The following is a 63,227-nucleotide window of genomic DNA, read 5'->3' as shown; positions in this document are numbered from 1 at the left end:
AATATAAATAAAATGTCGTGGAATGATGCGACAAGAGTTGTTAATATTAGAATATATTTTGAATTGATTGTTGAAATTGTTAGTATGATTGTTGGTATTGTTGTTGATATTTTGGCCGAGTTAAATTCTCGGATTGGTTGTTGTATTTTTGGCCGAGTTAGATTCTCAGGGATGGTGTATTTACAGGGGAAATGCTGCCGAAATTTCGGTAGAATATAAATGAATTCATTTGAAAGACTAAGACAAGTGTATGTCGACGAGTCTAATGATTATGTCAATTTTCTTGAATGTAGATTAGCAAGTTTGGACAAATAAGCGTAGCTAGTTGGTCGTGGGACAGGTATGTAAGGCTTACCCTTTCTTTCTTTGGCATGTCCTAGAGCCAAGTAAGGTATGATATTGATATGTACATTGGGGTTACTCTATTCTGTGATTCCGAGCTTGTTTATGATTCGTGTGCACTTTTGATACGTTCTTAAAGGAATTATGTAAGAATCAATGTGCTCGACTTTTGGAAATAGTCTGCTATGTTTGATACGTATGTATGGTTCCAAAAGACCTATCTGGTTTGATCCATAATGAGATTCGAAAAGCTCCTGATATGACTATTGTTTTGATTCTCCAAGGAAAGCTTCTGAAACGTTCAAAGAGTTCTGTAAATTTTAATGTCCCTAACTCTTGTAAAAGATATTGGATTTGCTTTGAAACGTTCGTAATAGTTTCTGTGGTAAAACGTCTGTAACTTTCACATACTAACTCCGATTGACTTGAAACATGTTTATGATCCTTCAAAGGTCGGTATAGGTACGTATATATCGAGTCTTGATTTATGTGCATTTATTTTCCCACTACTCTGCTCGTGCATGTATTATTACTTCTTTCGCCGAGTCCCGGACCGGTATATATCGTGCGCATGGTACACCGGGTCCCTTGCTTGAGGGTCGGGTGCCTTATATGTATTCCGGAGTATGATGTGTTACGGTGTTATGATGTGTTCATGGTTCGCCGAACCATATATGTGTATATGTATGTTCTGATCTTATGATATGATGTTATGATGTGTGACTGAGATTACGGAGCAAACCTTCTGGAGTATGATGTATGTGGCGCCAAAGGCAGGGTGGCGCCACGTTTCCCCGGGTCGCGTAAGGGGCCGGATACCGTTCTTGGCATGCATGATTCGTGTTCCCAGTAAGTGTTTTATTATTCTGTATATCGTGCTTAATATCTGTACTAACCTTCTGCACGTGCCACAGCAATATAATATGTGTATATGGATCGGCCTGCACGTTCCGCAGCAAATACATTTGTGGATCGGGCCGAACGTTCCTCGGCACTAATATGTTATATATATGGATCGGGCCGTACGTTCCTCGGCACTATTATGTTACATATGAATTAGTTATGTGTAAACGTATATGATGACATACGCTGTTGGCACGCGCGGTCTGTGTTTGGAAGATACACATTTTGGCACTCTGGATGACCTACTTACTTTCTGTACTTCTTCTGACATATGGCATTGGTATATACGATTTGCATTATGAAAAATAAGTATTTTGGTATTCTGAAAGTGTACTTACTTCTGTACTGTTTCTTTCGATTATAATTTTGTTTGCTGTGTTCCATGCTTTACATACTCAGTACATATTCCGTACTGACCCCCTGTTATTCGGGGGCTGCGTTTCATGCCACGCAGGTACACCCAGATGAGCACAGGACATTGCTAGAAGATGCTTCAGCTGGATTGGCAACTCTATTTGCTCCTGGAGTGTTGCTGAGTCAGAGTATATGTACTGTGATTGTTTGTTCGAAGTTAGAGACTTTGCAGACAGAGTCGTGGGTTTAGTATGTCGGTTTTGTAAGCGGCTCCATCAGCCGATATGTCATTCTGTATGGTGTGTTAAACTCTATATGATTACAGATTTTGTCTAATTCGAAAACATCGATAAAAGAAAGATTCTGAAAGCTTACTATACCTTTCACTACTATTTGATTTCAGAGTCCGAGGAGATTATGTATGAAATAAGAGTCTTGGGTTCGCTCGATTCCGGATATGGGGTCGGGTACCCATCACACCCTAGCGGGATTAGGGTGTGACATAAAGTTAGACACTATGAGCCCGTTTGGATTGGCTTATAAGTTGCTTATAAGCTGTTTTCAGCTTTTTTGAGTGTTTGGCTGGCCAGCTTAAAGTCATTTTGTGCTTAAAATAAGCTCAAAAAAATAATTGGGTCCATTTGACTTAGCTTATCTAAAGCAGCTTATAAACTGAAAACAGCTTATAAGCCAAAAAAAAAATAAGTTAGACTACCCCAACTTATTAGCTTATAAGCATAAGCCCATCCAAACAGGCTCTATAAAGGTATGAGGGTAATTATTTTAAGTAAAATTTCATAAACAGCTACCTTTTAGCTTCTTCTAACAACCTATAACTACATGTTCTACATTTACAATTCGTAGCTAGAGGACCTATATTTAGCTAGTAAACGCGTCGACTTAAATATAGGATAAATATAACGAAAATACACACGCTGAGAAAACTGAAAGTGTTATATTTATGGAAACAAAATCTATTCCAATTTAAATTAAAATCAGTTTTTAATATTCCCTGATTCACGCAAATATCTTCCCATTCCATATCTGATCTCATATCTCATTCAAACAGCTAACAAATTAAAAAAAAAAATTGAATTAAAAAAGTACATTCATATTTTTAACCAAAAAAAAAAAAGGTTCAAAAACTAGTTCATTAAAAAACTTTGAAAAATAACAATATCAAACCAGTGAACAGAGCTTGTTTTAAACGACGAATATATATTTGAATTCATATGTTGAAATATCGAATTCAAGTTGAGTTCATAATTGAGGTAACAACGTTTTCACTGCAACTTTTTTATTTTTTTGATTTTTCTAAAATTTTGAAAAATATAGTCAAAATATATGAAAAATATATCTGAAATATAGTCAACAGAAACCAGAATAAGTAATATTTAACATAATAATCAAAATACAATTAAAATATAGCCAAAATATAGTCATAATTGAGTTCATAATTGAGGTAACAATGTTTTCACTCCAGCTTTTTTATTTTTTTTATTTTTCTGAAATTTTTCTAAATATAGTCAAAATATATGAAAAATATATCTGAAATATAGTCAACAGAAACCAGAATAAGTAATATTGAACATAATAATCAAAATACAATTAAAATATGGCCAAAATACATATGAAAAACAACTATTAAAATATCAATCCAAAACATTAGGAATTGAAAATTCGGGAAGTAACGAAAAAAAATGAAAATATAAGTTAAATACACAGTGAAACATAATAATCAGTATAGAATCTTACCTTTTTTGGGAATTAGATTTGAATTATGAGTGAAATTAATGAGTAGTTAATTAGAGATAAATACGGAAGTTGAACTATTGTAAAACTGATTTGAAATTGGAGGAAATTAAGGGATATTGGGCATAATGGCGTGTATTTAGGGGGATAGGAGAGATGGACGTTTTTTTTTTTTTTTGCTTAAATTTATGGGTGTGGGAAATTATCAGATGAGTGGTAAAAAAGTGATAGCTATAGGAAGTAAATATGTTATATTTTAGCTACTAAATATAATTATTGTAAAGTTTAGTTATGTTCCATAAATAGATAATAATGTAAGCTATGACAAGTAAATTTTACTTATTTTAATAGGTGTTATTCTTAATGGGTATTGTGAAGTAAATGTTTGGGTTGAATAGTTAATGCTAAATTTTCTGTAGATATAACCCGGTTCACCTATTGGAAAAGAAGGTTTAAATCCAAGTTATTGGGCCGATTTATAATTTTTAATTAAAAAATATTGTAGCTAATTATAGGTCCATCTTCCACATCTAATCTCTCTATATAAACCCTCTCTACCTCTCTGCAACGCACACCCCCGCCCCCTCTTCCCCCGTCCTTTTTGTCTCTTTTTTTCCTGTCTTCTATCTCTCCTCTCTTTCACTTTTGGAAAGATATTTAGACACATTAACATTCAACTTCATCTTCTTTCCCTCTTCCCTTATTAGTAATAACTTACTATATTAAAACCCCCATAAAAATCTGTATATATTATTGGAAGGTGGCGACTTGGTTGGACATCGCCAGTGTTTCAAACTTGGCACTATTGTTGCCCAGTGTAGGCATATTTCAATTCTTTTTAAAGATTGATATAGTAATTGTTGTTACGATGGAATGGTTGGTAGTTATAGTGTTTTTGTTCTGATGATGCCACAGATAATGTGTAAAAATGAGAAAAATAAGCCCGCGTTTAGCCATAAGAATTATTCACTTTATTCTGAATTTTTTTTTCACTTTTTTCGGAATCAGCGTTTGGCCATGAGAATTCCGAATAGAACTTGAAGTTGTATTCCGGAATACCAAAAACTCAAAAAACTTATTTTTTAAAAAAATTCACCTTTTTCACTTTTTTATTATTACATTTTACCAAAAACTACAATTTCAAAAACTATTGTCAAACACAATTCCAACTCCAACTCTAAAATTCCAAAAAAAAAAAATTGGTATCTATGGACAAACGGGGCTAAGTGTTTGAGGTGCGGTGTATACCTCTATTGTATATCAAGTATATTGTTTTTTGTATATACACAGTATATGATATACATTGTCGGAAAACGTGCAGGAAGAAGACCTATGTGATATACAATGATATACACAATATACAACATCATATAGATTGTTAGAAAATGTGTCGGGAATAGAACTTTCTGGCGACCTGCCATATTTTTTGCTATAAAAGACTACTAAAACTTTTGTGATTTTTTTTTGGGTTATTGAGGGGTTGTTGGGGAAGATATTTGGGATGGGGATGAGAAACAAACGTAAAGAAAGAGAGACAAAGTTATAGGAGTTACTTAATGGCAGTTTTTATGGGCTACATGCCCCAGTGGCAATTTTTAGCTAAGCATCTGTCAATTATCTTTAAAATTGTATGTAGGTATCAGTTTCCTTCCTTGACAAAAACATTGCACCATATAGCGTTGTTTGAGGCTGCTCTTTAACGTTTTCCCTTTCAAAGGTAAGTGGAAACATATGTTAGACACCTGATTTTTGATATCTCGTAATTTATTTTAATTATTCGGGGTCCTTGGATAATAAATAAAATAATTTTACACACTCCTAAAGACTCTTGATAATTTTACATAATTACCCAGGTCAACATTTTACTTCTATAAATTAATAGGGAAACCTTCAAGGCTCTATTAATCATTCAGAAATTTATCAGCATTTTATAAAATACTTTTATAATTTGTCAACAACAGATCCGTTTTAAACAATTGTTCATTTAATTAATCAAAGTCGAGAAATCAAATGAGAATGCAATTTATTTTATTTTTCATCCAAGGAATTTAAGTAGTTGAGAGAATTTACCATTATACCCCTCAAGCTTTAAATTATTATATGTTTGCATAATTATGTCGATTTTGACGAAATTGTTTTGAAATTAATTTTTAGTTTTAATTGTTGTATTCTTGCATAGATGACCACCTCATAATTAACCATTTCATGGTTCAAGATAGCTGAGGTCAATTTTTGCAAATTTTAAATTCCTAATGACTTTAATTGAAATGTCCAGACCATGGGCAAATTGATTAAGGTCATTAATGCAAATATGTCTTAATTGGTTAAATTAATACCAAGGTAAGGCTATATTTGCAATAATTAATTGCAAGGCTATTTCTGCAATTAATTACACTAGCAGGCTACAATTGCAACCCTCATTTAATTAAGGGTCAATTAAAGTGCCATATTTGCAAAACGAGTTTTAAAGTCGCATTTTAATTTAATTACACCTTTGTTGGACCACGTTTTAATTATTTGTTTTGTTGCGACTAGTCATTTTAAACACTAACCTATTTTTCTATAGTGCTCGTCTTACCCCTACGTGCATATATACATTCCATAAATGCTCGTATACGTGTACGATATACAAAATAGGCCCTCCTCATTTAAAATAAATGGCCGAGCCCAGTCCATAATGGACTTGACCCGACCCAAATGGGAGAAGTAAGTACTCCCTCCGCTTCAGTCAAACACACCCCTAGGAGGGGTCATGACTCTCTCTACAAGCTAGGGTTTCTTACAACCCTAGCGCCGCCCCATCCCTTCACCTCTCTTCACGTCCAATCGACGGCGTAGGGCCTAGAATATGCGCGTGAGACATGGTGTTGGCAGAAGAAAGGATGACACATTTAATTGCTTCATCCTTTTCGCGTTTTCTCCACTCAATCTCATCCAAACAGACACTTGAAGGTACAATCCAAGTGTTTTCACTTACTTTACTCCACTTTACAGTTGTTTTAATCGATTAGAGCCGTTGATTGTTGCTCTTCTTTGAATCTGAGCCCTCCATTGTAGATTTAAGCTTAAAGTTTGTGAAAACTGTGATATCCCACATTGTTTGTGAAGTGGTAGAAGTTATCTTTGGGGTTCTATTTGTATTGTGAAAAGAAGAAGAAGGAATCCGGATAAAAAAGCTTCCTACTTGATATCATTCGAGTTAAAAGCTTATTAGTTAAAATTCTAAAGGTTTTAAGGTTTTAAAAAACTTGTTCTCAGTACAAAATTTCCTCTTTTTTTTTTTGGTGGTGGTGGCTGGATTTGGAGTGGAAGAAGTTTTCAAATCCCTTCTTGATTCAAGTCTGCGTCTAAAAAAGGTAATCATTTACTTATTTAGTGTTTTTTTCTTTAATTTCTGTCTAGTTATAGTTAAGCTTTGCTCTATTTTATGTCTTAGTGGTATTGTGTAGTTTAATTTAGCTATATTTGCTCTGTGTTGAAGTTTCGGCTTGCTAGTCTAGGATGATGTAGTTTTTTTTTTAGTGATTTATGTATTTACCTGGAGTTTTTAAAACTGTGGCTTTGCTAGTTTTTATGTAGTCATATAGAATTTGGTTTGGCTGTTTGAGAGTTGAGTTTGTTTAATCTGCTTGCTTTGGGTCAGTGTTCCATTGGGTTCTAGCCTTAATCAATCATGCCATATTTTTAAATGTGCTTGCAAAAATCTGGTTCCCTTTTTATGAGATTAATCTACCATAGCGTTCAGTTTGCTTAAAGGCCTCCTTGCTCATATTAATTAGTGTACTCCATCCCACATAATGTTAGATGATCCTAAGTTGACTCATATTTATACAGTTGATAACCTAGTTCTGAATGGTATAGTCCTGAAAATCATTATAAGGCTTCCCCTGTCTGATCCTGATTAATATGCTTCATTCATGTTGATGTGTCAATAGCCTGCATTTGTATTATGAGTCTGTTACACATGATGTTGTCTGATTCCTTGCACTCCTTGTCTTTAAGCCTTGCTTTGATTGCCAGGTCTCCTGTACCTTCCCTGAGCTGTGCACCCATGACATAGTTTTTATCTTTGCTGATTTAGTCTTGCGATTTAAATCTAGCTCTGCCTTGAGACTATGTGTTTGGGAAAATTCAGTGATTGGTGTGCATCATGTCCATTATACTATTTTAGCATTAGCTTGAGTCTGCATTCATGTCTAGCATGCTATGGTTCACAATTCAAAGTTTCCTTCATCTGTTTACATGCAAAATAATAAAAAATAAAAAAATAAAAAGATTATAGTCCTATTTAGTTTATGTTTGATCATGGTTTAGAAATTTCTTTGGCTTGTCTACATGTTTAAAGGGGCCTAAAATCTGTGTAAAAATGTTACACCCCTCACTTTCAGAGCATGATCATGCCACGTACTTCACCGTAGTAATGGATTATCGGAGACGTCCCATGAAATTTTGGAAGGTATAAGCCATGGGAAGTACGTAACAATGAAGTAAAGGATGAATTACGATCTCGTAAGTCGTAGCCGGGAAGGACAACCTTGAAACACGAGAACATGACCATTACCAAGTATAATAAATGATAAATAGCATGTAAGGGGAGTTTTGGAAGATTTTGGGATCAAGAAAATCAAAGAAAATAAGTTTGTCGAAAATTTAAAAAAAAAAATTGTCAGAATTAAGGGCAGAATTTTGGGTCAAATTTGGAAGGACAAATCTCCAGGCATATGAGGAGTTTTAAGGTGTTTCAAAAGCCCAAAATGAAGTTCGTCGAGTCTAGTTTTCAACACAATAAACCGCTAATCGATACGACGTCGGAATAGAGAATTATGGACGTTACAACGTAGGCTGACAGAGCAGAAACAACACTGCTACAGTACTGCTACAGTGCACCGACTTTAGCACCTATATATGGGGTAAAACCCCCATTTTTCTGCACAAAAATTTTCCAAAAAATTCCAGAAAATTCAGCCAAATCAAGAGAGCTTATATATCACATAAAAGCGAGGATTTTGAGATATTTCAAGTTACGGAGTATTAATCGAGGTCCGGACAACGTGTAGTCACGATTATAGTTTTGTCTTGCGTTGGAATTGGCTTGGATTCAAAGTAAATATTGGAGATATTGTTATACCCTATTTTAACCGGAGTTAAAATTGTTTACAACATCCCAGTAATTTCGGGGTTAATTAAAGTTAAGGAGTCGCCACCTAATTATTTATGGTGAATTAGAAAACCTAAAGTTCATTAAAGTTATTTTTTTAAAGTTAACTCCGTTTTAATGTCTACGAAACTTAAAATTCTGGGTAAGAATTCAATTAGTCTAAAGGGAAGGTATTAGGTATCCTTTAAGACCCATTAACAATGGTTAACCGTCCGGACTTAGAGTTTAATCAAAGGCTAGTAAAAGTGTAAAATAAAAGTATTAACCTATAAGGTAGTTGATTTAAACTAAGAGTGGAAATTAGTGTTTAAAAGTGAAAGACAGTGACTAAAATGTGTTGTGGAGTTTCAAAAGGCCAGAATGAAATTTCAAAGGTGGTAATGTATGTGAATTTGGTGTGTAAGTAGCCAAAGGAGATTTAGGAATTGGGTATGTATCATCAATTTTTCGGATAACGGTGACCTTGTATTAGTACACGATTGTTTTACTTCAGATCCCTGTTTGATCCAGTTAATTGCAGACTCATCCAAACCTTCGGTAAACATTTTTTGTTTGTTGATTCTACATTTTCAGATATATCTTTTGTACTAAAGAATGGTAACAAAGAACAAAAGGACTCTTATTCTTCTTTGTATTGTTAGTCTCTTCTAACAGAAAACACATAATTAAAGATAAAAATCATTCCAACGCAAATAAAGTGAAAGCAAGCAGAAATGAATAAGATGACCCATAGCCATGTCCGGCTTCAACAGAAGGACAAAATCTCTTATGTAGTTTGTTGTTCAAGCAGTGCAAAGGCGAGGAAGAGTAAGGGTGTGCGGACTCCGCGTAATGGCAGTGTCGTTGAGTCTCACAATGAAACTCTTCGGCTCCGGTGTTCATGCAAAAGAAAAGAAGAGAAAAGAAAAAGGATTAGCAACGGGAGATTTAATTTCTCAACAAAGCACGATAAATGCCAACATACAATTAAAATGGAATGCACGTTCAGCCAAGTTCAGATATATATAGCGTACAACCTTAATTAAACAAATACAGCAGAATTACTTAAGGGAATAGACCCTTGTAAACAAAGTATGCAGGCAGGTTTTAGGAAGCACATTATGCAGGCAGGTTCTCTTTAGTCTAAATATCAGTTTTAGTAAAGGTGAGACCAAATGTGAAGCTAACTATTTTTTCCACATGTTTTATAGTGTCTAGCAACTTAGCAGATTAGAGGATGAGGCATGGATCAAAGCAGAACCATACTGATCGCATAAGCTTAGCACAATCATACTTAAGGTCACATCATATGAAATTAGTTACACACAACAAAGACTAACTGAAAGTAAGGCAAGAAGGTACAAATTATTCTTCTCTTTCCCAGTTTTGAAGATAAATAAGGGTAGGTTGATGTCACCAAAAGCATGGTTCATTGATTTAAAAAGGGAAATGATTCTAAAGAGGACCACACAGCAACATAGTATTCTATTTAACACTGAATAAGGCAACACATACTGTTGAAACTGTCAAGCACTCAAATGTATTCAAAGGAACAATTTAGCATTCGTTTAGATATGGATAGCTCCTCAAACTGATCCTGGACAATCAGATAGCCAGATGTATGTTAAGTGTAGCATCAACATGTGACAACAGTTCAAGCATAACTGAGCTTGTCTTTAGAGGCAGTAATCATGCACTTAGTAGCAACAAAAATTCCCAAAGGCAGCCATCAGCCCACCAGAGCACCCGAAGAACATTTGAGTTTTGACAATTCCCCATGTCATGTAATGAAAAGAAAGGTGGAGGAGGATTCCAAAAGAATGAGGCACAGAGGATGGCACAAACAATGTATAGACACAATTGGGTGAACCATAAAACAATTAACACACATAAACATAAATGCCAAGCCACGTGAGTTGAATTAATATGAGTTTGACAGCTAACCGATCATGCTCAAATGAATATGAACACATACCAATCAACCACTACACTAAGCATAACATATGAAAGTATTGACTAAAATTAAACCAAGATATGAATGCGCAAGTACTATCGACCATTAAACTGCAATTAACTAAACACAAAATACACACGAATCCTATCAAGCTACTAACTAAGACTAGATTAACTAACAACAGAACACACATAAACGAACTAAACTGACTGAAATGACAGACATGTGTGAACACATAAACATTTATATACTGAAATCAAAATAAACCAGACTAAAACATAAACGTGTAGGACTGTTAACTACTAAGTTGGAAAACTAAACTAAGACGTGAACATACGAACGTTATTAAAACCGAAGTTAAACTAATTAAAACATGAATGTGCATAATCATGCTAAGTTACTAAACTGCAACCCGACCAACTGAAACAACCAGCATGTATGAACACATAATCACTTCTTAAGCTATTAAAACTGGAATTAAACTAATTATTGTTTACCTTTTTCGAGTGCAGCGAACTGGACTCGATTCTCGAATATACACCCGAATTCGAAGTAGCGACAGTGTAACAAATGTTTTAATGTTTCGAAAGAATACTCGACAATATAGGTATTGAGGAAAATATTGATATTTTAGGGGAATCCGGCGGCTAAAAGAACCCGAAAACATAATCGAATTTGAACAAATCCCAAATTTAAAGTAGTAGTGGAAGGATAGAAATGTTGAGTGTGGTAAAGTATCCGGTGGTTCCAAAACGTCCCCCTTTCGGCTGAGGACATAAGATCGTATTTATAGGAGGTAAAGGCTAGGGTTTTCTATGGTTCGAATTGGGCGGCATTTCTGGTATAGGATTCAAATCGAGTCAAATGGACCGTTCAAATCTGAACGTTGAAAGTGTTTTTGAGCAGATGGTCACGTGATTTGATTCGGGTGTTACCCGAAGTGGACCGATCTTTCTGTTCTTTGTGAAGCTGTTGTGTTTTGAAGCGAGAATGGGAAACTCTTCCTCTTTCAACGACAGAAAACTTCGGGTAAAGCACATAGGGACGTTTTTTGTGTGAAAATGGTGTGGACAACACTGCTTTTGCTAAAGGTGATTAGGGTTTTTCTAGAAGTGGGGAGAGAGAGAGATGAAGAAGAGAGAGGACTGAAGTGCGGCGTTCTTTTTTGTTAGGGTTGGAAGATGAAAATGATAAGTGGGCTGGGTCGGGTCGGTTTGGAGGAGATGGGTTGATTTATTTAAACGGATAGTGGGCTTGACACATGGGTTGGTCTGAAATGGGTTGATGGCCGTTTGGGCTAATAATTTGGCTGAAATTGTTGATCCTTCCTCATCTATTTAATTATTTTTTGGGCTTCTAATTTAATAACTAGTACAATATATACTATGATAATTAGTGATTAATGTGTAGAAAATAAAGGACTTGATAAAGTATAATTAATTTAACGAGCACAAAATCCGAAAATAAAATGATGACGAACCATTTTGAAATTTGTGATAAAGTAATGCTAGTAATGTTGATAGTAAAATAGTGAAAATGAAAGTAACGATATTAAGAATAGTAGCAATAAAAATAATAGTGAAAATAAAGTGTTTAGTTCGTTAATAAATTTAGAAGCCTAAGGAAATGAATTGGAATAATGGAGGGACGAAATTGGGTGTCAACAGATGCCCCTCTTCGACCGGAGACGATGTAAGAGTTTTCGGGCGAAGAAGTTGACGTAGTAGCCAATTTTGTTCCGACCAGCAAATACGAACTTCCAAGAACTTGAGAAAATACAGGTTAGGAGAGTTGGTGGAAAATATTATGGGGGCAGAAGGAATTATAGCTGAACCCGTTTCGAGTTGCCTACATATCTCGGGTTCGCGAGAATCAAGTTGTATGTAGTTCGAAAGAAGCGGATCGATACTAACGCTACACTTTTGCCTCAGTGTCGAATTATGGTGAGACTGGGATATAGAAAAGGTTTACAAGATTGTGAAAAGAGTTGATTGAGTAGAGTTTTAGTGGTGGATATGAAAGATAAATTAATGTACGTGTCACGTGTTTGTGGACGTAAGCGGAATTGAATTCGAGAGTAGATCTGTGACCCTTGCCTGTGAGTTTGATATTCCTTTTCAGCAAATTTGCCCCAGTTCACTGCATAAGATAAAGTTCCACGTTGCGTTGTGTCTCTGTAGATTGTACTTTCTGTCAAAACTGAAATTCATGTCAGAATCATTAATAAAGTCCGGGTAAAGTTGAAAGTGTAAAACTTATAAGGAATGTAAAATGATAGTAGATATGAGTGTGAGAATGAGGATGAAGCCGTGTGGCTTATAATGAGGCAGTGTGGCCAAATGTTGTCTTTGGTTGTCTTCAGAGACTTGAATGAATGCGTGATGTTTATGCCGAAGATGTAATAATATCTCCAGTTGTATGTGTAGACTTTAATAATAATAGTAAGGCCTCCGGCTGTCTTCCGGGACTCGATGATAAATGATGTCTGTGGAATTTAAGGTAAAGTCATTAGAGTAGGCAATGCGAATGATAAAGTAATTGATAAAGTAGGGAGTAACGTAAGTGTGCAGCCGTTTGTCTTATGAAAATGAGGCTGTATAGCCAAATAATGTCTCCGGTTATTTTTGGAGACTCGATGGTAAATGATATGCTGATAAGGCCGTACAGCCAAACGATGTCTCCGGTTGTTTCGGGGACTCGATGATATCTGTGAAATTAAGGTAAAGTTATTAAAGTGAATGATAAGGTAATTGATGAAGTAGAAAGTGAAGTAAGAGTGCAGCCGTCTGGCTTATGAAAATGAGGCTGTATACCCATATGATATCTCCGGTTGTCTTCGGAGACTTGATGAAGATTCCCGTAAAGTCCGGGGTAAAGTCGTTAAAGTAGGTAAAGTGGATGATGAAGTAATGTGATAAAGTAGAGAGTAAAGTAAGTGTATAGCCGTTTGGCTTATGCAGATGAGGCTGTGTAGCCATGTGATGTCTCCGGTTTTCTTCGGAGACTTGATGAAGACTCCTGTAAAGTTCAGGGTAAAATCGTTAAAGTAGGTAAATGATGTCTCCAGTTGTCTTCGGAGACTTGATGAAGAATCCCGTAAAGTCCGGGGTAAAGTCGTTAAAGTAGGTAAAGTGAATGATGTCTCCGGTTGTCTTCGGAGACTTGATGAAAATTCCCGTAAAGTCCGGGGTAAAGTCGTTAAAGTAAAGTGAATGATGTCTCCGGTTGTCTTCGGAGAATTAATGAAGATTCCTGTAAAGTTTAGGGTAAAGTCGTAAAGTGAATGATGTCTCCGGTTGTCTTCGGAGGCTTAATGATAATTCCTGTAAAGTTCAGGATAAATTCGTTAAAGTTGGTAAAGTGAATGATAAGAATGTAGCCATTTGGCTTATGCATATGAGGCTGTATAGCCAAGTGATGCCCCCGGTTGTTTTCGGAGACTTAACGATAATTCCTGTAAAGTTCAGGATAAAGTCGTTAGAGTTGGTAAAGTGAACGATAAAATAATTGGTAAAGTAAAGTGATAGTGTAGCCGTTTGGCTAATGCGGAAGAGGTTGAATAGCCAAATGATGCCTCCGGTTGTGTCACGACCCAACCCCGCAGGCCGTGACTGGCGCCCTAGTTGGGCACCCAAACGTACTTATCCATATCGAATCACATACAAATAGCATATATGGCTATACCTGCAATATGCCGTCTCAAACTATATCATACTGTATCAGACACAATATATACATATACATATACATATACATATACATATACCGAAGAGCCGGCAAGGCTATCAAATACGTCAAAAGCCGACAAGGCTGTCAAATATATCAAAAGCCGACAAGGCTGTCAAATGGCACAACGGCCCAAAACACATATACAAACGCACGCCGACAAGGCTGCCATAACGAATAGAGTCATATAAACACAACTGAGCAGAAGTAGGCACACACACCCACAAATAAGTCTACAGACCTCTAAACAGACCAAACGAATCATATGGCGGGACAGGGCCCCGCCGTACCCCTGAACAAATACATATACACATAGCGAACAATTATATACCAAAATGTATGCTCTGAAATGAGAAGAGCACTCCAAACAGCAGAAGGGGATGTCCTAAACGGAAGGATCACCAAACTGTGCGTCTGTACCTGCGGGCATGAAACGCAGCCCCCGAAGAAAGGGGGTCAGTACGAAATATGTACTGAGTATGCAAAGCAGAATATACAGAAAACAAACCTGAGACATAAACGAAACAGAAGTGCCGAACATAAGTGCAAATCCAATCATATCAAAATGTTTAGTTTCAAATATGTAAGTCATGCATAGGGTACAGAAGAATATGGTCGCCCGCCCGTCGATGGCGCCATAACACAGCATAACACCAGAAAGTTTCAAATCTCCGTATCCCCGTCACGTATCACCTCACAACATAACGCCATACACAGCATAACACCAAATATAAGTGGAACCCGACCCTCTTTTGCGAGTAGCTCGGTGAACCATAAACACAGCATAACTCCGGAGTATATCAAAATGCGCACGATAACAGAACCGGCCCGGGACTCGGCGAAGGGAATAACAAAGTGCACGAATAGAGTCATGAGTAGTCATATGCATAAAATCATTATCATAAATTCAAACATAAGTAAAATGATCATACTTGAAAATCGAAATAATAGTCTTAACAAATTCCTTCAAAAGTTCCCGAATTACATAAAGGAAAGTCGCGGGACCCGCGGACAGGAATTTACCCAAGTCGGGCCCGCTCATGGAAAATGTACTCGTTATACGTTATGTAAACTTTTATAAAAATATATTGGAGCAATCCGAGCATTTATGTGAAAGGTATGGCCTTCAAAAATTTCGAAGTTACTTAAAGCGAACCTTTTTGCGCAAAGTTCGGAAAGCGATTATTTCAAATACATAAAGGTTTATATTTCATCAAATCATACATAAGAGTGCCAAGGGACATATACGGATCGTAAGATGCTCGGATTTCGAATTTAGAATTTCGTTAAGGCTTATAATCTAGCCTATACAAACTAAGACATGCCAAAAGAAAGAAGGTTGCCTTACATACCTGTCAGCGACTATTCATGAATCCTTTTCGCCTCGTCGCCCCTTTAGCCTATTTATAAAAGTAACGTTATCGTTAGTAACTATATTTTCTAGTCCACAATTCTATAACCCATTTCTTATTGAACCTATATTTTAGTTTATATATCCTCGTTTAGGGTTTTCTATTATCTAAAAATCTAGCGAAAATCCGGCAGCACTTCTCCTATAATTCGTATTCCAATCCAACTCCCAAACAGCTCACAATATATATATATACAATGTCGTCAACAACAACAACAATATTCACGAGCTGTATTCCAAAAATTCCATCCACAACAACTTTCTAAATTATTCCACATGATCATAAGCAACAACAACAATTACAATCTCCTTTAGCCCTTTTTGAACTCAAACATCAATACCAAAGAATATACACCAAGATAGCCCAATATATACTTTGTGTACTAACTTATATACTTCCTTCTTCCAAATTCTTAAGGCATATCAATACACGACAACATCATCTAATATCCATGTACAAGAAAACTATCTAATATCACAAGTTTTAAAACATGCCATAAGATCAATACAAGTTCTAGCATGACTTAAGCTCTTCTTTCAAAAATTCAACATCCATAGAGTTGTATAAAGACCAAACAATCTCAAGAACATGTAGGAGGAATGAAATCTTACCTCAATAATTGGAAGGAAAGCCTTACTAGCAAGCTTGACCTCTTAAAATTCTTGCTGGAAATTACAACTTTTCTTTATATAGGATGAAGTTACTAAGAGCTCCAAATGCACTACATCCATGAGCAGCTGCTACTAAGGGGTTTATTCAAGGATTATAAGAGTTGATAGAACGTTGCTGCCCCCAAACAGAAAATATTACGTTTCTTCTTCTAATACCTATACTGCTATTATAGAATCTGAAAATGACATTGCTTGCTGCCCTTTGTGGTAGCTGCATTGATACATATAGGTTTCATTGCTGCCTCCACTCCATTTGATGAATAGCTTAAATTCAAGATGAGCTGCCTTAAAAGAGTTGTTGTACGTTTATTCATCTTCAACGAGAATTGATAAAGTAAAGGTATAAGTTTAAAAGTAATTGTATTGCCATTACGTTGAACATGCTTGCTGCTAGCTTAAAGGAATAAGACTTTGCAAGTTGAAAACTCAACAAACTATGTTTCTTTTATTTATTGGAATGTGGGGCCCACCCTTAATGATTATAAATCATAAAACTATTTTAACACTGCCACCAAATATGTATATGAAGAATGAGTCATTTCTACCTTTATTCAATGTCTCCCAGTGGAAAGGGGTCTTTCCCACTTATCCATTTAATTTCAAAAAATAATTATGGTGCTGGACACTTAGCAAAAGATCAAATTTCCTTTCCTCTCAAAAACTAATTTTTTTTTTTTTTTTTTTTTTATAATAAATGGACCTAGAAGTACTACCTGAAACGTTTTGTTGTCTTCCACTCAAAGAAAATCCAAATGAATTATATCCTTTATTTTATATAGGAACAAGGATATGCCTCCACCTCATTAATCCACTACTTGGGTTTGTCCCCCTTAATTATTATCTCTTAATTGGTGACTAAAATATTTCTACGTAGCTGATATTAAGCCACCCCAAATTGGACCATATCTCATTATTAATAAATATCCACCATCCTAGTAAAATGAGCAACCATCATAATTAATTTCTTGATCATGGTTTACTTAAACATGAACCACTTTTAACACACTTCATATATTTATTATCATAATAATGCGGTATAACTCTAGTCCATAGCCTCTTTACACATACTCCAAATATTATTCTCAATCACCGTCGTCACACTTTTTTGTCTTAAATAATTTTAGGACTTCATTCTTTGTATACACCGAGCTCTTGATTTTCATCCTTGGATATGATCGAATTCTCCGGGCTCGAGTAGATTTGCTCCTGTCGGACGATTAAATTTTCTAGTCCAAAAATACGGGATGTAACAGGTTGTCTTCGGAGACTTAATGATAATTCCTGTAAAGTTCAGGATAAAGTGGTTAAAGTTGGTAAAGTGAATGATAAAGTAGAGAGTAAAGTCATAGTGTAGCCGTCTGGCTTATGTATATGAGGCTGTATAGCCGAATGATGCCCCCGGTTGTCTTCGGAGACTTAATGATAATTCTTGTAAAGTTCAGGATAAAGTCGTTAAAGTTGGTAAAGTAAATGATAAAATAATTGGTAGAGTAAAGTGATAGTGTAGCCGTTTCGCTGATGATGTTGATGGTATCATGATAGGCCAAACCTGATTTAATTCGCCTTCAATCTCGACAACCTACAAAAACAAGTATATTTGTTAATAAATTCATAAAGTTATTGTGATAAAAATAAAATCAAAGATAAAGTTGGAAATAAATCCGTTTGGCTTTTAGGGCAAGGCCAAAATGATGCTTTTCAACCATGATTGATAGACTTTACTGTTGGTCTCGCGGTCTTTTGTTCCTGCACTCAAAGAAAAATTCTTAGTTTGGGAGGGGGGAAGTTGATTCGTGTTGACTCGAAGGTTGACGTTGTTGGCGCTTCATTCGTATTGTTTGTTTGGATCTTGTGATCTCCGTTCAAGCCTCGGTAGATGAATAATAGTGAAACAATTGAAAAAAAGTGTTTCATTTGAAATGTATATATGTAAGTATATGTATAAGGAAAAATATATACGTAAGTATATGTATATAAGGAAGGATATATATGTAAATATAAGTATGTAAGTTGTAAAATATTTCTGCCAACCTCAGATTGTGACACTTCTGAAACAATTGAAACATCATTTGTCTATAATACTTCCTGTCTAATAGCCTTAATATTATCGATGTCCAACTCTTCTCTTGTCTAATTTTCAAAATATGCTCCAGTTTTGACCTCGTAGAGTATACTAACCTTGTGTTGTGGTGTGACCGAACCTTATATAGGTTGCCTACGTATCCTGCCAAGGGAATCAGGTCAGAACATAGTTCATAAGACACATAGAAATGGTTTGAAATTTTTTAATAAAGGGACCGAACCCGATGTGGATTGGCTACGTATCCCACCAAGGGAATCAGGTCAGCGTAGTTCTGTTATGTAAATGGTAAAAGGTTTGTTGGATTTCTACCTAAATATGTGTCACGACCCAACCCCGTGGGCCATGACTAGTGCCCGAGCTGGACACCCGTACACACTTACTTACCAAATCAGCATATCAACGACTTATCCATATCCAACATATATTAAGGGCAGATGTTATCTTAAGCGGTCGCACATATCAAACACATCATACAGGAGCCGCCAAGGCTGTCATAGAACATATCGTCCAACGCATATACATAAGTATATATACATACAAGCCGTTAAGGTTGTCATAGCAATTAGGACCGCTTAAACGCAAATCACAAACATAACCGAACAATAGCGACCCATGACCCACATACATGTCTACAGGCCTCTAACAAATATAACAGAATCATATGACGGGACAGGGCCCCGCCGTACCCCTGAATATATACACACATGTACAATGAAAGAGTCTGTACCAAAATGTGGGCTCCAGAACGAGGGAGCACTCCAGAGCAGCAAAACAGATAGCCTAAACTGTCGGGTCACTCACACGAACGTCTGTACCTGCGGGCATGAAACGCAGCCCCCGAAGAAGAGGGGGTCAGTACGGAATATGTACTGAGTATGTAAGGTATGAAATGCAACTGGAAAGATCATAACTGTGTAGAGAGTCCGGGAGTCAAGTATCATAACAAAGAAACCACTGTACCTGTGTAGTACGTAATAGAATCAAACGTTCTCATATCACATACCGTACCCGGCCCATCCTGGGACTCGGTGAATGAAATCATGTCATTATGTCATCATGAAAACATGTATACATATACCGTACCCGACCCGTTATGGGACTCGGTGAATGAAATCATGCGTGCGAACATCATATATCATATAAATACCGTACCCGGCCCATTAAGGGACTCAGTGATCAAAATCATGTCATCCCGCTTTCATATCATCATGCATGCATATACATATACATATACATATACATATACATACCGTACCCGACCCTCTAGTGAGGGACTCGGTGAATGAAGTCATACCGTACCCGGCCCATTAAGGGACTCGGTAAATGAAATCATGTGCACATATATCGTACCCGGCCCATCATGGGACTCGGTGCCGTAATCATATCATCATATACATATACCATACCCGGCCCTCTAACAAGGGACTCGGTGAACAATGCAGAGGAATACGCATGATAACATATCCTGGCCCGGGCTCAGTGAAGGACATACTGAGGCTTGCACGAACAGAGTAGTGCGAAACCATATGCACGTAAATCAAGACTCGATAGACAAGTATACTTATCGACATCTGAAGGCTCAGAAACAAGTCTCGGGTCAATCGGAATTAGCATACGAAAGTTATGAGCTTTTGAAGTACAGAACCTTCTAAAAGCGTTTCAGGAGCCATTCTTGGAAAATCAAGTAACCATCGTATCAAGTATCTTTCGGATATCGTATGGATCAAATCAAGTAGAACTTTGGAATTTTATGCACGTATCAAAACATATCAAAGGCTCGATGGAACAATCGAATGTATTAACATTTGGAAGGTCAAAACTATAGTCATATCATTTGTTTCTCAATTGCTATTCGGAAACATATTGGCCAAACTTCGGACATCAAAGATACACATCATCGGGCATCATGAATACATATCAAAACCATACGGAACAACTTATGGGAAATCAAGAACGTTAGCCATCCTAGTGGCTCTAAGAATAAGAATCTTTCTGAAGTCATACATATACGTCATATACTTATTTCATAAGGGTCATGCCAAAGAAGAAAAGGTTAAGCCTTACATACCTCGCTCGCCTCTTAAGCTAATCGCAACTCAAGTCTCGGGCTCCCCACAATCTACAATAACGTTATTAATTACCAAACATTAGCTATAAGTACTTAGAAATTCAATTCTAATTAGCACTTGTCTACAGAAATTTCGGCAGCATCTCCCCTGTAAATACAACAACCCCGAGAATTCAACTCGGCCAAATTTATCAACAACCATACAAACAATCATTTGAAGCATATTCTAACATTAGTAACCCGCATAACATTCAAAACAATCCAACCAACTCTATTCCACCCGAAACTCTACAAATGCAACAAAAGCTACGACAACACATTTCCTTCTTTCAAATTCGTAAACTACAACATAAATTAATACGTTGGCAACTACATTCTCATGACTACATAAAACCATATTAAAATCACATAATTTCCTACAACTAACATATTAAATAAAATTAATTCACCTCTCCTCCACCATTCAACAACCACACGGCCACCATTCAACACACACACCCACACGGCCACACACTATTTCCATGATTTTCATTCAATTCTACTTACTACAACATATATAAACCTTCCATAACATATAAAAGAATATGAATTCTTACCTTTTTCCTCAACTTTCCACTTGACTAGAATTTTTGAACTTGCCACCAAGAGTGATTTTCTTGCTTCAACAATTATACCACGTTGAAGAGGACCTTTGAATTAGTAGGAATACTAGAAGAAATATTTTTTTTGGATCAAGATTAATGGCTTCAAGATTTTTTTTTTCTTTTCTTGGCCGAAAGGCCCCTTGTTCTTGGCTCTCAATTCTCTTTCTCTTGAATGTTCTTGGATAAATGATGAATAAATGATATGGCCCTCTCTTTTTATTACTAGGATTTAAATTCCCAAGTGGGCCTTGGCCCATACCTTGGCCGGCCACACTTGGGCTATTTTCTATTTTTTTTTTGTTTTTTTTCAAGCCCAATTATTTCATGTCTAGTTCTTGTAATTCATGAAACTATTTTCACAATTTCCAATTTTGCCCTTAGCCTTCCTCAACATTTCCGCATCAATATTTTCATGAACAACTTATGTGTTAGATAAGATAAAAAATATTGCCTTATCTCTTATTAGTCACAATTATCTCAAATTATCCGAATATGCAAAATACAGGATATAACAATATGACTGACCCGTATGTTGAAAGTCTACGAATCCCACCGAGGGAATCAGGCCATGCATAGTTCTCCTTACACATAAATAATAAGGATTTTGGGATTTTCTATTGTAATGCAACCGAACCCTATGTGGGCTGCCTACGTATCCCGCCGAGGGAATCAGGTCAGCGTAGTTCGTATGGTACATTAAAGGAAAGGTTTCAAACTAGGCAGTCTGATCTAATGTCGTCTTTTAATGTCTTCTTAACTTGAATAGCCTTCGTGCTTACGTCGTTGTCTATCGGCTATTTCAATTTCTTCCAAGTGGAATCTTATCTTGTCCTCTAGTTTCTTTGTTATTCTCTCGAGATGTATGTTATTCATTCGTTCATTTTATGTCACAATCATGAAATTGACAGATTTGATAAATAAAATAGAAAATAACAATAATAGATGATTAAGGAAAATTAGAAATGTATTCATAGATTTTGCAATTTAAGCTTCCAAAAGTTGAGGCAAAGCAACAAAAATTTTGGGGCACGATTTAAGCCTCAATTTTAAAATCGTGCTATCTCAAAAAGTTTACTACATGTTCAATCTACCAAGAGTCCCCGCGAACCAGGGACGGAGTAAGAGTCCAATTCTTCAAAGTCTCTCCTGGTTCGGCACCCCGGATGGTCGGTGGCTCGGTGTCGTGAGTAGTTGTAGAAGTTGATGACATGCCCCTGTTATATCCCGTATTTTTGAACCTCGGAGCATCTGCTGGGGTGGGGCCCACATACCGAGATTTTTTTTGGAACATCTGAAAAGTCATATGAATCACATATGTAAAGTTAAACACAACTCATGAAGTACCTTTGGACCAAATCAAAGTGGAAACCCTCCAAACGAATATTTTTAAGAAAACGTTTTCGGGTGACCTGACTTTGGGGGGCAAAAACTGTATTGTAAGTTTGGAATTTCGAAAATACCTTGAAATAGAAGTTGTAGATAATTGAATTAGCTTTCCATCCATAGGTCGTGGGTTCCCAGGTGACGTCGGTACAAGGAGATATGAACGTTTTAAGGTCGAAAGGTCAGTGGGCTAGGCCCAACTCGGGACCAACCGCGTTGGCCCAAAAAAATGAAAAAAGAAATTCAGGCCCAAGTGAGGAGCCATTCGGCCATGGTCCATAAAAAGGATCCAAGCCCATGGAATTAAGTCATGTGGTCAATGAATAAAAGACCACTTAATCATCCAAATTCCATAGAACTTTCAAGAGAAAGAATAGGAGGAAAAACAAGAGAAAAACAAGAACAAAAAGAGGGCATTTCGGGTTTGGCCATAGAAAAATCACCCCTCAAAATCTTGCCTCTAAAATTATTTTCTTGTTGAATTCCTACTAAATTAAGTGTCCTCTACAACTTGGTGTAATTGTTTTGGAAGAAGGAGCACTTATTTCTTCAAGTTGACAACTTGTTCAAGTGAAGAAGTTTGTAGAAAAAGGTAAGAATCAATTCCTTTTTCTTATGTTATGAAGGTTTGTTTATGTTGTGGTATGTGGAAATGAGTAGAAATTTTGGAAATAAGGAAGTTTGCAAAGTGGGTATGTATATATATATGTAGCCATGGGTGTATATATGTTGTATACATATATGAGTTGAATTTTATATTGCATTCTAGTTGTGGTTATGATGGAAATTATATTGGGAATGAAAGTTGAATGAATTTTGGTTGAAGTTGGAATGTAGATGATTATGTCACTTTAGAATAATTTTGTGATATTATGGAAATGAAGTTGTTAAGATGTGAATTATGATTATGGTTGATGAATTTGGAAGTTGGAAACTTGTTATGAAGTTGTATGCCAAAGATTTGATGTTTTGCATAAGTTATGATTTTGGCGGAAGATTGTATATCATGTATATCGAGTGTATATCTTAACGAAAACGATATGAAATGTTTCTAGAACTATATGGTGATGATCATGATGGTTGTTGAATATGAAATTATTGATCTTAGTTGAAAGTTGGGTTGAATTGAAGATTATGTCAACTTGTGAGAAAAATGACTAGTTGAAGGATATTTGTGTTTTTAATGTTCATTGTTGATATTGTTGTTGTCGTTTGGGTTGTTGTTGATGATTTATAGCCGAGTTGAATTCTCGGGGTGTCATATGTATAGGGGAAGTGTTGCCGAAATTTCGGTAGCCAAATATGCTTAAAGTTGAAATAATGGCATTAATAATTCACAATTGGTAAACTTGACCAATTGCAGTTTTTCGACGAAACGGGAAGTGAGATTGGAAAGGCTTAAGGAGCGTGAAAGGTATGTAAAGTAAACCCAATTCTTCCCTTGGCATGCCCCTAGTGTGTTAGGGTCGGATCCGGGCCTCGAAGGACCTCTTGGCCCTCGGAATCCGCAAGACAAAATTTCAGTTTTTCCTTCAGTAGAATTGAACCATTTTGATACGCTTTTTTTTTCCTGAAATTATGCAATTTTGCTCTAAATTATTCAGAAAATCATAGAATGTTTGTATAACCTTTTTAGGTGATACTATATGCTTAGAGGGCACAATTTGAGCCCGCCGCCTTGTTTGTCCCAAGGCGGGCCCGCTATTAAAGGTTTTGCCCCTAATGTGTTAAAGCTTCCTTTTTAAGCGATTTTTGAAAGAAATGTTTTAATTACCCTACTAATCGCTTAACGAATATTATTTTAAATATTCTTTAAATATTATAAATTATTTTGACACTCGGAATGACTTCGGGAAAGTTATACTTCTGTAATTTATTATGATATCTGAAATACATTTATTATGATTCCGTCCGACCCCATTGGATTTGTTTGTCTTCGATACGCTTCATCGAGTCTTTGAAAACATTTATTATATTTTTAAATTGCATTAGTCTCTCACTACTCCACTCGTGGATGTCCCAATGTTTCCCACACTGAGCCCGGGCCAGGATATGTTGTCAAGCGTAATTCTCTGCATTGTTCGCCGCGTCCCGGTGTGAGGGGGCAAGTATACGCGTACATGGGTCTGTGGAGTATGATGTGCCATGTCCGCCTATTCTGATCTGATCTGTATGGCCATTTTGATATGACATTATATGATACGGGGCCACACCCCTTTTTCTGATTGCTCTGTATAGTGGCACCAGCGTCGGGAGGGTGGCCACATTCTGTCTGCCGAGTCCCGTGTCAGGGACCGGATATGATATGATATGACATATGTTTCTGTACGCATTCTGTCTGTTTTGGAAATATGCATTTGACACTCTGGATTCTGTACTCATTTTCTGTAACCATTATGATTTGACTTCTGTGATTTCGCTTTACATATTCAGTACATATTTCGTACTGACCCCCTTTCTTCGGGGGCTGCGTTTTCATGCCGCGCAGGTACAGACGACAGGTTTGCTGATCCACACGATTAGGATCCTATTTCTGCTATTTGGGGCGCTCTATTCTACAGAGCCCATCTTTTGGTATAGTCTGTCACTGCTATCTGGATATGTACTTTGTTCAGGGTATGACGGGGCCCTGTCCCGTCTTATGATTATGATATGTTCTGTAGAGGTCTGTGGATACATCTGTGTGGGTTCTGTACATATGTTTGGGATATTCTGTTCTGTGATGGCCTTATCGGCCTATGTGTGCCAAGTCTGCTTTTCTGCTAAGTTCTGTAGCGACCACTAATATTATTATTATATTATTATTCTGTTAATATGCTAATTTTGGGTATCGGGTACGTATAGGTGCCCAGCTCGGGCACTGGTCGCGGCCCACGGGGTTGGGTCGTGACAAAAGTGGTATCAGAGCGGTTCGTCCTCGGAATGTCCACAGACTGTGTCTAGTAGAGTCTTGTTTATCGGTGTGTTGTGCACCACACCTATAAACAGGAGGCTACAGGGCATTTAGGATACTACCCTTCTTTCTGTCTTAGATCGTGCGATAGAGCTGTGTTATCAGGATGACCCCTTCCTAACGAGTGGCTATATTTGCAGATATGCCTCCAAAAAAGGCGACAGCGGCCCAAAAGGCCAAGTCAGTTGCCGTAGGAGAGACTAGCCGGGTCCAGGTATATATTGCTCCGGAGACTTTGCCCCAGACAGAGGGTTTTTCTACACCGCCACTCGTGGACGAGATTGGGGCAGCCGTAGCTGCAGATCGGGGGACGGCTCCACTGCCAGCTCCCGCAGTTCCAGTACCTGAGCCTCTAGCTCCACGGCCAGGCACTGAGGATCAGTCTATGAGGGAGGCAGTCCAGTTGCTGACTAGACTTGTGGCAGGGCAGGTTCAGGGGCATGGACTGGGAGGTGACCGGGCAGTCAGGCGTGATAGTTCGAGAGCCCGTGAGTTTTTGACTTGTAACCCTCCAGAGTTCTTCGGGACAAAGCCCGAGGAGGATCCTGAGGAGTTTATTAGGAAGATGCGACGCACTCTAGATTTGATTAATGCTTCCGAGACAGAGTCAGTCGCGTTAGCTTCGTACCGGTTATATGATGTGGCGGCAAACTGGTACGAGTCATGGGGGCTATCCAGGGGGGACGGCGCTCCTCCAGCAGTTTGGGGCGATTTTTCTCAGGCATTTCTTGGACATTTTCTGCCCCCAGAGTTGCGACGAGCCAGATCTGATAGATTCTTATTATTGAGGCAGAAGGGCCGCAGTATCCGGGACTACAGTTTGGAGTTTGATTCCTTGGCCCGATATGCACCTACTGTGGTGGCTACTATGGCGGACCGGATGCACAGATATATTATGGGGCTGGATCGGTATTTTGTTGATAGCTGCTTAGTATTGGCTGCTCAGCCCGGTATGGACATTGCCCGTATCCAGGCCCATGCCCAGGGCATGGAGGATCGGGGCAGAGGAGGACACCAGCCTGACAGGGGCCAGGATCGGAGAGTTTCGGGGCAGACAGCCCCAACAGCCGCAGCAGCCTAGCAGATTTTCATCTCAGCAGGCGCAGGGCGCGCCTCCCCAGCCTACAGGTCGCAGGTTCGAGAGCCCAGGGTATTCAGGAGCAGGCCAGAGCTCCAGGGCTTCAGGTTCACGGACAGATAGGGGTTCTGGTCAGATGAGGCCACCCAGGGTTCAGTGTTCTTTTTGCGGCAGATACCATACGGGAGAGTGCTACAGAGCCACCGGTGCATGCTTTTCTTGTGGCCGTCAGGGCCATTCTGTGAGAGATTGCCCGTATAAGGGTAGTTCGGGTGGTGCAGCGCAGCCTACCGGATCAGCCGCTGGGTCTTCATCTTCGTCAGTGGCACCAGCGGGTCGCGGCAGAGGCCGTGGTGGAGCTTCTGGTATTAGCGGTCCTTCGAACCGCATTTATGCTTTGGCCAGCCGCCAGGATCAGGAGGCATCTCCTAATGTCGTTACAGGTACTTTATTGGTCTTCTCTCGGTCTGTGTATGCATTAATTGATCCAGGTTCGACTTTATCATATATTTCACCCCTTGTTGCTGGAAAAATTGGTATTATGTCTGAACCTATAGAGCCATTTGAGGTAGCCACACCGATAGGGGACTTTATTGTAGCGAAACAGGTTTATAAAGACTGTTCTGTGATTGTATGTGGCCGTGATACTAAGGCAGATCTGGTAGAGTTAGATATGACTGAATTTGATGTTATTATGGGTATGGACTGGCTAGCTTGCTGTTATGCTAATGTTGACTGCCAGAATAAGGTGGTTCGCTTCCAGTTTCCCGGGGAGCCAGTTTTAGATTGGGCTGGAAATACAGCATCGCCGAAAGGTAAGTTTATTTCATACCTTAAGGCAAAGAAAATGATCAGAAAGGGTTATATCTATCATCTGGTTCGAGTGCAAGACTTGGACGCCGAGACGCCGACACTTCAGTCAGTCCCCGTGATTAATGAGTTTGCAGATGTTTTTCCCGACGAGCTTCCAGGTCTTCCTTCAGAGCGGGAGATAGATTTCTCTATTGACTTACTCCCAGACACTCAGCCTATCTCTATTCCTCCGTATAGAATGGCGCCTGCAGAATTAAAGGAGTTGAAGGAGCAGCTGAAAGATTTGTTGGATAAGGGCTTCATCAGACCTAGTACTTCTCCTTGGGGAGCCCCGGTATTATTTGTGCGTAAGAAGGACGGGTCGCTGCGTATGTGTATTGATTATCGGCAGCTGAATAAGGTAACTATAAAGAATAAATACCCCCTCCCCAGGATTGATGATTTGTTTGATCAGCTGCAGGGCGCTAAGTGTTTTTCGAAGATAGATCTTCGATCCGGTTACCACCAAGTGCGAGTACGAGAGGCCGATATCCCTAAGACAGCTTTCCGGACCCGATATGGGCATTACGAGTTCAGGGTTATGTCTTTTGGGCTGACAAATGCTCCCGTAGTATTCATGGATTTGATGATCCGGGTATTCAGGCCATTCTTGGATATGTTTGTAATTGTATTCATTGATGATATCCTGATTTATTCTCGGTCTGAGGCGGAGCACGCAGATCATCTGAGATCGGTATTAGGGGTACTCGGGCATCAGAAGTTATATGCGAAATTTTCTAAGTGCGAATTCTGGCTGTCTTCAGTGGCTTTCTTGGGGCATGTTATTGCAGTTGATGGTGTCCGGGTGGACACACAGAAGATTGAGGCTGTGAAGAATTGGCCCAGACCTACGACGCCCACAGAGGTACGCAGTTTCCTGGGGTTAGCAGGCTATTACAGGAGATTTGTGGAGAAGTTTGCTTCGATTTCAGCGCCTTTGACAAGGCTGACTCAGAAGGGAGCTAAGTTCCAGTGGTCTGACGCTTGTGAACGGAGCTTCCAGTTGCTGAAGGAGAAGCTGACTACAGCCCCAGTTCTGACTCTTCCAGAGGGACCGGAGGGGTATGTTATTTATTGTGACGCTTCTGGCATGGGGTTAGGCTGTGTATTGATGCAGCACGGCAGAGTTATAGCGTATGCTTCCCGGCAGCTCAAAAAGCATGAGAAGAATTATCCTACCCACGATCTGGAGCTCGCAGCGGTGATTCATGCTCTGAAGATATGGAGACACTATTTATATGGCGTTCATGTGGATATCTATACTGATCATAAGAGTCTCCAGTATATTTTCAGGCAGAGAGAGCTTAATTTGCGACAGCGGAGGTGGCTGGAGCTTCTGAAAGATTATGACGTGGATATTCTGTATCATCCGGGTAAGGCTAATGTTGTTGCCGATGCGCTCAGTCGGAAGTCTATGGGCAGTTCGGCCGATTTACAGCCAGACAGGAGAGAGATAGCCCGTGATATCCAGCAGTTGGCTAGTCTCGGGGTTCGTCTGGCCGATTCTGGAGATACACGGATTTCTGTTCGAGGGGTTTCTGAGTCATCTATCAGGGACGATATTAAGCGGCATCAGTTTGAGGATCCTGTCTTAGCTCGGTACAGGGACACAACCTATGATAAGGAGAGGACTCCGTTCGAGTTTTCACCGGACGGCACTATGTTATACAGAGGCAGGTTGTGTGTACCTGATATTGCAGGCCTTCGGCAACAGGTTATGAGCGAGGCACATTATGCTCGCTATTCGGTCCATCCTGGGTCTACGAAGATGTACCATGATCTTCGATGCTTATACTGGTGGGACGGTATGAAGCGGGATATTGCAGAGTTCGTCGCCCAGTGTCGTAATTGTCAGCAGGTCAAGATTGAGCATCAGAAGCCGGATTAGATGTAGCATAGGTAGTGTAGGTGGGTGGTTGATTTTGTGGAGGGGTATAGACGGATGATGGATTTGGTGGATTTGTGAGGGTGATTGGAGGAATGTTGTTGTTGGTGGGTGCATTATTTCGTGGAGGAAAATGTTCAGGAACTGGAGACTCAAGTGATGGAAAACGAGGTGGGTTTGGTGCGACATTTCTGGGTTCAGGAGTTGGACTTTGGAGTGTAATGGATAAGTTGGTCAGGTCCCTAGCCCGGTTCAGTTCTCCACGTAGATCCTTAATTTCTTGAGTCAGGCGGGCGATATGTTCATCATGTTGAATAATAATTCTATGTTCGGAAGTCTCGGGGGGATCACTAGAGATCACGATGTTTTCCAAACCAGTTGAAATGGATGTGGCCGGATCAGACATAATAATTTCCTTTCCTTGAACAACCCAACTACGTCGAGGTAACGATGACGTCTTTGACCTTGTGAGGTAAGGATGGTTGGCCAGCTCGAGTGTCAACACGAATCAACTTTCTTTGGGAATAAAAATAAAAAGAAACATAAAATGCAAATGATGTCAGTCTCATTAACATATCTAGGTAAAGTCATGATCACGTAGAGTCAAGTAAGTCATGTAGCAAATAATTCATAAAGTCAAACAAGTTGTCAAACAAATGTAAACAAGGATATCAAACAACAATAACGCGTCCTAATATGCATGTGACCTCTTTGTGGCAGAGGTAGGCCTAACGTTTGTTTGAAGGGTAAAGTGTGCCATAATACGTCATCCCATTGCTTTTGGTTAATTAAACAAATACTATTTCCCAAAAAATAAAGTACAAAAGTAATGTAATATTTATTACATGTCAAATGAATACAACATAAAATAGACTCCTAATCTAAGTAAAGTAAATACAATTTCCTATGTCTAACTTCCAGCTCCATTTTGTGACGTCGTTGGTCTTCGTCAATTGTTGATCACAGACGTACTCCAATGTAAATCAATACTTGTCACAGAAACGTTAGTCATTCCCTCCCTCCTAAAGTTTAATTAGTTAGAGCAAATAGTCAATATTTGGGCACAATTATCCTTCAAACATACACATAAAGTATGATTAGTGTCACTTGGGGTCGAGAACCCACTTGGACGTTTGGGTAAAGTCATCTAATGAGTTTAATACACCAAGGGTATTAAACCTCCTAGGTCATGAAATGTATGCTCTTAATAAAGGGTGTTGGTTTAGCTCTATCCTAGGTTGACTAAGAGCGGGTTTACTAGACGCAAGGTTCCCGAGCGGACAACTCGAGTGAGAAGGCTCGCGGTCACACGGAAAATCCAGACACCCCGCGCATACGCCAAGTCTACTAAAATTTGGGATTTTGAAAGAAATTTGCGGGTGCGCAAAACACACCTCGTGTGTACGTGTGATAGTGTGAATTTCCAAATGTGGAGAAAAGTGATACAGAATGACAGTTTATCAAAGCAGTAACACTTAAACAGTTTATATCAAACAAACAATTAATAGCATGTACAAACAGTTAACAACAAATAAAGTAATTAAAACAAGTACACAAAGCCTACTTTAACTAAGTCCGTTATGGTTAGAACCTAAGTGATTCCCCAGCGGAGTCGCCAAGCTGTTATACCCTATTTTAACCGGGATCAAAATAGTTTACAACATCCCGATATTTCCGGGATTAATTAAAGTGAAGGAGTCGCCACCTAATTATTTAGGGTGAACTAGGACACCTAAAGTTCGTTTAAAGTTATTTTCTAAAGTTTAACTCCATTTTAAGGTCTATGAAACTTAAGATTCTAAGTAAGGGTTCAATTAGTCTAAAGGGAAGGTATTAGGCATCCTTTAAGACCCATTAACAATGATTAACCGACCGGACTTATGTTAATTAATTAAGGCTAAAGATGTAGATGGAAAGCTTAAAGTACGCTCAAACCAAACAATGGAAGGAAATGCTCAGCAAAGCTAATTTCGGAAAAAAGAATTATTTTGTATTCTATAGATTGATTGACATAGCGGACATTTTAATAACTGACTGCTCTGAAAAGTAGGAAGGGGCTTCAGATTTGAACGGGTCTCCGAATGCATTTTTTCTGTAAGAAAACAGTTAATGTTAAAAGTAAGCTGAAGCTAAAACGCTGTTTTAAATTAGAAGGATCTGCTATAATCCTTATTATCCTTTAAAAGAAATAAGTACTATTTTTTTTTTTTTTGGCTTGAAACCAAATTACCACTTAAAACCGTACGTCTTACAAATGTTCAATATCCTAAAGTTATTGAGTTATTAGTCCTAAAAAAATATTGTTATATGGCAAGGACTTTAAATATTTACTTAAGGTTTAGTCATTAATTAATTTTATAATAATTCTACCTTCAACAGCAAGTACATAACTGAAAATAAAATCATTCACCATCATAAGTAAGCAAAGCAAATAGAGAAAGGTGGGGCGTTTAAGTAGCACGTTCGGCTTTAATGGGAGGATAAAATCCCCTCTGTAAATTGATATTTGAGAGGCAAGAAAGATCCGTGTAGATATGTGGACTCCATAAGCGGCGTCGTTGAGTCTCAAAAGGAAACTCTTCGGCTCCGGTATACCTGTTCGTGGTGCAGTGAACAAGGGCGTCGAGGCCTCGAATCTACTCTCTCGTATTGACAGATCCGAACCTTGAGCCAAATAAAGTCGATTGAAAGTATTGAGGGCTTTAAGGAACTAAAGTATTCGTATTTCCTTTTTGATGAATCGAATGAGACACTAAAAAAATAGCCAGAGCAAGGATCGATCCCCCCTCGGCTGAGAACTTAAAGTGACATTTTATAGGTGTCAACCCAGACTTAGGGTTTTGATTTGGGCGGGATGTTGAACTCAATTCAAAGTTGAGTCAACGATTTTGTGCAGATCCGAATGTTGGGGCTTTTACGCCCGAAATGGACCGATTTTCTCTGGTCTTTGAGGATCGGTTACGTCTCGAAGCGGGAATGGGAAATCCTTTTCCATTTCAACGACAGAACAACGTGGGTAAGCAGGTGTGAGGACAGATTTTGCGTGGAAATGGAAAGACAGGACTGTGCTCGGTTAAAGGCGATTTGATTCTTGGCTGGAAATGGAGAGGGAGATGAAGAAGAGAGAGGGGCTTGGTTTTCGTTTGAAATATCAGAGGAGAGCAGAATATTTTGCACGAAAATGGGATAAATTGAACCTGCCATTGTTGAAGAAAAACAGAGCTTTGTTGAAAGAGGAAAACGATGAGAGATGATCATGTGCGGCGTGTGTTTTTTGTTTAGGGTTAGGTAGTGAAAATGTGAAATGTAACAATGTGGGCCGGGTTAGAGGATGTGGGCTGGATTATGGATGTAGGCTAGGAAGATTGGGCTCAATTTATGGACCTTTCCTCCTTTAATTAATTTATTTGGATATCTTCATCTTAATAATTTGGACTAGGATTAACCACTTTCAGATATATAATACAACTTCTTATTAAAATAAATAACCGTGCGATAAATATTTGAAAGTATTAATATAGTGCTTTGTTAAGTAAATTTGAAATAACTCGTCCAAATTATTAACGATCAAGAAACGTAGATAAATTAATTGAGAGAAAAGTTGGACAAAATTGCGTGTCAACAGATATTGCTGCTCTAGAAAGAATAAGGTATGAATCTCTCCTTATTAATATTAATTTCAGTTTATTTATGGAGATAAAGTTATTAAATAGTCGTATAATAAGTTGGATAGTTGAGAAACTTGGAAAACATCGTGTGAGATGTTTTATGGAGCCTATTGGTGTTGATAATGTTGTTTTGATGTTGGTATTGTTGTTGTTGTTGTTGGTTATTGGATTGTGATTTCGGGCTAGGCATATAAACAAGGGAGATGCTGCCCGAATTTCGGTAGATTCTGAATGGATTTAAATTAAGGGTTTAAGACGAGCGTATGATGATGAGCCTAACAATAGTATGAACAGTCGTATATGTAGATTATGAGGCTAGAAATGATCTTAAGGGAATCGTAAGACAGGAAGTAAGTTTGAAGTCGAGAAAATTATCTTCCATGTATGTTAAGGCTATTCCTCTTTCTTTCAAAGACATGATTATTTTCCTACCAACCCATGCATGAATTTCATAAAAATCCTCATTTCCAAGAATGTTAGAGATTCATGACTTTTAAAGTTTTTATGGTGCTAAAGATAAACATGTTTTATGATGACGATGATCTTATTTCTAGAAACTCCTGTGTTATAACTCCCTACATATGTTTCATAACCTCCTTACTTCCAAAAGTTAGAGTTCATGATTCAAAGGCATGACTTCTTTCTTGATAATCCATAAATGTTATCCAAAATGTCCCTATTTTCCGAGTCAAAGATTTATGATTCTATAAGCTTTTATGACAACAACAACGGACATGTTTTTTTTACAATGTTAATGACGATGCTAAAGATGAGAATGTTTCTATGATGATTACGAAGATGATGATGATTTCATGTTTAAAAGTCTCAAGCTTATGATTTCAATGTGAATATGAGAATGTTGAGTTATTTTCGTGATTTTCTTTATTTTTTTTATTCACTGTTGTTGATCTCGCCTTATAATAATTGTTCCTTCAAGGTGAGACAGAGCGATGATGATTATCCTATAATATAATCGGAGGTTACCGACCTTACGTCACTCCGATGTATTTATAGCTATTATTTGTCTCTCATGCATGCTTTATACGTATGTATGTATTTTCTCACACTGCGCCGCGCTATAGTCGGTCGGGCATGGCACGTAGATGTGCACACCACTGTAGTGGGCATGTTATGATATCGCCCCGGACTCGGGAGGCCCGGACGCGAGCTAATGATGATAACACCGAGCCTCAATGGCCGGGCATGATGCTATATATATGACACCGAGCCTTAATGGCCGGGCATGATACTATATATATGACACCGAGCCTTAATGGTCAGGTATGGTACTACGTATATGTATAAAATATTTTTTTTAAGGCTAAGCATGCATGGCATCTGCCTTGTGAGGCATCCAGATGTACAGGTTATCTCTCATATTCCATGTTACCTTTCATATGTATATTATGTTGTTATTCATGCCTTACATACTCAGTACATTATTCGTACTAACGTCCCTTCTTGTGGACGCTGCGCTCATGCCCGCAGGTAGGCGGGGAGATGGATTAGACCTGTAGGTGTTCTATCAGCGGATTCTTACGAGCACTCCACTTACTTCAGAGCTGCAGTCTATTTGGTATTGTCCTTATGATCATTGTATTCTATGTAGAGGCTCGTAGACGTGTGTGTACAGTTAGATGTTTTATGACTCCACCGATTCATATTGTTGTGTAATATTTTGGTGGCCTTGTCGGCCTTATTTTGAGCTCTTGATACTTTACTGTTAGCCTTGCCGCCTTTATGATATACGCTGTGTTGTGGCAACCTTGTCGGTTAGCATATGTACATATGTGCTGAATGATCGGATATTCCTATGTTGGGCCTTTTCTGCGTGCAGGTGTTCTTTGAGTTATGGTTTAAAATGTTCAAAGTAACGGATAAGTCAGGTGGTTCCCGGCCTACGGGTCGGAGCCCGTCATACTCCTAATAGGGGTGTGACAAAAGATCTCCCTTTTGAGAGCAATAGGGGTCTTTTTTTTAACCTCTCACTTAACCTGATTGCTTGATGTATGGACCTTAAGTAGATCTCTTCATGAACATCTACTGTCTTCTTGGTGTGATTTCTTAGAGTTTGACTTGCCTATTTATTTGGCACTTGTGACCACCCATCATGTGCTAGGTTAGAACAACATAAAATAATTCCTTTTGGCCACCTTGAGGACTCTGTGTTGCATTGATCTTGGATTTATGGAGCCTTCCACTACCAAAATTCTGCTAAAAATCGACGCACTGCGTCGTTTCACAAAACCGTATGAAAACTGACTCACTGCGTCGGTTTTTTGTATTTCTAATTTTTTTAAATTATTTTAATCAGAAAATCGACGGACGACGTCGATTTATTTGGCAGAATTTTGAAAATATAATTCCGCCAAAATAAACCGACATCCCACGTCGGTTTCATTAAAAAAACAATAATATAAAATCGACGTCGTACATCGGTTTTATTTTAAAAATATTATAAATAATATACAATTCATTTTGTTTTTTAAAAAAATAATAAACAATTTTTTTTAAAGAAACCGACGAACAGGGTCGGTTTCTTTTTTTTTTTTTAATTTTTGGGGTCAAAATCCGGTCAAACGTGCGGAAAAAACCGACGGACAGAATCGGTTTTGTCCGTCGGTTTTTCTTTAAATTCATAGCAGACAGGTTTCATACCCATTTCTGCTCCCTCTTCCAAATTAAAACCCCTATTGCCCCAAACCCTACCCGCCGCCCCCCTCCCCTCCGCCCAGCGTCGCCGCACATTTTTTCGCAGCCCAGCGCCATTGCCTGCGCAGCCCCTTCACACCTACCCCAAACCCATTTTGAAGTTAATAAATTGAGGTTAGTTTCTCTTAAATTATGGCATTTAAAATTCTTTTAATTTTAGTTTTATTTGTAGATTTTAGGCCTAATGCTAGTCTATTTAGCTTTGTTAAACATCATTTGCAATGTTATTAATGTTAAATTTGTGAAAAAAATGTAAACTTTATTTGGCTAGTTTACTTGTCATTATTTTTTTGGCTTGAGATTGTGCTATATTTCATGTTCTTTGCCAATGTATTTGTGTTAGCTTAGTTATCATTCTTTGTAATATTATTGATGTTGAATATGTGCAAAAATATATACTTTAATTATTTGACTAGTTTTTTTTTTTTTTTTTTTGGTTGGATTGTGTTTTTTGTTAGAATTCCATAAGTTATTAGAATTGTTATTGATCATTCCAAATTAGAATTGATTGAGATTGTGCTTTTCAAAGTTATAATTGTTAAGTTATAGTATTTCTATAACCTCAATACTAAAATGTAGATTTTATTTCTCTAGATTTACTTTTCAATTTTTAGAATGGGTTGGAATTGTGCTTTTTAATGTTAGAATTATTAAGTTATGTTAGAATTATTAAGTTATAATATTTCTATAACCTCAAAACTAAAATGTAGACTTTATTTGACTAGATTTACTTTTCAATTTTTAGAATTAAAGTTAGAATCCATAAGTTATTAAAGTTAGAATTGTTATTGAGAATTCAAAGTTAGAATTAGTTGGGATTGTGTTTTTCAAAATTATATTAAAGTTAGAATTTATAAATTATTAAAGTTAGAATTGTTATTGAGAATTCAAAGTTAGAAATGGTTGGGATTGTGTTTTCTTAAGTTATATTTTAAGTTAGAATTCTTAAGTTATAATATGTTTCTATAACCTCAATAATTTGTGGGTATATTTTTGTAGATGGATCGTATGTGGATTTATAATATGAATAATAGTAATCGTGTGGGTGTACATGATGAATTTGTTGAAGGTGTTGATGGGTTTATCACACATGCAATGACACTTTACCCTTTTCAAAATGAAGGGGTAATTAGGTGTCCTTGTTCTCATTGCCGGTGTATGAAGTATTTGAAACCGGAAGCGGTTAGGGTTCATTTATATAGTCATGGGTTTAAGCAGAAATATTATGTTTGGACTGATCATGGAGAGACTGATGGGGTCAATGGTATATTTTACAATATGGTTGTCGGTGAAAGTAGTGTGTCGCAGGAATATAGTCACGTCCAATATGATAGAGTTAATGATATGGTTAATGATGCTTTTGGCGTACAGTCTGGGTTTGAACCTGAGCAAAATTTGAGGAACCTCCTAATGAAGAAGCAATGCGCTTCTATCAAGAATTAGAAGAGGCTAGTCATCCACTTTGGGTAGGGAGTCAGCATTCTAAGTTGTCTGTTGCAGTTAGAATGATTAACATCAAATCAGATTGGACTGTTGCTGAAGCTGCTATGGACTCAATGATTAAGCTTGTAGGGGAACTACTTGGTCTGGAATTCGACATACCTAAGAGTTACTATGAAGCAAAGAGATTGGTTTCCAAATTAGGATTGCCGTATGATAGAATTCATTGTTGTCCAAACGGTTGTATGTTGTTCTATAAGCAAGATGCTGATCTAAATGAATGTAAAATATGTGGACATGCGCGTTATAAGCGGACACCGAGTGGGAAGACGGTTCCAATGAAGGCGATGCATTAATTACCTATTATACCTAGGTTAAAGAGGTTGTTTGCATCGCCGAGTTCTGCTCCTCACATGAGATGGCACAGCGAAAATAGAAGGCCACCTGGTGGAAACATTTTCATAGAACTTATCCTGATTTTGCTAGTGAACCAAGAAACATTCGTTTGGGTTTGTGTACGGATGGTTTCACACCATACTCTGTTTCGGCTGCACCCTATTCTTGTTGGCCTGTATTTCTTACTCCATATAATCTACCGCCTGAGATGTGTATGACAAGTCCCTATATATTCCTAAATTGTGTTATCCCTGGTCCTCGTAATCCAAAAGTTTTGATTGATGTCTATCTACAGTCTTTGATTGATGAGTTAAAACAATTGTGGTGTGAAGGTGTAGTGACATATGATATATCAACTAAGAGCAATTTCAATATGCGTGCTTCTTTGATGTGGACTGTTAACGATTTTCCTGCGTATGGGATGTTGTCTGGTTGGATGACTGCTGGAAAGGTTGCTTGTCCTCATTGCATAGAAACTAGTAAAGCTTTCACTTTAAAACATGGCCACAAAAATTCATGGTTTGATTGTCATCGTCAATTCTTGCCTATGGATCACCAATTCAGGAAAATGAAACAAGCATTTAGAAAGAATAAAATTGAAAATGATCCCCCACCTCGAACATTGTCAGGAGAAGAAATTTGGGGGAGGGTTTGTCACTTGCCTAAGGTCACAGAAGTTGCCCCTTATAGACTACCTGGTTATGGTGTTGAACATAATTGGACTAAACAGAGCATATTCTGGAAGTTACCGTATTGGAAGGATAATCTTCTACGGCATAATCTTGATGTGTTGCATATTGAAAAAAAATTACTTTGATAATTTGTTCAACACTGTTATGGATGTTAAAGGCAAGACAAAAGATAACCCAAAAGTTAGATTAGACCTAAAGGAATATTGTAGGCGCCCTGAATTGAACTTGCAAGAGTTAGTGAATAATAAAGTGTTCAAACCCAAGGCTAGTTTTTCATTCACTTTGGAGGAGAAACGACAGATTTGTCAATGGGTTAAGAATTTGCAGATGCCAGAGGGGTATGTGTCTAATTTTGACAAGCGTGCTGATATGAATGAAGGAAAATTAATTGGTATGAAAAGTCATGATTGCCATGTTTTCATGGAAACTTTGATTCCTATTGCATTTATCCGCCTACCGGAAAGAATATGGAAATCAATCACAGAGATAAGTTTGTTCTTCAAGGATTTATGTTCTAACACTTTAACGGTAGAAAACCTTCAAAGAATGGAACAGAATATACCAGTCATTACAACTAAGCTCGAGAAGATCTTTCCATGTGGATTTTTTGATGTGATGGAATATCTTCCCATTCATCTTGTACAAGAGGCGCGCCTTGGAGGCCCAGTTCAAACTAGGTGGATGTATCCTTTCGAGAGGTAAGTAACCAAACTTACTAGCTCTTTCTTTAACAGTATTTTGTTAACTAATTACTGTTTCTATTGATATTAAACATGTGTGCAGGACCATTGGCAAATGCAAAAAATTGGCTAAGCAGAGATCTAAGATTGAAGGATCTATTTGTGAAGCGTATCTTGTAAAGGAAACAGCGCATTTCGGTTCATATTATTTCGGAGAGCAAGTGTCGTGTATGAGAAATAGGCCCAACCGTAATGATGAGGGTGGGGTTGAACATAACTACCCACCAATGTCCATCTTTAATCAACCAGAACGAGTTCTAAAAAGCCTCCAAAACGAACCCTGAGTAGTATGGAGAGGCAATCAGCTGTGACACATGTTTTGCTCAATTGCCCTGAAATTCAAGTATATATTCGGTGAGTGTCGAATTATGTTACTGAATTAAATGGGTAACTGATAAGGGTTAAACTAATGAAAATCTTGCATATGTCGAGCAGTTACTTCGTAGAACTTGAGGGCGATGAAGCCATATATTCTAAGTTTTCCCATTAGTTGTACGATTTTGTAAGTGTGGAAATTCATTGCATAATTTCAATTAAATGTAGGCTACATAAAAGTTATTGAATTTTAATTTTCCTCCTTATTATATAGGTTTATCATACAGGAGAACATTCCCAATTTGTGAAAGATATAGCTCTTGGACCAGGCAATGAAGTTAGGACAATGAAAAAGTACATTGTTAATGGCTACAAGTTTCAAACCGAAGAAGTTTCTCAATATAAGAAGACGAATAATAGTGGAGTGTGCATTAAAGGCGATGTTGATGATAGCGGTGTAACTGTTGATTATTACTGTGTGCTGCAGGAGATCTTATAACTTAAGTATCCAGGTTACCCTAAGAAGAAGATAACATTATTTCAGTGCAAGTGGTTTGATTCAAGCCAAAGAGGTACAAGGGTGAATCGTCAACATAACCTAATTCAAGTCAAACACACAAGACAATACAATCGTTATGATCTCTTTATAATTGCACAAAATGCTAAGCAAGTCTATTATGCTCCATATCCTTTGCGTAGGGATAAGGCTGATTGGTGGGTGGTTATAAAGACTAAGCATGTGGGGAGGATTGAGGTCGATAATGCATTAGATGTGGCGTATCAAAATGATGTACCAGTTTTTTATCAAACGGTTGACACAGAGTTAGAAAATAGTTTGGAACATCCTCAACACATATAGGAAGAAGTTGATGAAGATGATGTAACTATCATAGAAAATGTTGAGGAAGAATCGACCGATGGACCTGAAACAAGCGATGAGGAAGAATCATCTGATGAAAATGAAACAAGCGAGGATGAGTGGAAGGATAACTAGTTGCATGTTAGTTTATTCTATACTTGATAATAACACAATTCTATACTTGTTAAATTTTTACCTACGATCAATATATCATTATTGAGTTATTAATTTTATGTATGCAGATGTCATCAGGTGGTAGTGATCAAGGTAGAGGTAGAGGTAGAGGTAGAGGTAGAGTTGGAGGTACTAGTAAGAGAAAAGATAAAGACCTATAGATCCTACAGCTACTAGTAGTCAGTCCATTCCGTCTGCTCCACATATGCAGTCTACTCCGCCTTCTTTTTTTATGCCTGACTCTTCTATGCAGGGCTAGTCTGGTCAGTGGGCCTTTCAGCCGGCACCACCTCAGCCGGCATCATTTACCTATCCCACTTCTATACCTATACCTATGTATTGCCCACCACGTGGCAGATCTCTTAGCACATCGGCCACTTTGTCTTCTTCTCCTTCTCCAAATGGTACACCTCCAAGTGTATCTAATTTGCGCCTTAGAGATAGCAGCTCTGAGCCTGAGTCACTGCTATCCAACCAGTCTCGGACCATCGTCGTCCTCCGCACCTGCTCCTGCTCCTGCACCTGCACCGGCTCCTATACAGGCACCAATACATCATGGTTTACAGCCGGGAGATAGAGATGCGATAGGTCAGATTTTCATCGTGCCTGAGGGAGTTGGGTAAGATTGTTTTTTATTAAATTTTCCTAACGTTTTTTTTCCATCTTAATCTAATATGAATTAAAAAATTTAACTGCAGGTTCTATCCAGATCACGACACTACAAAAGTCGTGCTGGATGTTGTTCGGAGGCTTTATGGCAATCATTTTTATACTTCATGGGGTGAAATCCCATATGATACTCGACAGGCTATGTTTAGAGAGTTTAACGTATGCATCTTATTATACATTTCATAACTTGAATTTACTTTTATATAAATCATCTAACATTAGCTATTTGATTTGCAGATGTATTGTACATGGGATCCAATGGACAATGATAGGGTTGCTGCAAACTTTGAGAAGAAGGGGAGTGCAAGGTTGTCTGATTGGTTTTCGAGGGCTAGAAGGTATATGACGATGCCCCAATGGCTAAACGCTGAACAGTGAGAGAAACTTAAGGCATATTGGCAAACTCCTGAGTTTATCGCCAAGTCTGAGCCGGCAAAGGCTGCCTCCCAGAAAGGTGCTCTTTGCACACTGCGGGTGCAAGAAGTCAGGGGCACGTGGCTAGAACAATGGTAAGTAATTTTATACTTTTAAAGTTACCTACGATTAATATATCATTATTGAGCTATTAATTTTATGTTTAACTTTTTTTTTGCAGAAAAAAGCTACGGGACAGATGCCAACTCAGGATCAGCTATTCCTAAAGACCCACATAAAAAAGAAGAAGCAGGAGTCGGATCCGGCCTTATGGGTTGAGGACAGGGCTCGTAATTCCTATGTAAATGATAATTTTATTATTTAAGTAATTATATATAAGTTTAATTATGATATATTCGTTATATACTAAGTTTCATTTTTTAATATACAGACGTAATATATGGATCATGTGGACCAGTACAGCCAAATTCAGCCTGAGCATCCGAGTCGTCCTCCACCGGAATTAGAGATAGATTTTTTGTGTAGAGCAGTTGGGGGAGTACAAAAGGGTAGAGCGTACGGTCTAGGCCCAAGGAACAACTTAATTTTCCTTCGGTCAGGATTGCGAGGTGAAAGGTCTTCTCGACAAGCCGAGGGAGTTGATGGTGTTCAGGTCGCAGCTATGGCGCAGCAAATTGCTGAACTTAATAGGAAATTAGCTGAGACTGAGGCAAAAAGAGTTGAGGAAAGTAACACCATGAAAGCGAACATTGAATTGCTAATGGCACAAGTTAAAAGCCACATCGCATGTGGACAATTTGGTGTGCCCCCTTCTCCCCCCCCCCCCCCCCCCCCCCCCCTCCGACCCAGAAGATGATGATGACGGTGATTACGTAGCCCGGAAACCGGATGATCAGTTGTAGTAGTTTGGATTTAATAATGGACTTATGTTAAAACTAGTTAATGGTACTTTTGGTTGGACATTTAAATATTTCTGAACTTTGAAGGTCTATTTAGATCGTATTTGATGTGTTTAGATAGTAGTTGATGTGTTTTATTATTACTTAGGGTGATTTTATGTGTTGTAGCTCTTTTAGAATTGATTTGGAGCATTTTAATGCTAGTTTTGAGCAGCTTTTGTTACTGGTTTCTGAGCAACTTTTGGTACTGGTTTCTGTGCAGGTGTGGTTGCAGAAAATGCATGATTTTTATGCTGGAAATTAATTTTGCAAATTTTTCAGAAAATCGACGGAAAACTGACTCTGTCCGTCGGTTTTCTGGAAATTAATTCTTAAATTTTATAAAAAAAAACCGACGCACTGTGTCGGTTTTTAATTAAAATAAAAAAATTTATATAAAAAACCGACGCAGTGCGTCATTTTTTTCATAAAATATATATTATTTATATATAAGATAAAAAATCAGAAATTAATAAAACCGACTCTGTCCGTCGGTTTTTTATTATTATTTTTGAATAAAACCCGACGGACTACGTAACCGACGCAGTCCGTCGGAAAAAACCGACGTGATCCGTCGTTTTTCAAAAAGCGAGGCTACGAAAATCGACGGACCTTAAAAGGTCTGTTTCCCGTCGGTTTCATTAAAAAAATCGACGCTGGACGTCGGTTTTTGTCAACGGTTTTTTCCATTTTTTAAGTAGTGTTCATTGTTCAGATCATGTTAGTTAACTAATGTAGCTTAACTTGCTTAAAATGATTCATGTGTCCTATTTTCTCTCTCTTTGGTTAGCATGACTACTGCCCCAATGTGCTAATGAGATGCTAAGTATTAAAGCTTGTGTGATGTAGTGATGACTAGTTAAGAGTGATCCATGATGAATTCATTTGAATGTATTTGCCAACCTGAGTCAACTGTCATGCACCTTTATGACATTAGCTTGTATTTTGATCTATGACAACTAGAGTTAATTCTATTTAACGGACTTTAAACTAAATGGACTTGCCTGTTATCCTGTTTGACTCCTATTCTGATCCTGCTTGGGTGAATACTGTCTTTTATGTGAATAAATTTGATTAACAAAGAGGGAAAGGTTAATAGCCATCTCACATGTCCATCCTAGAGTTGTAAAGATAAAAAGGGGAAGCTAAGACCATTTGCCTATAATTTGACTAAGCGTAGAGGGTATATGACTGAAATCCTGAACCTTTTTGGATTAAAAATGGGCCATGCTATGTTCATTACACTTTGTTGAAAAATTAACTACTCTTCACTTTCCTTCTCTGCATTACCTCCAACTTCATGTGTGCCTGTTTTGACTTTGTATGAGATCGATGGAGTTCTGTGGGGTTGATGGTATCGATGGAGTTCTGTGGGGTTGATGGTTTGGTATAAAGTAAAGGATGCAGGAGTAGAGTCATTTGGAATACTCTTTTCTTAAAAAGGGAAGCCAAGCATCTGTTTTCTCTTGTGTTGATTAATTTGGAATTGTGCACCCTTTTTCTGTGTCTTGCTTCCTCGTTATTGAAACTTGAGCTGCTTCTTGGTGGTTCCTCTGATGAAAGTCCTGGTGTCCTCCCTTTATCTTCTTCTGTGTCACCTTACTTGCCCCCATGAATGTGCACACCTAGTTTACTGTGATTGGATGACTTGAATAAGAAGACATTACTGATGAATAAGGAAGTGATCCCATCCCCTTCTCAAAACAATATGTGGCCCTTGCATATATATACTCTATATGGCATCTTTACCCTTGCATAACACTTTTACCCATATGTTTGATTGATCTTGCATTACTTTATGGATTTGAGGGCCTGAGTTTGATGCATCCTATCTGTATCTAACTCTGCTTTCACAAATATGCTCTTGTACCTTGATGGCATAACTGAACTGTCTGGGATCTTTCCTCTGTGCCTGAGATTGACATCACTGGCACTTTGCTTGTTAAAGGGGTGTATTCTGTTGTTGTTTTGCCATTTTGTCACCACACTTCCCTCTTGATGCCATTATGCTTAAACTGCATTTCTAGCTTCTTCTTTTTTTCTTTTTTTAAGAAAACGCTGAAGCCATGCACAAAGTTTTTCTCTTTTCTCTGTAATTGTAAAAGATATTGGCCTTCATAACTTAAATTGCTTGACACTAGGTATTGCACAGAAAACACTAAAGCCATGCACAAAGTTCCTCTCTTTTCTCTGTAATTGTAAAAGATATGGGCCTTCATGACTTAAATTTACTTGGCACTAGGTATTGCGCATTGTCTTTAGCCTTGAAACCTGAGTTCTGTGCATCTTCCCTTTACTTTTCCTATTTCACCTTATCTGAATCAATATGATCTTTGATATTGCTTATTTGTGCATTGTTTTACTAGATGCCATGTGCTGAACCTCAATGACTACTCTGCTGCTTTCAAAAGCTCCATGTAACTCAGTGTGTGTTTTCATTTGCTTCTACTAGAAGTTTATATATCAATCATCCCCCCTTTTACCTTCCCATTTGACATACTTGTGTGCCTGACCACTTCTGAGTAGTGTGCTTACCATCTGCCTCTGTGCTGGTTGTGCTTTTCCTGTATAACTTGTATAACCTCTATTCCTTACTTATGCATATGGCCCTCACTCTTGTTTGATCCCTCCAGTGACATTGGGTTGCTGTTTCTCCCATCCGTGGTTTTGTGTTTTCCTACATTCAAAAAATAGGAATGCTGAACTGTTTTGTCTAGTTGAGATAATATTGTACACTGTTATCTTTGTCACCTTGAGTAGTTTTCTTTGGCTTAACCTTCATGAACAGACCTGCATTAAAGTTGAGGGCTTAGTTTTAGTCTTAACCTATGTGTCACGCCAATGTCCACCTCCCCTGTCCCTTCTGGAAATCCTGTATGATCAAATTTCTATTTGAATAGTCATTATTTGTTGCTGTCTCTAAATTATTTTGAGATTCTGACTCTTGTGCTCTCTCTTGTCCCAATCTGGACATATTGTTTTGAGATAGACAATGGTAGTTTGGGGTAGTCCCAAGCCTTTCCCGGTGTTAGCCATGCCTGGGGTTCTCAGAAACCCCTTGGAACTTGTGCGACATCGGGAATACGAGGCTAGGGAGTCCCTATACCATTTGAACTCTCTAATCAACAAATATCCGGTTGAAGACAAGGATGGGATAAGTACAGGATTCATACAATTATTTCGATAACGTGCACATGTTTAGTTTAGTTATTAGTGTGATAAGTGCAGTAATTATAAACTAATCGGGTTTCCTTTTTCCTCTTCTCCTCTTCACTTGCATGACCATTCGGGTTTCAATCATTGGGCCTAAGGCCCAAATGGGAATATTATTTCAAATCGAGCCCCAGAAGATAAACATAATAGCGAGGCGAGCAGAAAGCCCAGCCATGGGTGGGCTTGGTACGCCCCTAGTCTAGCTTTGCTCTATTTTACATTATTACACCCGCTCTTGTTTCAATCTTGATGTGTTCGTAAAAATGTGTATTCAAACTCATATTATAGTGGAAATCATTATGATTGGAATTAGACGTCTTAGGACAACGGTTCATATGCCGTTTAGTCGACTTTAGGTCCCCGAACGTAATTTTATCAACAAAAAAAAAGGGGGGGAAAGATTAACAATTTAAATCTAAGTATAAAAATGGTTTTTTTTTTCTCTTAAATTGATTCAAGGTATAAATCGGCACTCTTTTTAAAACTAAGAGTGGTATAATACTTTGATAATATGACCCCTTTTATAACTGAATTGGTCTAAATAAATCTTAAAACCTTCAACAAAGTTCTTGTAACAACCCGATATTTTTTCAAGCGTCTAGAATGACTTCTTTATTTGCAACTTATTTAATTTTAGCAGGTTTCATATCGAAGAGGATAATTATATATTCCTAAAATATATATGTAGATTATTATAAGAAATATTATATTTATTTATGATATAGTATATGAAAGGTGCATGAATTAGTTAACTTAGTGAGTGAGTGGGCCAAGCCCACTATTCTGATTACTGTGCATGTTATATTTTCATAGGGTAGAGGGAAAATACAAGAAAAAAAAATTATTAACTTACTTCTAACCTAAAAAGGAGAAAAACAGACGGACAGAGAGCATGAAAATTGTTGTGCAACTGCTAACACGGTGAACTTTTTCCAAAGTTTAGAAGATTCAGGTACATAGCATGCTGTTGACTTTGATATTTAAGAAATCATGTTGCAAGTGATTTTGTCTATTATGAGGAATTGTGGGGTTGGCAGAGAGTTGGGCTCATATTGTGAAATTGCTTCTTTTTCTTTTCTGCAATTCACGTGCAACCATGTAGTTGCTCATTTTTGTTTCTTTGCTCATTTTGTTTCTTTCTTTCTTTTGTGTTTTCTTTCAGTGTACTCGATAAACATTATTTATTTTGGGATGTTGGGAGTGGAACACAGACATATATAAGTATATTATATAATTATTTGTTAATGATATTGAGATATAAATTTCACTTTTTAAAAGAATTATGGAATCAGGGTATAGAATGTTGAGATTTAATTCTAAATCTAAAATTATAGGATTTGTTTCCCTAGACTAATTTAGATAATTTATTTATGGTATTGAATAGATTGAGGCTATTGAAGATTGTTTGAAGGAAATTTGACACTTCAAGAGAGGTTGTGTTCCAGTTATAAGGCAAGTGAGGCTTAAACTCTTAGTTTACTTACTTTTCATAAAAAGCATATGGTTTGTGTTGTATGTATGCATTTAAACCATTTAGTTCGTATGAGTGGGCAAGCATGTTCTAAATCGGATAATTTCCAAGTTTCTAAAGTAATGACCGTATGAGTCCTTTAGCGTAATTTCGCTTAAATAGATACTATTTTATATAAATGTAAAGTTTAGAAGTGGTATTGAATGGATGTATGTTCCACTTATCACATCTTCAGAGGGGCATACTTCCACAGGTCCCATTGATGTTCGGTGAGAGATAGGTGCTAGAATTTTAAGTAACCCGGGTAAGATGGGGGTAAATAATGCCCTCTCCGGAAGACGGGGTAAGACATAGACAAATACGTACTATGTCCCGTGAGCATACGTTCAGATTCAGTGTATTTCATGTATTGCTCGTCCGGGTAAGATGGGGATAAATAATGCCCTCTCCGGAAAGCGGGGTAAGACATAGATAAATACATACTATGTCCCGTGAGCATAGATTCAGATTTAGAGTATTTCATGTTCTGCTTGTTTGTGCTTCATGATTTTAGCTTTAGCTTCGGTGTTTGTATATATTTAATATACTTGTACTGTGTAATTGCTTTTATGCATTATCAGGGATTTCAAAGACTTGCCCCAGGGGTAAGCTGAGAGTGTAGATGATCTTGCTGGGTCTTTTCGACTCACACTTGTTGATGTTGTATGTGTGCAGGTGTGGTTAACAGTGACCAGGTAGCCGATACTTGATTCATTCCAGCTTTGTTCAGTCCAGTTCAGTAGAGGTGAGCCACCATTAGATCATGGCGGCCTCTTCTTCTTTAGTTGACTTAGTAGTATTCCGAGCTTCGTCTCGTACTTTTCTATTCAGACTAGTAGTTCCATGACTTAGACATTTTATGGGGTTTATGGGCAAGACTCAATATTTGTATTTCGGTTCCGCACTTTTCGTTATATTATGAGACTTTGCGTATTATTCATTTTATTCATTAATTTTCGCATAATTAGCTTAGAGGGTTCGCCTTATGGGTAGAAGCTCGAAAGGTGCCCGGTCACGGCCTAAGTGTCAGATTTGGGTCGTGACAGTTCTCTCAGTTTTGATCGCAAAAAATAGGATTCTGCACTGCTGTTTTAAAACTTTTTGGGCCTAAGTCCCTCAAACAAATTTCAGCCAACAAAGGTGTTAAAACATTTCTGTAAATGAACTTTAAAACTGGATCAAATTTTGACAAAAAGGTGGAACTCCTTTCTTAAAGTTAAAGAAACAAAGTAAGCTCTTTTAGTCGTACAAATTTTCGGACCACGGACAGACCCAAAACAACGAGAACTTATGGATGGGATATACTCTTTTAAATACATGAAATGCCATTTTATAACATATAAAAACTGACTCATAATATAAAATTCCGGAAAAGACTGAACATACATATACGGACTAACCCGAGGCCAAGTGTATGAGTGTAATAATGATTAAACTTATAGAACCAATACTTTCTTCACACTTCTTTCATAAACCTATGTATTCCTTATATATAAAAGGAAGCTACTTATACCCGGATGTTATAAATCCGAAACTACTATACCCTGTATATAAAGGGGATATATTCAATTTTTTTCTCAAAAACATATGATATGTAATTTATTAATGACAGTTCTTTTAAATGCGGGAATATAAACACAAAATAAGCAGTGAAAGCAAATACTCATACACTGGAATTCTAAAGTCAACCGTATAGTACACATCCTTAATACTGGGGTGCCTAACACCTTCCCCAGGGGATCATCAGAACCCTTATCTAGAAATCTGGATTACTAAGGTTTTTTACGACGTTTGAATAAACCCTTCAAAAATCGATTTTCCCTAATTTCCTAAAAATTAGGTGGCGACTCTCTTTAAACAAAGTCTGAAAGAGCACCAATGAGTTTGTAGTAGCCTTTATGCCTTAACAACGCATGAAAGTGAACCGCAACAACATATATACCCTACTAATGCGAAGTCCCATAATTTTAGGATGTTAATTCCGGCTACTTTAAATCTTAATGACATGATTTAAGTGATTCTGAAGTTTATTGTCACGCCACCACTAAAGGAATGTTTGGGCACCTGTCATTTCCCACCTCGGTAGGCGAACTTTCCCTTATTCACGATCAAACAATAAATAAAATAAATCCAATCACCCAGAATTACATAAATTTAAGTCTAACATAAATAGGTAAATATGATAACTGCGGAAGATAGATCAAAATCCCAAATCTGGTCTGAATAGTACAAGAGCAACTACATAATGTCTAGGAAATACAAGTCTCAAATATCCATAAATAACTGTCTAAATGATGGAATATAACGACAGGAATAGATAGAGCCATCCAAGCAGCGAATCCATCCAAGTGCTAACCCTAGAATGCTCGTCAGATGGCCTCGGGACTTAGTCATGAAGGGAAGAAGTCGAACCGGTCACAAATTCTGCACTCAGTAAAGAATGCAGCAAGGTAGAATCAGTACAACAACACGTACTGAGTAGGCATCATAGGTTGACAACAGTTAGATAATCATATATATAAGAAAGAGACTGGAAAAGTAGGCATGCTTACAATCAGATATAACTCAACACAATCCAAGTAACCAATCCAGGACCAAATCTCCAAGTCCAGTATAACACCTCAAAATCCACTATAAGTCTGAAACACAATCTCAAGAACCACTATCAAGTACACGTATCACCAAAGATCAACCAACAAGTCCAATACAATGCCATATGTATATATATGAGATAAATGCAATGCAAATGCAGTGATACACACACACTTCAGGCGGAATATCTCGTCGCCTCGACAATCATGAACCATGAGGGACCGCTAAGTCCTTGTACCTACTATAGTGCACGGTCCAATCCAATACTCAATGTTGCGGAACGTGCAACGCGATCCCAGTCAGTGTTACGGTACGTGCAACCTGATCCTAATATATGTATAAATGAGTGAATGCATGATAACAATGCCAACAAGAATATATGAATCAATGGTGCCACACATGGACACATATCTCAATAACAATACCAATATTATAACCTTTCTTTCCTTCCCAACAACCTCAATCATGATAAAATGCTCTCCGAAGCATAAAGTAATCACTAAGCATCAACTCTAGAATCAATCACGTGGTGATAAGCAAACAACTCACAATTAAGCAACATCTCAATAGAACACAATAAGGTGACAAGTGATAATCAACAACAATACCAATCTAAGTATTGCATCCCAACTCCATACCCGAATATTTACATGCTTTCTCTAACAATAACTAACTCTACATATGATTCACGAATCGAAGTCTAACCAAAAGGTAAGTCGTAACCTACCTGGAAAGCCGAACAGGAGCCACAAACCGTCAGACCTTGGCCTTGCCCTTTCGTAGCGCCTCCAAGTACTCAAAGTCTATTCATAATCAAATTATATATTAAAAAAAACACGAATAACAACACCCATATTGCTATACTTCTAGTTAGGTCAAATTCTAACCCAAGGAATTGGGGAAACGACCCTACAAGGGTAAAACCAAATATTGAAGGATGGAACGTGCAATTCAAGCTCTAGGTGACCAAACCCACAAATGAATTGCTAAAACAACTCAAGATTAATCCTAATCTGGATTTAAAGCAAAATCTCCAAATTTGGGTATGAACCCTAATTCTTCAATCCTCAAATTAATCACTAATAATGGAAGCAATAAGCTTAACAACAAGGAATTCATCAAATTCTATGGTTATACTAATTAAATTTCACTATCAATTTCCATTTTAGAAGTCTAAACCTATTTCAAGAAATTTATCATAAGACTCATCTTCTCTATTTTGATTCTAGTGATTCTAAGCATGGATTAGGGATCTAGGAAGGTAAATGATGAAGACTAAGGTCATAGATCTTACCTCCAAGAAGATTCAGTCCAAAAGCTAATCAATTCTCCCTAAGTGTGCTTAAAAAGTGATGAAAAGAAGTGATAGGGTTTTAACTTGAGAAAAAGAATAGAAATCTGCTGACATCGGCTGCAACGGTCATAGGCCCGCTGCCGAACACCAGCTATAGCGACAAGGGAGCAGCTAGAGCGGCTAACTCACAATCCTCTCAGCCGCTATAGCGGCACCCACTACCGTTAGTACGAGCCCACTACGGCGGTTGGTCGACCGCTATGGCGACTCGCCACAAATTCACTACACCAGTAATAGCCATCGGTCCCTTACTATCGCGGGATTGCCACGGCGGTTCTGGTGCCGCTGCAGCAGACACCAGACACCAGAAGATTACTGGTTTTTGAAAAATCTCAAGTCAAAATTCGATTATCACCCGAGGGCCACAGATACAAAACCAATGTGCAAACACACATAAAACGCGCTACGAACTCACCCGTGGCCTCGGATTTCCTGGTCTATTTGACCAAGTCAACCCCACAATGGCCTAAAGCCAAGTTTCCAACCCAAGTCCCAAAACGCTCCCAATTGCATTGGAAACCGAATCGAACACACTACCACGTCATAAACGGGCATCCGACCTCTCGGAATCGACACAATTCCGAAAAAAATTTGTTTACCCAAAAGTTAACTTTGGGTCAAATAAATCTCACTTTAAGTCTCAAAACTCCAAAAGTCACATCAAATGTCGCCCGATGACCTCGAGAAAGCGTCAACAGGGTAAAAGGGTCAAAAGTTCCATAATGACCGAACAAGTCGTTACATGTATAGGGGTTATCATCACCAAAGTAAAAGTTAAAATTAAAAGTGTTAATAGGAAACAACGTCCAAGGTACTACAAGATTTGACTTTGAAATGGTATATCTCTCGATTAATAAAGAATTTGGCTAAGGTTCCTTGATAAATTGTATCCCTTCAGATCTAGTTTCCGGCGATTTAAATATTTTTTCTTATTCCTTCAATCAAGAGATCTTTCCCCCCACATAATACTCTTCCATGTCCATGATCCATTAGATGAAGTAGAAGGGAAAAACATCAAGGCTTGGATTGACCCTTGGGTATGAAATAATAATGCTTTAATCCCAAAGAGTATGAATAATATTTAGATTTATTTACTAAAAACCCATCTTCTTGTTCCTCAACTAGAAATCAACCTGTGCTTAAATTAACAAATCTGCAGGATGGTATTTTATTGTTTACAGATGCAGGATTGCAGACTGATGATTGAAGTGCAAATATTGATTTTGCGGCTTTGGATAGCCTTGGGAAACTGCTTCATGCCCATGGGTCCCCAATTCAATATGTTAGGAACACGATGACTGCCGAACCGATTGCTATCAAAAAGGCTCTTGAACATGCTATCAATTATGGATGGAAGAATGTGAATGTTTTATCTGATGTCAAACATGTTGTTGATATATGATCCAGAAACGAGTGGCTAATTCATGGAAGATAGAAGTGATTTGGAAGCTCTCGGACTTGTTGGAGCATGTTGACTTATATATATTCCTAGATGTTTGAATAAATAGCTCACAATTTAGCAAGGTATTCCATTTCTTTCGTGAAGGAGATCTCTTGGGAGAAGTTGTTCCCAAATTGGATTGTACATGATGCTAAGAGTACTTTTGAACTATATATATCGTCAAGGTAGTAACATCAAGTGGTTAGTTTCGGCTGAAAAAAATTCGAGTTCTGTACAAAATGATATGATTCTTTTATTATAAAGTTATGATAAGATACATGATGCATAAACAATTGGGCCTATATAAGTAAGGTCTCGAGCAACAACCATTTTTTGAGACTTTGGAGTTTTAGGAGGAGCATGGTCCAGGGCTCAAACCACCATCTAAGATAAGTTTTTTTTATGAATTTATTGGATTAGTTTAAGTCCATTAATACTTGTATTAATATGCATTAATAATGAATTTGTTAGAAATGTCACAAAATCTCAAGAATTCACAAAGTCTTCAAAGTTAGGGTTTGACTCGACAAAGTTAATTCCTCCAATTCCTCCACTTACAAATCATCTACTATAATGTTATATTAAGTACATAGAAGATGCTAATCAGGATAAAACCCCATTTGATTGAAATATTGTGCAAAATCAGAAAATTTGATATTTTAAATTTAGGTTCTTGAGTAAGAAGATGATGAATAGTGTTGTCAAAAAAATAATAATTTAGAAATGAGTTATTTTATGATATGGACAATTCAAATGAATGAATAAACACTAACGACAATTTATGGAGAGAATTATGTTGAAATCACATAAGAGAGAGAATCATTTATTAATCTTTAACATTTAAAAAAGTTGATCTTAAAAGGGAAAGCAATAATCGTTTTTCTCAAATTAGCTGAATTGGCTGCATTTTCAACAGCTTGAGTGATTTTCTTTTATACAAAATCTAAATCTAAATAAACAAATTTTGGAAGTAAGTTGGACTTAAGGTTAATGCTTGAAAGGAAACTCAACTGTTTTTGAAATGCTTAGTTAGAATAGAAGTATTTAACATTGCTTTAAAAAGCATTTTAAAGTTTGAATATAGCTCAAAAGTTCAAACCTTTATGTAGTCTGGTTCAAACCTTTATGTACTCTGGTTCCTACTTGGTCATATCTCAACAAGAGCTAAATACAGTAAAGTAATCTGAAAAAAATCTTGCTTGGTTTTGAAACTGAAGTAGTTTAAGAGGAAATTAAACTCACGTAGGCAAAACAATCGCCTCTTTAAGTTGAAACTTTGGTTTGGCTTATTGCTTGACAAACATGACTATTACTTAGTCATATTCAATTAGTCTTATATGATATAATTTTAAAAATCATTTGGTTTAAAAAAAAAAACTAGAACAAATTTGAAAGACAATCCATTTTTTATGGGAAACGATGGCTTTTATGGTTTAAAATCAATTTCTGATTTTGAATGGTAAATGATTGGGAGAACGCAAGAATTGTGTTTCCAATCAAAGCCTCTTTAGTTCAGTCTCGAAGTAAGAGAAAACTCACACAAAATACCTTAAAAATTTTAAACATTCTCTAGAAATTCTTATTCTTCATTTCGTGTTACTTGCAAACATAAGAAACATAGATAAGAATTGGAAAGCAGTATTGAACACTTTGCGTCTTTTAGTTAAACTCAAATAATTTGTCTCTATCTCATACAAGAGATTACTTATTACCATTTATTCTAAGGCTATACTTTCAACAGAACATAAACACTTATTCGGTACTGATTTTAAATCAAGGCATGCTTGTCACATTGAATCTAAAAGCCAAAAAAGTGAAAATAAAAGGAAAGGGAAAATGCGGTGTACTGAATAGTAAATCATATAAATACGGCTAATTCGTGTTTCTGCAATCACATAAGCCAAAGTTCATAGAAGAGAGGGGAAGTATCAAAACACACAGACTTCGTAACTCATATAGCTTCATATGAAATTCACAAAAACATGACGAAAAACATAATGGAAAAGGATAAAAAAATAATGGAAGAGGATCTCTCTTCAATTGCAGCAAACTAGGCTAAGAGTTTAAAGATCATGTTGCTTCTTTCACCGACGAATTAAGAATACTTAACAGACTATGTTTTGACCTCCAACCAATAAAGTCAAACTCAGACGAGAATGAAATGAGCAAAGTGTTAGTAATTGAAAACCGAAAAGCTCAAGAAAACTCGAAGTTTTTAGGATGAAATTATTAAAGTCGAGTACAAATGAGAATTCAGATTTGTTTTTTGGAAACTTTCGTCGAAGTGAATAAAGGGGTGTTAGAGCTTGAATTGATTTTGAGTTTGAGAATCAAATTCTAATTTATTTCCAAACAAAATTTGAAATTGATTGTGATTTTCGTCCTTGTTAACAGACTAAGAGGGAAGTAAAAATGAAGAAAGAAATAAAAATAAAGGAAAAGGAGGGTTTTACCATTATTCTGGCTAGTACCTGCCGGAGAAAAGTTGCCCATTTACGCGAACAGGGACTGAAATCATAGAAAGTCATCTAGCCTTATGCTCAATTTAGGCTTAGATATGCTAGGGTTTGAGGGATTTGGGCAGGGCCATTCCAAACCAAATCGTGACCGATAACCTAACTGTAAAATTGATTTATCTGCTTATTGGTATTGAGTTATCGGATTAACAGTTGGTGCGGATTAAAATTTCATAGTTAACAATATATCGGTGTGGGGTGAATTACTCAATTTCCTTATTCAGTAAATCGTTAACCTGTTAAGAATTTTTTATTTAACTTTTTGTGTTCCCTTAATATTGTTTGGATAGTAAATAGTTGAGGATTACGTTAAGATAGCGGTATATCTGAAAACTTTAATGACGGGAGGGGTATTTTTTATCCAAATTTACAACGGAGGATATTTTTAGCCTTTTTTCCAAAGTAAAGGGGAATTTTGACCCTTTTAAACCAATATGCTTTGGTTTAAATTCATCAGGCAGACGAACTAGCTCATGGATTATGTAAATTCCATTGAATGAGTTTGGTTTAATAGAAGCAGATTTCTTTGGAAAAAGACCTTATTGTAGTTTTTTCATAGGTTTTATTCCCTCTTGAACCTATGACATTATAGGTGTCTTACAAAAATAAAAACGAGTGACATGTTAATAAGAACTGAATATAAATAATCGACTTTGTTTATTGCATGACGTTTTGTTCACTCTAAATAATAGACTCAGAATTATTTTGTTATGTTAATGTGTCTGTGTTACTGTGTAGTTTAAACTTATCAAAAGTTTTACTTTAAAATTTGTAGTTCCTGTTACTTTCTACGACCCAATGATGCCTTCAAAGTTTATTTAATTTTCTATTTTGAAAGTCTCTTCTGAATTCCTAAAAGTGTACCTGTTGCTTTACGTCTATTTTGAGTTACTTTGAGTTTTTTCTTTTTCTTGTCACTACCACGTGGTTTCATAATGAAATTTGAAGAACTCAAAATCATCGTAAAAATTTGAAATCGAGACTACGTGCTGTGATTTTAATTTTGATTGTCTCTCAGATATAGTCGATACATCACCTGATAATTGTAATATGATACCGAACCAACCAATTTCTTATCGGTTGCTAGCAAATTAGTGCATTTAAAAGTCGTCAACGATTAGCCAAACTATTAGCTTAATTATTTGTCTGATCCCCAATAAGCAGCCCTAGATTTGGGTGCGGCGAGGACAAAGACAGATGAAAGTGATAAAAGAAATGGCCAAAACTTTTTTTTTTTTTTTTTTTTTTTGCTTATGCATGAAGTGGTGAGTGAATTTTGGGCCATCTAATCATTTTTATCAGACTATTATGATTAAAACGGAAATAAAAAGAAACAATTATTAAACCGTTGAATAAAAAATGAATGATCCTGTTAATTAAGTTGAAAAAAGCGCAATTCACGTGCTTGCCTACGTTGTAGACGCGGATTGACTCCCTAAGCAGACTTGGTTTGACGAAATATTTGGCCAATCAACCAAATTTTAGAGGTTTGCAAAATGTAACCAAATTGCCTTTAAATTATGGCCATTTGTATTTTAATTGTAACCAAAACTTAGCTACAAAAGCCAGTTTTGTTAAAAATTAAAACCAATTCTAAAGACAGTTTTAAAAATCAACCAATTTTAAAGTAAAATTGATATAGATTATGTATCAAATTAATCAATTAGCTTCTTGAATTTAAAATTATAAATGTTAGAATATTGAGAGTGTGATTTGGAAATTTCCTTGTAAATTTGATGATCCAATATGTACAGTGCAATATGGGATTTTATACAATTGTCCTAGGGACTAAATGCTAATCATTCTATATTATGTAACTAACTCATTATGAATTATGTACAGCTCATAGAGAATCAAAAGTGTCACTTACTCTATGTGACTATGTATACAATAACTATCTTATGCCTCTTTAATAATTTGGGCTGCTGTATGTGCAAGAGTTGGGCCTTCTTCCTTGTTGTTTTGCCCATTCGTCCAGCCCAGTAGCATAAGGAATATGATGGCCCAAATTAATAGAGGCAACAGATATCAACCTTGTAACTCAGACCAAACATTTCACTTCATCAACTTACCTTCTTCTTTAACTCATCTTCTCGATTTCTTCTTGAACCATCACCGGAATTCTCACCGGAGATATTATATCCAACAATATATATATAGACACACACACACAATTAGCCAACAATATATATATAGACACACACACAATTAGACACCTAATTTTTTAAATAAATAGATCTTCAAAATACTAAATACATTTTCTATTTTAGGAAATAATGTGAATTAATTTATAAGCCGTAAATGAAAAAAAGATTATTAGGCCACTTCTCATAAATGTTGCCCAAAGGCCCATTGGACGCCGTCTAGATGAATGACTTTTGTACGCCCCCATAAAGGACGTCTAAAATGGGCAATCGCAGAATTGCCCTTTTTTTGGGGTGGTATTTAAATTTTGCCCCTCATATTTGTGGTCTTTAAATTTTGCCCTTCGGCTAAAACCCATAGGTTTCGGGTTCGAACCTCCACTCAGTCAAAAATTAAAAAAAAAAATTGCAAAGCAGAGTTTAAATTTCGCTATGCCCCCTCTGGCAGACTTTTAGTCATGTTTTACTAAAAGTCTGCCAGAGGGGGCAGACTTTGCCTTGAAGCATATATATGTATATTTTTTTTAACTTTTCAAGGTAAACTTTTAGTAATGCCTTAACTAAAAGTGTGCCCCATAAAACATAACTAAAAGTATGCCCCATAAGGCGTAAGTTTTCCTTTAAGGCATAACTAAAAGTTTGTCTTATAAGGCAAAGTTTAAATTTTGCTATGCCCCCTCCGGCAGACTTTTAGTTGTGTTTAACTAGAAGTCTGCCGGAGGGGGCAGATTTTTAGTTGTGTTTAACTAAAAGTCTGCTCCCTCCGGCAGACTTTGCCTTGAAGCATGTATATATATATATATATATATATATATATATATATTTACTTTTCAAGGTAAACTTTTAGTTATGCCTTAACTAAAAAGTGTGCCCCAAAGACATAACTAAAAGTATGCTCATAAGACGGAACTTTTCCTTAAGGCATAACTTAAACTTTGCCTTATAAGGCAAAGTCTATGCCTTAAGAAAAGTTCTTGCCTTATGGGGCATAATTTTGTTATGCCTTAACTAAAATTCTGCCTCATAAGGCATAACTAAACTATGTCTTAGGAAAAATTCTGTCTTATGAGGTATGCTGGATCCGGCATACACTCCCCCAGTCCTGCCTTGCGAAATTATTTTTTTATTTTATGCCTGAGCGGGGGTTCGAACCCAGAACTTCATGTATTCGCCCACCTTTCCAAGCAAAGGGCAAAACTTAAAGACCACAAATATGAGGGGCAAAATTTAAAGACCACAAATTTGAAGGGCAAAATTTAAAGACCACCCCAAGAAGGGCAATCCGGGCAAAAAAAAGGTCTAAAATTGGCCAAACCTATTGGGGAATTGACACGGACATACAACTCCCATTTAGAATTGGCATATTTTTAACCCAATAGCTTGTTTAATAATTTTAGCCTAAAAATAATGGCATTCTTTAGCCAAATTTGTATCCAGGGACGAAAGATTAGGAGTACAACTTCTTTCCTTTTGCAGCAGCATTGAAATTTTTTCCATATGAATAAAATATTTGTCTTTAATTTCATAACTATATATCATGATTTATGTAGAACTCATTCTTCAAATTATTGTCCGTTACACATTATACAATGTATAAATGTGTATGCAGACCAATAGATAGTAATGCAAATAAATGTATATCAATTTATTAGGTGAATATAGATTCTTGGCATTTGTATAACCAATGAATAACACTACAAACAAATGTATACAAATTTGCTAGGTAAATACGGGTCAATGTATACCAATGCAATTAAATGTATACAAATTTGTTAAATGAATACGGATCAATGTATACCAATGCAAAATTATAAAGATATTAATGCAAACAAATCTATACCAATTTATTAGATGAATACAGACCAATATAAACCAATTACATGAATGTAGACCATTGTATACCAATATGTACATATGATGTATACATCAGATTCATGTACATGTATAGTAGTTGGTATAAATATGATGTACACATCAGATTCATGAATACATGTATAGTAGTTGGTATATATATATAGATGATGTATAAATCAGATTCATATATAGAAGTTGGTATACATATGATGTACACATCAGATTCATGAATACATGTATAGTAAGTAGTTGGTATATATATGATGTATACATCAGATTCATGTATAGATGGTATACATATGATGTATACATCAGATTCATGAATACATGTGTATACATATTTGATATACAATGCATAAAAAGTATAATTTATCACTGGTTTGTATACATGAAATATCACTGTATACACAGGCTAGCGATAAATCTTGGGATGAGATATACACATGCTGAATTGTATACATAGGCTAGTGTACACATATTTCATAATTTGTATATAAAACATAACAAAAAAATCCAAAATCAATAAATCAGAATGTATACATGATACTTCATAATAAGTCAGAATGTCTACATGGTACTTCACAATATATCAGATTGTATACATGATACTTCACGATAAATCAGAGTGTGTACATGATACTTCACAATAAATCAGAGTGTGTACATGGTACTTCACAATAAATCAGAATGTATATGTGGTACTTCACAATAACTCAAAGGATATACATGGTACTTCACAATAAATCAGAATATATACGTGGTACTTCAAAATGTATCAGAATGTATACATTGTACTCTTCATCTTCATCACTTGATTGGTATCAAACTCCTAGCCAAATCCTCCAATGAAAAAGCCGATGCACAATCTAAAGATCATGAATCAGATCATGATGAGTTATGATTATTAACTTACACTGACACATAAAGGCTAGGTATCTGCAAATTACAAAGAGGAAGAGATAGCAACTTGAACTTTAGAGTATATACTGAGTCAAATCCATCTTTTTCATGGAATTTCTTGCCATGCTTTGGGAGTCCTCGTTCTCCGGGCAATCTCTGGTTCAAATAGATTATGCTAAGAGATCTTACACTTGCAATAGTATTTGTAATACAATGATGCAATATTAATGAAGAACAGCGGGAAAATATTCATACACCATTTTGGCTGCAGAATAAAATTTTGTTAGCTCCTCTCTCTTTGAATGTCTTTTGCCAGAATAGAATAGTTTGCATATTTGGAGAGAGATTTGAGTTTGGAGAGAGATTTGGGGGAAGTAATTAAATAAAACTTTAAGAAGAGAGGGAATTTGAAAATATAATGCTATTTTAAAGGAATATTTTTTCAATTATGAGATAGCCTAAAACGTGGGTATTGGCTGTGGGATGCCAATTTGTTAAACTTTAAGTTATTGTATGCCATTTACTAAGCACTCTTGTCATACGGTGCCAATTCCCCAAACCTATTGTACTTTCTTTAAATTTAAAATAATGGCCACTAAAAGTTTAGGGATCCCATTGCCCATTTCCTATGAGCCAGTGAAGGTGGGTAAGTTTTTCTCACAAACTCAGTTGCTACTCTTTGGGTGTGCATTAGGTAACTTATTAGATGCGCATTGGGTAACCTGCTTACTGTGCAATAACTCGCAAACCCCACAGGACATGTAAACTGCACTAGGCAAGTCATAGGAAAGTAGGTAAGTTGAAACCTACATTTATGGTACTTTTTTTTTTCTTTCTTTATAGATTTCTTTTGGAATTGGGGTCTAGTGAACAATGAATATTATTAAAAGGGACGGGTAGCGGATAGTAAGACTTTTAGAATGGAGAAATAGAGTGATTTCAGGTGGCGTTTGCAATTATTCCTCCATCTATCTCAATTTATGTGATACACTTTCCTTTATATATTTTGTAATAATTTAACTTTAAATTTTATCTTTTAAGCTTAACGAGATAATTTATAACCACGCATATATCTTTGGCTTATTTTAGGCCACAAGATTCAAAAGTTTTTCTTTATTTCTTAAACTTCGTGCCCAGTCAAATTATATCACATAAATTGGGATGGATGGAGTATTAAACTAGTAAGTAGCTTGTTTGGTCAAGTTTTTAGGAAGCTAAAAGTGTTTTTTTTTTTTTTTTTGGGAAAAAGTTTATTTTAGAAAGTTAAGGTATTTAGCCAAACTTTTAGGGAAAAAATAGTAAGTGCTTTTGAGCAGTAACATAAGCTAGAAATTTTTCCCCCGAAGCATTCTGCAACCTTGGTCGCTCAAATTGCTGCTCTAATATTGACAAAGGTGTTTTTTAAATTGATTAGCCAAATAAAAATTGTTGTTCTCCAAAAATACTTTTTCGAAAAATACTTAACAAAAACACATTTCAAAAGTAAGCAAATTTTATAAGCTTGGTTAAATAGGTTTACTCCAATCCATCATTTACAGTTCTACTCCCTCATATTTTACACATTTTGTACGATAATCCATTCCACTTGTTGTGTTAATGTCCATTGTTAGCCTTCCTTTGTTTAAAATTTTAGAGGGAAAGAAATGAAAGTGGTAATAAAAAGGAAAGAATAGATGCGTTTATGTCACTTAAGTGATTTATCATTTTCTCAAAAAGTATTTTAAATAACAGAGTAAATAGCTTCATTGCATACCTCATATTAAAGTCACGAGTGAGTATTGAGCTATAGTTTAGCAGTAGAGCTGCTATGCTACATTCTAAAGGTGCATAATTAATTCTCACCAACTTTTTTTCCTCTTCACACTTACCCTTCCATCCCCACACAACATAAAATATACTCCCTCTGCTTCAATTTGTTTGAACATATTTCATTTTTAGTCTGTGTCAAAATGAATGACCTCTTTCCTAATTTGAAAACAAATTCACTTTATGAATGATTTGCAGTCACACAAATTTTCAAGACTTATTTTGAACCACAAGTTTCAAAAGTCTTCCCTCTTTCTTAAATGTCGTGCCTAATCAAATAAGTTCATATAAATTGAAACGGAGGGAGTAACATGTTAGAGTAAGAAGGTGGTGGAACTTGAAAGAAGTTTGTAAGTATTTTTAACGTGTAATTAGCTGCAGTATTTTTCTTAAGTAGCTTCTCGCTATACAATTCGACAATTTTCTTTAAAATAGAAATTAAAAACATTGATTGCGTTTGACAAATAAATAGTGTGGCCAAGAATTTAGGGTGGTTAGTAGGTGCTTGTTGCGTATCCTTCATTAAGTTTGAACTGCCAGAATTGTGGATCTTCAATGCACTCCGCATAAATTAAATGCTAATAAAAGTTGAATATTTATTAATGTATTTGATATTTTGCACGACCAGTTGTCTGTTCTAAGTTATATCAGTTTTCGTCTATAGGATAGACCAAGTTACTCTACCTGTCCCAAGTTAATATTTGCAAAATAACAATGAACAGGAAAGTAATTACACAGTATTTTTATATGGAAATCACCTGGCTCATAAGGGTGAAAAAAATCACACTCTAAACCTCTGTAGAATTTTTTCCAAAACTCCAATACAACTGTGAGCCTTTGCAAATTCAGATTAAAAACTCTGTAACTTAGGAACTAACTCTAATTCCTATCTCAACAATTGTAACACTCCGTAAATTCGGATTAGGTGTGGATATATTAAATGAGTATTAATATGACATTTTATACATGTGAAGTCCTATCGGGATGAGTGTGGGTGGAAATAGTTGTTTTGGAATCAAGACGAATCGTGAGGTGCTTAAGGTTCGATAGAATCGGCTAAGTTTATGGCAGGTATGCCTTCCAGCCCGATTTCATGGAAATACGTTGAGAATTTAAGAAAACTCAAAACATAAAGTTTGTATCCCGTTGAAATACCTTTCCAACGATATATTATAAAACTCGAACGGAGCTTTGTACAAAGAGTTATTCCTAGTTTACTGAAACAAAGGTGGTGCAAGCAGAAGCCTTTTCTGACCAAGTTTTGCTCTTGTGCGGCACCCCTACGACGCAAGGGTGCCGCGGGTGTCGTATTTTTCTAGGTTATGTATTTTATTGTATATTTAAGGTAGGAGTTTATTTCCCTAACTTCCCCAAACATGAAAAGCGACCTAGAAAGAGATAGAACTTATCCTAAGCCTCAAGAACCTTTCAAGGTAAGTTCTAATGATGTTTCTAAGTTGATTTCAATTCCCCGGTACTCTATTAACATGACTAAACCCTTCAAATCCATAGATAATCGCTTAAGACTTGGTTTTGGACGAAAGAACCCTAGAACTCGAATTCAAGAGGAAGGTAATGCTTCTACTCTCTAATCATTTATAGTTGTGAATTGATGAGTTCTTGGAAAAATAGTAAATGAGTTTGATAAAGAGAATTATATGAACTATGCTAGGGTTTTGGATTATTGACTTGGGATTGTTGTAGTCAAATAGGTGATGAAAA

At 36.9% G+C, this 63,227-nt stretch overlaps 1 protein-coding gene and 1 long non-coding RNA gene across 3 annotated transcripts; one reads left to right on the top strand and one right to left on the bottom strand.

The window, feature by feature from the left end:
• Positions 1-3,940: 3,940 nt before the first annotated feature.
• On the top strand, positions 3,941-41,371 carry LOC132626775 (uncharacterized). 2 transcript variants are annotated; one of them, XM_060341768.1, is made up of 5 exons: positions 3,941-6,303; positions 34,354-34,441; positions 40,262-40,812; positions 40,892-41,021; positions 41,100-41,371. In XM_060341768.1, exons 3-5 carry the CDS (start codon positions 40,595-40,597, stop codon positions 41,238-41,240), a joined length of 489 nt encoding a protein of 162 aa, XP_060197751.1. In that variant the 5' UTR covers positions 3,941-6,303; positions 34,354-34,441; positions 40,262-40,594; the 3' UTR covers positions 41,241-41,371. The 2 variants fall into 2 exon arrangements, with proteins under 2 accessions (XP_060197751.1, XP_060197750.1); XM_060341767.1 differs by having other exon boundaries at positions 3,941-6,707.
• On the bottom strand, positions 14,233-16,676 carry LOC132621330 (uncharacterized). The gene is made up of 3 exons (XR_009575498.1): positions 16,192-16,676; positions 15,521-15,568; positions 14,233-14,588 (listed from the first exon to the last, which is right to left on the bottom strand). It is a non-coding gene; the product is annotated as an uncharacterized LOC132621330 (long non-coding RNA).
• Positions 41,372-63,227: the final 21,856 nt, after the last annotated feature.

Source organism: Lycium barbarum, chromosome 2 (genome assembly GCF_019175385.1).
Source record: "Lycium barbarum isolate Lr01 chromosome 2, ASM1917538v2, whole genome shotgun sequence".
In the NCBI taxonomy this organism is placed as follows: domain Eukaryota; kingdom Viridiplantae; phylum Streptophyta; class Magnoliopsida; order Solanales; family Solanaceae; genus Lycium; species Lycium barbarum.
Note: the sequence above shows the minus strand (reverse complement) of the source record. Positions and strands in the feature narration are given on the sequence as shown.

What these genes read in the sequence shown, in the direction of transcription:
- LOC132626775 (XM_060341768.1), top strand. Translation starts at nt 40,595, where the DNA reads ATGGTACACCTCCAAGTGTATCTAATTTGCGCCTTAGAGATAGCAGCT. An exon ending in ATCGTGCCTGAGGGAGTTGG is followed by an intron (nt 40,813 to 40,891) that starts GTAAGATTGTTT and finishes ATTTAACTGCAG; the next exon opens with GTTCTATCCAGATCACGACA. An exon ending in CTATGTTTAGAGAGTTTAAC is followed by an intron (nt 41,022 to 41,099) that starts GTATGCATCTTA and finishes TTTGATTTGCAG; the next exon opens with ATGTATTGTACATGGGATCC.